Source organism: Equus quagga, chromosome 20 (assembly GCF_021613505.1).
Source record: "Equus quagga isolate Etosha38 chromosome 20, UCLA_HA_Equagga_1.0, whole genome shotgun sequence".
In the NCBI taxonomy this organism is placed as follows: Eukaryota; Metazoa; Chordata; class Mammalia; order Perissodactyla; family Equidae; genus Equus; species Equus quagga.
Window position 1 is genome coordinate 37,043,825 of NC_060286.1, and position 70,822 is coordinate 37,114,646.

At 51.1% G+C, this 70,822-nt stretch overlaps 1 protein-coding gene across 1 annotated transcript; it reads left to right on the plus strand.

The window, feature by feature from the left end:
• Window positions 1-1,867: 1,867 nt before the first annotated feature.
• On the plus strand, window positions 1,868-43,083 carry C20H14orf132 (chromosome 20 C14orf132 homolog). Its single transcript, XM_046647179.1, has 3 exons — window positions 1,868-2,055; window positions 2,800-3,208; window positions 38,251-43,083. The coding sequence occupies exons 1-3, from the start codon at window positions 1,868-1,870 to the stop codon at window positions 38,473-38,475; spliced, it is 822 nt and encodes a 273-aa protein (XP_046503135.1). The 3' UTR covers window positions 38,476-43,083.
• Window positions 43,084-70,822: the final 27,739 nt, after the last annotated feature.

Below are 70,822 nucleotides of genomic sequence, written 5' to 3' on the forward strand. Positions count from 1 at the left end.
GCAGCCAGGGGTGCAGAAGAGCCAGCCACCTTGGGCAGGTCTCTCCATCTTCACCATTGTCCTGCCTGCCTCCGGGGGTCCTCGTGAGGAGCAAATGGAAACATGGGGGTCTGCCTCACCACCCATGTTGAACCTCGTTCTAGAAGTTCTGGTCAGTGCAGTAAGGCAAGGCAAGGAAATAAAGAGAAAACAAGTCAGAAAGAAAGAAATAAAATGATCCATACTTGCAGATGACGTGATTGTCCACACAGAAAATCCCAAGGAATCTACAAAAATATTCCAAGAACTAATAAGTTCTAGGTCACAGGATTCAAGATAGACAAAACAAAACCCACGATATTTCTATATACTTGCAATGGACACCAAAATGAAAAGTTTAATACCATTTACAATCCTTAAAAAAGAAAAGAAAGAAATTCCTAGGTGTGAATTTAACAAATGTGTCCAGGACTGCATGCTGAAAACTACACAACACTGATGAAAAGAATAAAGAAAATCTAAATAAATGGAAAGATTTATTATGCTGTCTTCATGGATTGAAAGACTCACACAGCAAAGATGCAATTTCTCCCCATTTGATACATAAATTTAACATAATCCCAACCTAGTAGAATTGTTTTGTAGATACAGACAAGATTATTATAAAATTTATATAGGAAGGCAAAACACAACTAGAATGGCTAAAATACTTTTGAAAAAGAAGAATAAAAGTGGAGGAATCAGTTTAGCCAGAGTTGTCACATAGCTGGAGCAATCAGCAAAGAGAAGACACATAGATGGATGGGACAGAACAAAGCACCCGGAAATAGACCCACACGACTACGCCCAACTGAGCTTGACAAAGGTGTAAAAGCAATTCAGCGGAGGAAAGACAGTCTTTCCGGCAAATTCATATTTAAGCAAAATATGAATCTCTACCAAAGTCTCACATCTGATATAAAAATTAACTCAAAATGGATCATGGATTTAAGTGTAAAACTGAAAACTATAAATATTCCAGAAGAAAACATACGAGAAAGTCTCCAGGATCTAGGGCTGGGCAAAGAGTTCTTAAACTTGACAGCAGACGACAATCCATTAAGGTAAACTGACTTCATCAAAATTTAAAACAGCTCAGGGGGTCAGGCAGGGGGCGAACTCAACCTTCCTCCTCCTTTTTGTTCTCAGTGGGCTGGGTGATGTGCACCCACATTGGGTTCGGCCAACGGCTTTGCTCAGTCCACCGATTCAAATTCTCATCTCTTCCAGAAACACTCTCATAGACAAATTCAGAAAGAATGTTTAACCAGCTATCTGGGCGTCCCATGACCCAGTCAAGTTGACGCCTAAAATTAACCATCTCGGTGACGAAGTCAGAACAGCATCAATACCGGGCCAGATGAACAGCCAATGGAACAGACTAGACCTCCCAGAAACGGACCCACACCCGGATGCACACCTGGCAAATTTGGTGATGCTAATCAACACCAAACAGAAAGGGCGAGACTGGTCAAGAAAGGGCTGGGATAATTGCTTATTCACATGGGAAAAATGAAATTGCTTCCGTAACCCAGACCAAAAAATAATCATTTACAAAAGGGCTGAAATATGAAAAAACTGAAATAAAAAACTACAGGAGATTATCTTTATGGTCTCAAGTTGGGAAAGGATTTCATAAACGAGGGCTAACTGGAAAGGAAAATATTCATAAACTTTGACTAAATTAAAATTAAGAACTCCGGTTCTTGTCTCTTCTTATAAAGACACTAATCCCCTGGAGAGCTCCACCCTCATGACCTCACGACCTCATTACTTCTCAAAGGCCCCACCTCCAAATCCCACTGCAGGATTAGGGTTAGAATACATGAATTTTAAGGGGGACACAAACATGCAGTTCATACCAGTCCGTAAGGCTCTGGTCCCATTCCCACAGCCCCTGCTGGGCTCCCAGCTGCTGGGTGACCTTGAACAGACTCCTCCATCTCTCTGTGCCATAGCTTTCTTGTTCCTGACAAAGTCTGAGAGTCTGGGGGCTGCCTCCTTCACAGGCTGTTTAGAGGCTCATGATGAGCTTGGGTGAGAAGGCGCTGAGAGGGACACCGCCAGGAGGGACCAAGCAATGCTCACCAGACACCCGTCAGAGCACAACCCACACCCTACCAGTAAGACCTCAGAGAAGGGCAAAGCTCCCACCTGCTCTTCCGTGGGCCAGCCACCAAATCTGGGGTGTCTACACACCCATACACACACATAGGACCCTTTCGGCATCTCTGCTGTTCTCATTTTAGCTATGGCATCCGAAAAAATGTGAGATACTTGTCTGAGGTAAGGGAAGATTGGAACAAAGCCATAGGGTACCAGTTGTGCAGGTTGCACACTGTGCAATTCTAGAAGGCATCATTCACCGTTCAGTCTCTACGTTATTAGCCATGTTCGAGCTCATATTTATTGAAGACACCCATGCCAGACACATGATCTCATTTCATTCTCAGGTTCTGTTATCTTCATTTCACAGGTGAGGAAGCCCAGGTTCAGAGAGGCACTACCTTGCCCAAGTCGCACAACAGAGCAGAGCTAGGATTTAAACTTCTTGCCCAGCTCCAGAGCCCCCAGCGCAGCGGACTCTGGGCGCACAGCTGGCAAGGAAACGTGGTCACTCTGACCCTGATCCTCAGGCCCCTGAGCAAGGCGTGCCAGCCCCACGAAAGCACGGCTCCCCGCGCCCGGCGGACTCGGCCTAAGGGCACGGGGCAGGCCGCCGACAGCGCTGGACCTGAGTTCCGGGCTGGTTCCTGCACCGCTCGCCACCTCGGGCCTCAGTTTCTCCATCCGGACGGCACAGGGACAAGGGAGCTCGCGCTCCGAGGTTCAGCCCACCCTCGGGGGTGGGGCTGGGAGTGATCACGTGCAGGGGCTCCGGGTCCCTGAGCCGCCCTGCCCCGCCCCGCCCCGCCTCGCCCCGCCTACGGGCCCCACCGCGGTCCGGAGCCGCGAGCGCAGAGGCAGCCGGGGGCGCCGCGCGGGTTCGGAACGCGCCGTCTCGCAGGGGCTGGTGAGGTTGGCGCCGCCGCCGCCGCGGGCGTCCGGGGGTGCGTGTTCGCCGCTCGGCCCGCTCCCAGCCAGCTGTGCAAGCGGCTGGACCGGCAGCAGCAGCAGCGGAGACTCGAGCGCGGGCGGCAGCAGCCGCGGGAGCAGCGACACCATGGATCTGTCCTTTATGGCCGCGCAGGTAACTGGGCACCTTCCCCCAGCCAAGTTTGGGGAGGTTCGGGGCCACGATCTCGCCCTGCCCCGGGGCTGGGCGCGCCAGAAGGGTTCTGGCCGGGCGGTGGCGCCCGCCGGGGATCCACGTCCCGGTCCTTTGTCTGCAGCCGGCATCCCCACCTGGTGCGTGCGTTGGAGGAGGGGAGCGCGGTTCTCCGGGGGTGGGGCAGGCCGTGAGCCTTGAACGCCCCAGGTCGACCTGGTCTCAAGCTGCGAGGGGCCGTGCGAGCCGCCCCTCCCTGGCCATCCCCCACCTGCCGGTGCCCCGGAGCCCTCCAAGGCCGGGCAGCCCAGATCCGTGCAAACCCGGGTGGGCGGGCAACCTCGCTCTTCCCCATTCTTTATCTTCCGGATGCGCCGGGTAATCTGCGACTTTCTGGTGGCCTCGAGTACTCCCCACCTCACTTTTCTCGCTTTTGTGCGGAGACCACCGCTCCTGCAGCCCGAGGAGGGCGGTGAGACCTGCTTTGTGACCAGCCACGCGTCGGAGCGCGGCGATCGTTTTCCCCTTTTTTGCTTTGTGCTGAGTCTGTAGCCTTCCAGTGCCCGCGCGACCATCGCTTTTCCCTCCACACAAAACATGCTCCCGATGGCAGGGGAAACATGACCTTTCAAAGCGTCATCTTTGCTCCGGGAGCATCCCCTTGAGTTTTGAGGTTGGGTGATCTTTACGTTTCCGACCCTCAACTCTCTTGAGCCAGAACAAAGGCAAACACACACCCGCTTTCTCGAGCTGTCTGTGGGCTCTGGAGGACCCAGTGCTGGCCCACAGGCTGGCTCCAGGGAAGCGCCCCATTTAGTGTGGCAGAGTAAGTCCCAGTGTACCAGATTCAGACCTTGCACCTTCTATGAGTTGGTTATGTTGGGAACCTAGAGGTAGGAAGGCCACCGAGGTTCCCTCTGTCCCCTGGGTGTGTGGCAGGGGTCCCACTAGCTGCTGTTTAATTTTCCAGGGACTGGAGTTTGAGGGGACGTTTTCCTCTTCCCCCGACTTCATGGTGGTGGTGGCTTGTTTAAAAAGCAGCAGCAAAATCCAGTCTGTATGGACAGCGAGTCTGAGAACAAACGCAGGCATGAAAGGATGCAGAATCCCCAAGCTAGCTCCAAGGGGCCCAGGTCCCAGCTCTTGGCAGCCTCATAGCGAGTTTTCTGTAATGTTAATTGCTCCCATGAGCAACGCTGGCCCTTTTTTTTTGCCTAGCTTTTCTGTCTCCTATTCCTAAATCCGTGTTTATACATATTGTCATGTGGACATCATTTTAGATAGTGGTGAGTTTAGCTACATGAAAACTGAGGAGGATTCGCCAGATTTATTTCTAGAGGAGAGAGGCGCTCACACAACCTCTGTCTCTGCTTTCCCTGCTGGATCCCACGGAACAGCTGGCATTTCCTTGGTTACAAAATAAATTGATCACAGTTAAGCCTGGGGCTGGTCGCTGCATCACGAGTTGCTATGGTGACTTGACAAAATAAACACAGAGCTTTTCAGCACCTATAGGCAGAGCCTGCACGGAGATTGGGTTCTTTATTTTTTTGTTTGTTTACAATTCAAGTTTCATGGGGTCAGTTTGTTCCTGTTGGCAGATGTTTGTGCGTTGATTAGAGGCTCAGTCCTGAGCTAACCGCAAGGAGCGGAGACGTGAAGTGCCGTCAGATGGGGAGAGAGGCTAAGGTTTGCTAAACGCCTGCCACATGCCGGACGCCAGGCACTCGCACACGTGATTACAGCCGATCCTTACAAATCTGTGACGTGGGCACCGTCGTGCGCATTTTACAGATCAGGATATCACACTTCAACGAGATTAAATAATTTGTCCAGGACATGCCAATAGTAGGGAGGAGAACTGAGTTTCAAATGTGGGTCTGAGTATTTGCAAAGATGCTGGATTTTCCATCTTATTCTTCACCCTGGAGACACAATATAAAGGACAGAGCGGACATATTTGAAGATGACTCATCTCTTCTTCTCTGCCCAGAAGTGGTCTTACCATGGTCTGTTGTACTGTAATGGATTGCTTTCTGGTGTTGCTCTGTTCCTCTTATCCCCAAAAGGGTGGGAACTTTTACTCCTTTATCTGCAGCATTAGCCGTGCTTGCCTGAAGTGAGTGCTCAGCACGTGCTCTGGGTGTGCAGGGACGGCCAGGTGTGTGTGACCGAGTGCCCGTCCCCACACGTCAGCAGCAGGCAGGTTGGTAGCGAAATGTTAGTGCCTCCACCCGCTTGTTGAGCGAATGTTGAGTACTGCCCTTGTGCCAAGCTCCACGTCAGGCACTGGGACGGGGACACTGCGGGACAGAGTTGAATGGGATATAGATTTTCTTTCTGGGTGCTTACAGAGTATTGGAGAAATGATGAGCCAGGCCATTCCCAGCGAGGGCGACCAAGATGCCTGGCACATGGTAGGTTCTCCACAAGTGTCTGTTGAATGATTGGATGAGGGCGAGACAAGATGGATGTGCGTGAAAAGACGTTAGCAGGAAAAGACAGTGAATTCGAGGTGTCAAGGGCCCTCCCCCCTGAATACTTGTCACCGTCAGGACTTTGAGGATTGGGGTCTGATGGATGAAATGTCACTTCCATTACACTTTCCCAGGAGCTTTTAAGAGTCCTGCTGCCCAGGTCGGACCCCAGACAATCCCCTCAGAGTCCGGGGCTGGGAGCAGCCATCAGGATTTTCTTCTCATCCCCCGCTTTGTTCCAGCATACGGTGAAGGTCGAGACCCAGAGCTTAAACCCACACTGCAGGGCTGTCTCCCTCCCCCGTCTCTGGATGAAACAGATCCTTGTCTTCCTGGTCCCTTTTAGGTCATCAAAAGTCATGTGGTCACTGAAAGTCACCCGAGTATTGATTTAGCAACTTAAAATAGTGAGGCCCAGAATAACGTAACCTGGAAACTTGCTCCAGAATTGAGGTTCTCCCTCCAGACCACACCTGCCACAGGTGGGAAGCCTGTCATTGGGGTGGGTGCCTTTGTTATTCCCATCCAATAGACGGGGAGGAAATGGGGAGAGAGCCAGAGTGGCTTGGCCAAGACGCAGAGGAGCGGGAGTGGAGCCCCATCTGCTGACCTCAGGGTTCTCCTTCCAGGTCGTCGTACCACCTCGCAGAGCAGTCCACGTGAGGGGGGATGGTGGGGACGACCAGGGACCCTCCATGGATCCGCTTCAGGGAATCATTGATCCTTTGAGGTACACAAAATGTTGTGTTTATGTACATTTTAAACAAGTTCTTAAAGAGGTGTATTCATTTCCTAGGACCACCATAACAAATTACCGCAAATTGAGGGGCTTAAACAGCAGACATTTCTTCTCTCCCAGTTCTGGAGGCAGGAAGTCCAAGATCAGGGGGTCAGCAAGGTCCTGGTCTCCTGCAGGCTCTAGGGGAGAAGCCATTCCACGCCTCTCTCTTAGTTTCACGGCGCTGTCTGCAATACTTGGTGTTCCTTGGCTTGGAGACACACTCCAGTTTCTGCCTCTGTTGTCACTGGTGCTCTCCCTCTGTGTCTCTTGTGTCTCTGCCCTTCTTATAAGGACACCAGTCACATTGGTTAGGGCCCACCCAGATGACCTCGTCTTGACCTGATTGCCTCTGCAGAGATCCTGTTTTCAAACAAGGTCACATTCACAGGCACCAGGAGTTAGGACTTCAATGTATCTTTTCAAGAGACGCAATTTAACCCATTCCAGGGTCTGAAGACCCATAAAGAGTGAGGATCTTGGTTCTTGTGTTAGTGGCCACTAGTCTTAGAGAAGCAGTGGACAGATCAGTTCTCTAAACCTCAGTTTCATCACCTGTGAAATGGGCACAAAATTGCCTTCCTCATGGAACTGTTCATCTAGTCATTCAGCAAACATGCCCAGTGTGCAGACCCTTCTTACACGGAGCCCTGGGGAGGAGGGGGTCACAGCCCCTGCCATGTGATATGTGACAGGGTGGAGGTAAACGGAGGTGCCCTGGGAGCCCAGAGGAGGCACCTCACCCCACTTCAGAGGTCAGGGAAGGCTTCTGGAGGTTTGAATTGAGCTGAGTTTGAAGGATGCGTGGCTGTGGTGTAGACAGAGGAGTGAGGACATTCCAGGCAGAGGGGAGGGCATGTCCAAAGGCTCAAAACAGTGTCTCCTGTTGGGGGTGGGGGTTGCAAGTTGCGGTTCGGTTGGGCTGAGGGGACAGGTGGCAAGGGAGTGGGAGATGAGGCCAGGGAGACTGGGGCCAGGCAGGTGACCTTGTGGAGCAGAACAGGTGGGGTGCGAGGCTGTGGTGACCCAGAGAGCGGGGCCTGGCCTGGGCCCAGCGAGCAGCGGCCTTGAGTCCCAGCACCTCTCTGTGCCATGTAGACACACAGGCCCTGGGCTGCGGGAGCTTCCGGGTCCTCAAGAAAACTGAGCATCCTGATTCTTACGGGCAGTCTGGATTTTCAAATGTTGGCAACTAATTAAAAATTTTTCACGAATGGACCAACCATGGTGTGAGCTGCTTCGATTACTTATTGCTTATTATTTCAGTTCCTTAGTGGCTTAAAGCAATAATTTATTTTGCTCATGATTTTTGGGACCAGAATTTGGGAAGGACAGAGCTGGGCAGTTTGTTTCTGCTCCAGTGGCATCAGCTGGGGCCGCTGGGGCTGGAGTCTAGACGTCCAGTGTGGTTTCTTCACATACGTGTCTGCCAACTCCATTCAGCTTGACCGTGCTCTCCACTTGGCATTTCATCCTGCAGACGTTTCTTCAGGCAGCTGGGGTATCATCCCAGGATGGTGGTCTCTTCCTGGGTGGCCCTGCTTGCCCCTCGTATAAGCATTCCCAGGTGGAAGCTGCGAAGATTCTTATGAACTAATCTTGGAAGTCCCAGAATGTCACTAACTCCTCATTCTTTTGGTCAAGAAAGTCCTCAGGCCAGCCCAGATTTTGGGGGACAGGAGTCAGGTTCCATCTCTTGATGTGGGGAGCAGCATGCTCCTCCAGGATGGAGGGAAGGAGTGGATGGCGGCCATCCTTGGAGACTAGCTATGACCTGGACCAAACTGAACAGGTGTGTGGGCTGGATTCATCCTGGGGCTGCCAGTGCAGTGTCTCTAGACTGGACAGGTGCGTGTAGACCGTGACAAAACCTTGTAAACCGCCAAGCCCAGGAGAGAAGTGAATTATTACTAAGAAGGTAGGCCGTGATGTTATTAGGTAAAACCATATGAAGTTACTGACGTTTGACCATTTTTTGACCCACAAAATGACAGTTTCATATTCGTATATAGTTCAGCCTAATATGTGTCACCTGGTAAGAGAGTAAGTTCCTTGAGTTGTGGAGGGAGGAAGAGCTGTGGGATGTGGGATGGAGGGAGGAGACGTGGGGGGATCACTACTTGCTAGGGAGACCTGAGGAGGCTCCCCCCTCCCCCCCCTACTTCTCCCTTCAGCCCAGCTCTTAGAACCTCAGCCTTGCTGGTGGGAGGACGTGGCTACATCTGGAACATTGTGTTGACACCGGCTGGGTCTTTCTGGGAGACACGTGTAGTCTAATCATACCTAAGATGTTGATGCATCCCCCACGAGGCCCCGTTCCCCCACCTCTCCCTGCACCTGGCCGTTGGGAGGCTCACAGTTAATTTGCATTTTAATCATTTTTCATGGAGCCAGGGAAGAAAACACAAAAGACATCTGGTAGTGTTGATGAGGCGGTTTTGTTATCTCTTGAAATGGTGGTAGCTACACTCAAGGCCCCGTGGGGTCATTCTGAAAGAACTGCAAGAAACCAGCAGAAGTTTTCCCTCCCCAGAGGAACACAGTACTGCCCAGAAAAACAGAATTCTAGGGAGTCTGGTGATGTGCTACTTAGAGGATGTTTTCCCCAGCCAGCCACTACTCCTTTTTCGGTAAGGCAAGAATTATCATTAAAATACAAACTGTCTGTTATCTCAAATGTTTTTGACCGAAGGGCCTGTCTTGTTGTACTTCAGATTCCCATTTAAAAGATTTAAATATTTTGTTGTTCTCATTAGACTTGCCTCAGGAGAGAATATAGTGTTAGATTTTTGCAGGGGTGTAATGAGCAGTTAAGGAAGAAGTAAAAATCTGTAGTGTTTTCTGTAGACCAAATTTCTAGATAGTGTTTTAGGAGTGAAGACATTCCATTTAACTTAAAACAGTTGTGTATCACAGAACTGAGAGGGCATCTGGAGGTGGATCGCAAGTCTCCAATTAAATACTTGAGCGTTTGCAGAGCATGTGCTATATGCTCAGTCCTGCTTCGGGGGTCCTTCTACTCTGAGATGATGGAAACCCATCTCTTCACTCCCTCTCTGTTCTGTTCCCTCAAGATGTCCCTGTAGCTTCCCATCACAGCTGCCGTTCATCAGATGCTTAGGAGGTGCCAGGCAGGCGCTGTGTTGAGCAATACGCAGAATCTCACTAAATCCTCGTGACAGCCCCGTGGGACAGGCAGTTTTAAGATCCATTTCACAGATGAGGAAACTGAGGCTTGGAAAGGCAAAGTCGTTTGCCTGGAGCCCCCAGCTGGGATTCAAACTCAGATCTCCATGCCACCTCAGCTTACGTTTTACATCCAGTCTGACAATCTCTGCCTTCTGATTGGAGTGTGTAAGCCGTTTATGTTTAATGTGATTTTTCCTATAGTTGGGTTTAAATCTACTGTCTTGATGTTTGTTTCCTATTGGCCCCACTGTCCTTTGTTCCACTTTTCCTCTTTTTCTGCCTTCTTTTGGATCAATTGAGAATTTCTTATTATTCCATGTTATCTCCTCTGTTGGCTTATTAGCTATAACTATTTTGTTATTTTAGTGGTTGTTTTAGTATTTTTAGTATGTATCTTTATCTTATTACCACCTATCTAGAAATATTATGCCACTTCACATATAGTGTCTGTTTCTCCCCTCTTAGCTTTTGTGCTATTATTGTTACGCATTTCACTTCTACATATGTTATAAACCTCACACTACATTAATATTATTTTTGTTGAAAGTCAATTATCTTTTTTTTTTTTTTGAGGAAGAGTAGCCCTAAGCTAACATCTGCTGCCAGTCCTCCTCTTTTTGCTGAGGAAGACTGGCCCTGAGCCAACATCCATGCCCATCTTCCTCCACTTTATATGTGGGACGCCTACCACAGCATGGCTTGCCAAGCGGTGCCATGTCTGCACCCGGGATCTGAACCAGTGAAGCCTGGGCCACCGAAGTGGACCATGTGAACTTAACCACTGCATCACTGGGCCAGCCCCAAAAAGTCAATTATCTTTTTTTTTTTTTTTTAAGGATTTTATTTTTTCCTTTTTCTCCCCAAAGCCCCCCGGTACATAGTTATGTATTCTTCGTTGTGGGTTCCTCTAGTTGTGGCATGTGGGACGCTGCCTCAGCGTGGTCTGACAAGCAGTGCCATGTCTGCGCCCAGGATTTGAACCGACGAAACACTGGGCTGCCTGCAGCGGAGCACGCGAACTTAACCACTCGGCCACAGGGCCAGCCCCGTCAATTATCTTTTAAAGAGATCTAAATAATAATAATAAATCTTTTATGTTTTCCCATATGGTTATTATTTCCAGTGTTCTTTATTCCTTTGTGTAGATCCATATTTCTTTGTGGTGTCATTATCTTTCTGCCTACAGAACCTTAACATTTCTGGTAGTACAGCAGTGCTGGTGATGAATTCTTTCAGCTTTTGTTTGTCTGGAGAAAAAAAGTCTTTTTTTGGCTTTCAGTTTTGAAAGTTATTTTTTACTGGGCTTAGAATTCTATGTTAACAGTTTTTTTTTCAGTATTTTAAAGATGTTGCTCCCCCATCTTCCTGCTTGCCTTGTTTCCAGGGAGAAATCTAACACCATCCTTATTTTGTTCCTCTGAACACAATGTGTCTTTTTTTTCCTTCAGCTGCTTTTACAGTTTTCTCTTCACTGATTTTGAGCACTTTGATAATAATGTGCCTTAATGTAGTTTTCTTCATGTTTCTTGTTGTGAGAGTTTGGGAGCTTCTTGCATCTGTGAGTTTATACTTTTCATCCCATTTGGAAAATTTTCGGCCATTCTCTTTCTCCCCCCCCGCCCCAGTTTTATTGAGATATAGTTGACATATAACATTGTATAAGTTTAAGATGTACAACATAATGATTTCATATATGTGCATATTGCAAAATGATTACCACAATAAGTTTAGTTAACATCTGTCACTTCACATAGTTACAATTCTTTTTTTCTTGTGGTGAGAACTTTTAAGATCTATTCTCTTAGCAACCTTCAAATATCCGGTACAGTATTGTTAACTACAGTCACCATTACATCCTTAGAACGTATTTATCTTATAACTAGAAGTTTATACCTTTTGACCTCCTTTACCTAATTGCCCCACCCTCTGCCTCTGGCAACCACTAATTTGGTCAGTTCTATGAATCTGTTTTGTTTTTGTTTGTTTGCTTGTTTGAGGAAGATCAGCCCTGAGCTAACATCTGCTGCCCAGTCCTCCTCTTTTTGCTGAGGAAAACTGGCCCTGAGCTAACATCTGTGCCCATCTTCCTCCACTTTATATGTGGGACGCTTGCCACAGCATGGCTTTTGCCAAGTGATGCCATGTCCGCACCCGGGATCCAAACCAGGGAACCCCAGGCCGCCGAAGCGGAACGTGCGCACTTAACCGCTGTGCCACCGGGCCGGCCCCTGAATCTGATTTTTTTTAGATTCCACATATAAGTGAGATCATACAGTATTTGTCTTTCTCTGTCTGACTTATTTTATGTAGCATAATGCCCCCAAGGTCCATCCACGGTGTTGCAAATAGCAAGATTCCTTCTTTTTTATGGCTGAATGGTATATGTACACCACATTTTCTTTCTCCTTCCATCCATCAGTGGACGCTCAGGCTGTTTCAGTGTTCTGGCTCTTAGAAATAACACTGCAGTGAACATGGGGGTGCATATATCTCCTCAGGATAGTGATTTTGTTTCCTTTGGAAATATACCAGAAGTGGAATTGCTGGATCATAGGATAGTTCTATTTTTAATTTTTTAATTTAATTTTTTGAACCTCCATATTATTTTCCATAGTGACGGCACCATTTACGCTCTCACCAAGGGTGCACAAGGCTTCCCTTTTCTCCGCATCCTTATCCACACTTGTCTTTTCGATAGTAACCATTCTCACAGGTATGAAGTGACATCCCGTTGTGGTTTGATTTGCATTTCCCTGATGACTAGGGATGTTGAGCACCTTTTCATGTTCCCACTGGCCATTTAAATATCTTCTTTGGAAAAATGCCTCTTCAGGTCCTTTGCCCATTTTTTAGTTGGGTTGTTTGGTTTTTGCCATTGAGTTGTATGAGTTTACCATAATTTCTTTTCATGTTTTTTCTGTCCCCCTTCTCTCTCCTCTCCCTTGGATACTCATGTTTGGCTGCCTGAAGTTATCTTGACTTCCTGGTGCTTGTTTACTGTTTTGTGTCTTTTTTTTCTGTTTCTCTTTCATTTTGGATAATTATTATTGATACGTCTTCAAGTTCATCAATATTTTCTTATCAATAATCCTTCCTTGTGTATTTTTGTTCTCAGATGTTGTAGTTTTCACATCTAGAAGCTTAATTTGGGTGTTTTTTGTATCTTCGTTCTCTTCTCACCGTGTTCGATATTTCATCTGGCTGTTGGGACATGTGGAATACAGCTCTAACCTCTGTTTTAATGTGCTTGTCTGTTAATTCCAACTCTGCATCAGTCCTGGGCTGGTTTTGGTTGATCGCCTTTTCTCCTCGTTACAGGTTGTATTTTCCTGCTGCGGTGGATTCCTGATAATTTTTGATTGGATGTCAAACCTTGAGAATTTTACGTCGTCAGATGTTAGATATTCTTGTATTCCTATAAATGTTCTCAAGCTTGGTTCTGGGATGTGCTTACATTACTTGCAAACAGTTTGATCAGTTGGGGTCTTGCTCTTAAGATTTGTTAGGCACAGGGCCAGCTCCATGGCCGAGTGGTTAAGTTCGTGCGCTCCGCTGCGGAGGCCCAGGGTTCAGATCCTGGGCGCAGACATGGCACCGCTCGTCAGGCCACGTTGAGGTGGCGTCCCACATCCCACAACTAGAAGGACCTGCAACTAAGATATACAACTGTGTACAGGGGGGTTTGGGGAGATAAAGCAGAAAAAAAAAAAAAAGATTTGTTAGGCGGGAGAAGAGCCATCTTTAGTCTGAGAGTCATTACTTCCCATTATGGAGACAAGGCTGGTCTGAGTATTCTACCCAACACCCTGTGAATTAGGAGATTTTCAAAAGGCCTGGTGGAAACAGTCACTATTTCTGGCCCTGTAGGGGCGCCAGGCACTGGTCCCTGTCGTCCTTCAGGGTGGTTCTCTCCTGCCTCGGCCGGCTTCCTCACACGTGTGCTCGCTGGCCCTCTGCTGAGGATTTGAGCAGTCCTCTGCAGAATCTCCAGGGTTCCCTCTCTGTCCACCCTCTCCTCTGCATACTCTGCCTCATGGTCTCCAGCTACCTCGGTCTCCCTGACTCTCAGACCCATCTCTTCAGTCAAGAAGTCCACCCACCTCCGCCTGGGTTCCCCTTTCCTGCTCCACAGCCTGGAAACTCTCCCCAGGCACAACACCGAGTCAGCCAGCCGTAGGGCTCTCCTTGTTTGTCCCCTATCTCTCAAGAGTCACTGTTTTCATTGCCGTCTTCCTATGTTTTATCCATTTTTGTTGTTGTCTCAGTTGGGAGGGCAAATCCAGTCCCCGTTACTCTATCTTGGCTGGAAGTAGGATGTTCTCAAGCCTGTGTGTTTAACAACTGTATTTCCACCCTGCCTCCTTTCCTCCCGTTGTGGGAAAAGGACGGTGACATTTGAGTCTGGATCTGGCCCACGGCCTCCCCTTCCTGGCTGTGGAAGCCTGCTCCAGCCCTTCTCTCTCTTCGTAATACCGGTCAACATGGCTGATGCACGTACTTAACCTCGCAGGTGAGTCTCTCCTACCAGTGTCAGAAAGCCAGACCGTGCATGGACAGACCAAACTTCTTTCCCTGTTGCCTTTGCCACTTGAGGTTCCTCAGGGTGTCCTGTGACAAGATGGCCCAAGACCCCGGAGAGCCAGTTGATGATCCAGGTGTCAGGTCTGCATACCGGCAGCCAGAAGTTGGGTAGCTTAGTGAGCAGGGCTGGCCTCTCTGAGGCTTCCTGGACTCTGAGGAGCCTCATTACCCGGGAAGATGAAAGTGAGGTGGTGGGAGCACGTTGCTCCAGCCTCAGGCCCACCCAGGGTGGCAGCCGACAGCTGGGACCCTGTTTGTCCTCTCCAGACCCTCTGACAGCCTCTCACCCATCTCTTCAGCCCGGAGCTCCGGGTGCTAATTAGAAATGCGTTAAGGCTTGACTTCCAGCAGCTTTGCAGGGGATCTGAGAGAGGTGACTAGTGAGCTCTCCGGGTCCCTGCGCCCCGCCTCTCTTGGCTGAGCTGTGACAGTGCCTCCCGCGTCTCCTGCCTCCTCTCTGACATCCTGCCAGTGCTGCTTCTCTCCCCCTGGAGATGCCACCTGGGCCTGCTGCATGTCCCAGTAACCAGATCAGTCAGGCAGGGTCAGCCGTGGAGACACCCCTCGGGCTGTGTTGGGGGGTGTTGAGGAACCAAAAAGAAGCTACTGCCAGCCTTTGTCATTTTTGTCACCCTCATCACGCATTATGTACAGGGTATCGCTCCCAGCCACGCAGACGGGTGACGCAGGAGCCTGCCCTCGGGTGGAGGAAGAAGAGATGGACGTGGGGACAAATCTTGGGCGCCTGCTAAGGGCCGGGCTCTGTGCTGCCCGCCGCCCTGTGAGGGCAGGACTAGCACACACTCGTTTCAGAGAGGAAGATACCGAGGTTCAGAGAGCCTGAGGGTCTGGCCCAAAGTCACCCAGGAAGAAGTGGATAAGACAGGCTGGGTCTGAGCCCAGGGCCCAGGTACCAATGCTGAGTACCGCTGAGGGTTTGCAGAGTGTTGAAGTGGGAGAGAAGGGAGATCTGAGCGCCAAGCAAGGGTGGTTCTGTGTCACCCGCCTCTGCAGCCCAGCCCTCGGTTAGCCTGCGTCTTCCTCCCCGGGGCCTGTGTGGGCTGAGTGGATTGTGGCTGAAACGAGTTGTTCCAAGGCGCAGACAGGCTGGCGCCAGAGGTGGAGCAGAGCCCACAGCAGGCTGAAGGAACTGGGGAGGGAGCCTCGAGAGGGGAAGCTCGCTCCCTCTGGAAATGGCCGTCCCTCGTCCTGTCCATCAGAGCATCCTGGGTCCGAGCCTCCTTGAGGGCAAAGGTTCACATCTGGTTTACGTCAGGAGCGCTGCTGCCCTGCCCGGGACCAGACCTGGTAAATATTTAATAAGTGAATCGAGAGAGAGCCAGGAATCAATAGAAGCAGAGAAAAGCTGGGTGGAAAACCGCATCCTGCGTCAGCTCTTCGGCACTTCCCGCTGGGTCTGGATCTCGGCTTTCCCCAAGGCCACCGGTTACTGACAACATGCAGTCCTGCCCCCACACCCCACACCCTGTCCCTCAGACTCCCCGTCCCTGGCACCCTCCGCATCCCCCGCAGGGTGTCTGCCATGTGCCCGCCCAGGACTGCGAGCTTTCATGCAGCCTCTTGTTCCATCCTCCGAGCAGTCCCGTGATGTGAACCTGCTGTCGTCCCCAGTTTACTGATGAGGACTGGAGCCCAGAGAGGGTCAGACTCTGCAGCAGGTAGCTGATGGGGCTTGGGTTTGAGCAGAGGGCTGACCCCTACTAACCTCCGGGCTTCACCATCAAAACCATGACTCAGAGATAAGGCGACCAAACCTCCAGGTCTGCCCAGGACTGAGGGGTTCCCAAGGATGTGGGACATTCAGTGCTGAAACCCAGACAGTCCTGGGAAAACCAGGACAGTGGGTCACCGCCCTCAGAGGTCATCTGGGCTTCAGAGGGCTTGTTGGATCTCCCGGGGATGACCGAAATGCTGTTCCACACTTAGTGCACCTCCCTGTATATTTCACTCATATTCTTGCTCTTTGGAAATGAATGGGGATGGTTCGAACTTCTCCAGAGTCAGCACCTTCCCTCTGGCCCGTTCATTTCTCAACTGTTTCCTAAGCACCGAGTGTGGGTCAGACTCCGTTCTAGGCGCTGGGGACGCTGGGGAACAGGCACTCACATCCGTGCTCTCCAGTGGGGACAGACACTGAAGGTGCAGAGCCGGTTATAGTCAGTGATGGCATCGTGTCCTGACACCTCGTCGCCTCCCGTGAAAGGTGACCGAAGATGGGGAACATACAGCCCCTGCTGTCCGCTCCCCTCTCTGTCCCACTGCCACCCAGAGCGTGCCCAGGAAGTGCTGGCTCTGGTTGGATTCATCGGGAAGGTGGCAGAGGGTGAGCGGGACCCATCACACTCCTGGCCCTGCCACGTGCCATCACAGAGCCCCTGAAATCCCAGACTGAGCCCCAACAGCAGGGGGTGGTCTTGTAAGGACAGACCCTACCTCCAGGAAATTAATCCTAAGGCTCAGAAAAGTTGGTTTGCCTGACCGCCCTTGGCTCATCCAATCTCCCACTAGCCACCCATCACCCTGAAGCCTCCCACGGGTGTGGAGCACTGTTCTGGGAGCCCAGCTAGAATGCATGGCTCACCCTGGCGATCCCCAGCAGTCCATCTAGGGAGAAAGTGCCAAAAAAAAAAAACTGATGACAGCGCTGCTGTGGTCCCGAGGCCATGGGAGGGAGCTCTCCAGGTGAGGTGAACTCAGCCCTCCCCACGGCATTGAAGCCTCAGAGCGCGTCCCTCTCTGTCTAGGAGACCTCAGAGGCTGACGTAACAAGCTGTGCCTTATTCTTCTTTGGAGCCCCAGGGCCTGGCCCCTGGTAGGTGCTTAATAAATGCTGTAGAGTGGGCATAATGAGCCCCTGAGTCGGGGACCCTGAGTGTGAGTTCTGACTCGGATGTTTGCATTGCTCTAGGACTCTGGCCCAATCACCTAGGCAGACCTACCGTAAAATGCCGGAATCCCTCCCCAGCACTCTTTAGGAAGGGTGAGTCACCTTCTGTGTATCTTTAGCGACAGGGAGCTCACCACCTCACAAGGCAGTGACTTCCAGTCCCTGGAGTCCGGCAGAGCCATGTGTGAGCTACTGCATAGCCGGGGAAATCGTGTCATCCCTCCCAGCCTCCACATTCTCAGCTGAGCAATGGGATGGTGGTGATAAGTTACGATAAACCTCAGGATTTTGAGGCTTAGCTATGGAAATGTGGTACCCAGTAAGTGGCCGGTATACAGGAATTATTCACTGTGAGCTTCCTTGAGTCAAAAATCATCTTCCCTTTAACTCTGCCTGGTGGTCCTAGGAAGCGAGTCTAATCCTGCTTGCCCGTGGTAGCCTCTCCTGTGGTTGGCCGGGTCCACAGAGAGCACCTGAGATGGGCAAGCAGGAGGCTCGAGTTCCAGGCCTGGCTCTGCCACTCATGACTTGGAGCAAGATGCTTAACTTCTTGGAGCCTCAGTTTCTCTGTCTGTCAAATGGGAATAGTAGCACCTAGTCCATAGCGTGGCAGGAGAATGAACTGAGGTGATGGATGTCAAGTGCACACTGTACAGGCCTGCACAAATGTCAGTAATTATGATTATGTTGGACCGTCATCCTATATCCTCCCTTTGCATCATCTCTTTTCTTGGACCAAATGTGGCCACATCCTTCAATTATTTTCCTAAATGAATATTCCTTCTGGAATCTTCACCAGGTCAGGCTCTGGTCCGTCAGTGCTCTTATAAATCAGTTTTCTCAGAGCGAGATATGATGCAAGAAGAATCTGTCAGCTCCTCAGATCTAGCCCTGCTATACCCACTGATGTGGCCGCTGAGAGCGGAGTCTTGCCTTCTGTCAGGCTGTACCTTTGGCTCATGCTGGTAAGAGGTCTCTCTTTCCCACTTGCTGCTGTTCAGCCAATCCTCCCTTCCAGAATTTTTGCCGCTGATGTTTTTGAACCTTGGCACAGAAATATCAAGAACAGTGAAAGGTCTGAAATTTTACCCTGCTTGCAAGTGAGTGTGCCACAACTTAAAAGATGCTGATGGGAGACACAAGGCTCCTGGATAAAGGACTTTATTGCTCACAGCACAGCCGGCAGCAAGGCCTTCATGGTCACATCCGTGAGCCCTATCCCACGAGTCCCGTGGGGGCCAGGCGGAGCAGCCCGGGGGAGTCTCTGCATGCAGTGGGTTTGCGTAACAGGGAAACCCTGCTCTTTTAAAGGGACCTGCTAGCAAACCTACCCAGCCTTTGTCCCAGAGGGAGACATTATTATCTCAGAGGGAGACATCATCCTGGTCAAGAAGCAGATGTGCCCTTTGCCCCAGAGGGGACACTCTCTGTTTCTTCAGGGCTGTTTACTCTACACACGTCTTTGAGAAGATAGTTGGGAATGAGAGCTGTCAATGCCTTTACTCAGAACACAAGAGACCCAGAGAGAATTACCTCCCAGCAACGTAGTCATACATATCCCTCAGAACCGCAGTGCGCACATCTGACCTTGCATCTCCCTTGGCCACTCCTGAGCTGTGTCACCTTGAGGAAACTACTTAGCCTCTCTGATCCTCAGTTTCTACAGCCTGTAAAAGGTATAATTCCTACTTTCCAGAAGTGCTGTAAGGGCTTCCTTGAAATAGCGTTCCTGAAGCATCCTCGCTGTCTGGTGTTGAGAAGGCAGCAGAAGCCGTCGTCCCCAGGATTTGGAGCCCATCCTTCTGATCACTTGAGTCTCTCTCCTCTCTGTTCGCCATCTTTCCCTGACCTAGTCCTCAGGACTCCTGTCCCTTCTCTCCCGTCAAATGGGGCAGAATCACCGTCCTGGCCCCCAGCCCACCAGCCCGTGGCGAGGACCTGGTGTCGGGAAGCCTGGAGCAGAGATCGCAGAGACTGCCCACATCTGGGACTGGGGCCCCGGGGGATGAATACTTTCTGAGCCTCAGTGTCCTCATCCCTAGCATAGAGCTCACCTCCTGGGGTTTAAGGAAGAATCAAAGGAGATGATAGGTGCGGAGCGTTTCTACACGTGCAGAGCCACTGGGGAGCTGTTTCCGTAATCTCAGCTCCTGGAACACAGTGTGGGGCTGAGGACCTGAGTCTGCTGCCGGGTGAGGGAAGCAGCCGTTCTAGCTGCTGCCTGGAGGGGACTGATGAAGAGCAAACAAAGGGGCCGTGGGGCAGTGAGCTGCTCTCGCAAGCCTGTCCAGATCTCTCAGTGCGCAGGCACCATTCAGTAGCAGTTCACTGGGCATTCCCGTGGCGCACCCTCTGGGCGCCTCCTGCGTGGGGAGGACGGGCTGGGGCGTCCCTCGGTGGGGCCGAGAGGTCGGGGGAACTTGAAACTGGGCCTCTGGAGACCTGCTCTCTGGTCTTGGCAATGCTGCTCGCACATTGTATGGCTTTTGGGGGTGGGGTGACAAACCTTTCTGGGCTCCACGTAGGGACTCCAGGTAGCCTGGTGGGTCAGAGTCTGAGTTGTTGAGTCAGGCAGACCTGAGTTGGAAACCAGCTGGGAGACTCGATCAGGTCGTCTGTCTTCCCAAGCCCCGGTTTCCTCATCTGTCCAGTGGGGTGTTGACCCTTCCTGCCGCGTGGAGTTGTTATGAGGATCAGACATAGCCATGCGTGTGCAGAGCCGGACCAGTAAACGGTGCCTGTGTGATGTTGCGTTATTTTCTATTTCTTACTCTACAAAATAGGGTTGGGGGTGAGGGGTAGGGGGGAAACAGGGTCTCTTACTGCATGGAGGGTGGAAAGACTCCTGGAATGGAGGTCAGAAAATCCTGGTCCAAATTCTCCTTAGCCTCTTCCTGGTTGTATGTGACCAGGACTAACCACAGGACTTCTCTGCACATCATCAATGGCACCAGCTAATCACATCTCCTTCTGCCATGTATGGCAAAAACGCTGGTCACCGTGCCCGGCCCGGGACCGCGGTTGGTACTCAGGGCCCCTCTCAGCTCCAGGTTTGTCAGTCAGCAGAGCTCCTGGCCTCAGAGGGCAACTGTCTAATCAGGATCATAGCCATTAGCAAAGTGACGCAGACACAGGACGCTGGATGAGGCCAGAGGAACACACAGACAGCGTTCTCAAACTGGCTGCAGACAGGTCCTGATGGCTGGAGCTGCCCGTCGCTCTGTCCCAACACAAGGATTAGTCCTGGGGACGTCCACTGGAGGGGCTTGGGCTGGTGGACCCGCAGTTCATTACACCCTAGTGGCAAGCAGGGCGGACCGGCACACAGGCAGATCAGCACACCGGCAGACGGGAGGAGCAGCATCTTCCGCAAAGGGAGAATCTGCTCACCTTCCTCCTGATGAATGAAGTCTAATGAGCCCTCGGAGGTGGAGCTCATTTTTCATCCTTTTGGTCAGGAGAATTAAGTGATGCTAGTGGATGTTCTGGGGGAGGAGCATGCGGGCCTCCACTGCTTGGATCCATTGCAGAGAGGAAGGTGAAGACACTGGGACCCCTTCTGTCTCTCAGTTCATGTCGCGGGGGTGGAGGAATTGACCTTCCAGGAGCCATAAGTCCCTGGGGTCACTATGACAGTGCCGACCGTGATGTCATCTGCCGTTTGCTGGGTGCCAGGCTCTCTGCTGAGACCTTTCCCGGGTTCTGCACATCAAGCCTCACCGCCGCGCTCTGAAGGATAATTACAATGATGCTTCTCTTGCACTTGAGGCCGTGAGGCTCGGAGAGGTGAGGGAAGAAGCAGAGCTGGGATCTGAGCCGGCCCTGGGCTCCCCCGTGCTCTTCCTCACGGCATGCTTCCCGGCTCAGCGGCTCTGCAGTTTGGCCTGGTGCGTGTTTAGACCTGAGCTCAGCTGGGGCGGAGAATCAGAAGAGTGACAGTCATTGGCATCCCTCACGTTTCCACTGAGCTTTGCGGTTGGCAGCGCAGAGCGGGAGCCGGAGGAGCTCTCACACGGGAGTGGGGTTACCATCTTTGTTTTCAAAAGCAGAAACCAAGGTGTAGAGGGGAGAATTGGGCATCCCAGAGCCACATGGGAGGCCCACCTCCTGCCAGGGTGGATCCCGGCCCTTCCAAAGGGTACGACTAGGGGTGGGACCCAGGGGAGCTGCTCCACGGAGGCTGAGGAAATGGCCGGTGAGTGGCCTGGGAAGGTTCCAGAGCTGGAACTGGTGCTACATCTGAAGGGTGGTCTCTGCGTGCAGGAGGAGCCCTGTGGGGGGTGTGGGGGGAGGGCTGGCGGAGGGAAACTGCCCTGTTGGACGGAACAGTGGGACAGATGCCAGATCCTCTGACTTCCGTGCCCACTGGGGACAAACCCCTTGGGCCTAGAAAGCAAAGGTGCCCACACCACAGAATGAGCAGACTGATGCCACTCAGACCTTTGTGCCAAGCCCAGTCTTCATCCCTTAATCCACTTTATTCATTCAGTAGTGGTCCCCTGGGCCCCTTCCCTGGGCCTAGCTCCATGCTAGGGAGAAGAGGTGACCATGACAGTCCTTTCTATCAAGGAGCCAGCTGTCTGGTGGGAGAGTGGAGGAGCCAAGAGAACTGACAATCCTCAGAGAGAAGGGTGGGCTGGGCCTCAGAGGAGAGCACCTCAAGCAGCTTGCAGGGGCAAGCGCTCTGGGAAGGCTTCCTGGAGGAGGTGGCGCCTCAAGCCCTGCTGCTATAGGGCTTCCTGTCCTGCTGCTCTGCTTCTGTGCACTTAAGCCCTCCTTGTGGGTCGCAGCAGCTCTGGTGTGGCCACGGGCTCTGCAGGGAACAGTCTGGAAGGTCCCCCGAGTTCTGCATTTCTGGGCTCCAGCCAGTGCCAGGTTCTGTCTGGTTTGAACATTGCATCAGTGAGGCCCCCTCAGGAAGGAAGGAGGGCCATGGCAGGGGTGAAGTCCAGGTTGTCCCCACACCCAGTGAGGATCAGAACCCCTTTGTGGATTCCCTCTCCTCATCACACCTGTAGCGCACAAGGCCAGCTGTCAGCTGCCAGCTCCCAGCCCAGGGCCCTCACGCCTGCCAGGTTCATCTGGACGTGGCTCCTCCCTGAGACCCTCCTGGGTGGGGTTCAGGTCTCCGGGTGTCTGCCCTGGGACAGTTGCCCACCTGGGAGTTTTGGTCCCCTGTTTGGGCAGGAGTCGCTAAAAGGGAGAACACGGGAGGCTCAGACAGCCAATCATAGACTTGCATCCTGCAGCCAGAAGGGGCTTGGCATCAGAGCTCCCTCCGTCCGCACCGAGCGGTGCAAGTCCTGTGTGGGATGGTGCTGAGGCTACAGGCCTGAGCCTGGGGCGGGGCCTGCCTCCTTGGGTGGAGCCGGCCTGTAGAAGAGGGGCCCTCTTAGACCACCTGCTCTTCCTCTGCCTCTTCATCAGTCGTAGCAACTGTGCCGTCCTCGTAATACCCTGAAAAGCCTCCACTTGCGGGGAACATGCTGCTCCCCTGGGCCCCCGACCCCAGCTGCGCATCTGCCTTTGGAAGAAGACACCCCTGCCCACCAATTCTGGTTCTGCCGTCTAAGCTGCTGCGTGACTTGAGTCAGCCGCTTAACGGCTCCGGACCTGTTTCCTCAAGTGTAAAATCGAGGGAACGATGTTTGTCTGGAAGGGTTGCATGGGGATTAGGAAGAGCAAGAGTACAGCGCCTGGTACAGGCCTGGCTCTGAGCATTATCCAGATCCAAGGAAGGGAGGCCCAGGGAGGGGAAGAGCGCTGTGTGCTGTCACTGGTTCAAGGTCACAAACCCATGGCATCGGGGTCGCCTGTTGCCCATGCTTGGGTCTCTTGACTACCGGGTGCTCCCTCTGACCAGCCTGGCTCCAGCTGCCTAGGGCTCCCGACTCAGGCCAGCTCCTTCCCCCAGAACCTTGTCGCAAGTGTGGAGATTCAGTCCCCAGTTTTTGAGCTCCCTCCACAGGTCAGGGGTGGTGCCGGGTGGCGGGGTTAGGTTCAGCATTGCATCTGGAGCTCATCTGTCGGCCAGATTGTTTTACTTGCAAAATCATCGTGCACAGGGAAGCAGAGGCTTTGAGCTGGGAAGCAGAAGCCTTGAGCTGGGTTCCGGATTTTAAGACAGCACCGTTGAGCTGATTCACGCTAGTTTAGGGAACTGGCTGTCAATGGGCTGCTTACGGCCCGGCTGGTGGAGAAAATCCTCCTGAAGCAAAGACCGTTCATAAGCTTGGGTGACCGAATAGTTTTCTACAGCTAATATTCTAACCCATGATAATGGATATTCGTAGACTCGAAGTTGTAAGTCAATAGCCCTTAGAACTGTTAAAACAAAATACTCGTAACAGCAAAGCTGATGGCTCTTCTTGACGAATAGAATGAAGCGCTTGACCTTTTGAGGACAAGATGCAGCATCTGTCCAGCTTTCACTTAAACCTTATGGTATCGTCATGTAAATATTTAACAATCTTTCCTCTTATCTGTCTAAAGGAAGATAAACAAAAAGCCCAGTGTCAGTAGTTCCCTAGTCTCTCAGATTTCGCACAAATGTATCTGTGGATTCTGTTTTATTGTTTGTTTCTGGTTTTATTTTTTAAGTGAGGAATAACTTACGAAGCAAAGAGCACCACTCCTCAGTGTGCAGCCCGATGACCCTACATATTGTGCAGATTTCTTAACAGAACGAGCTGGACCGCTGTCCTGTGAGAGCCTGGCTTACAGAGTTGGCCCTTGGCCGGCATCTGTTAATTTAGAGCCTGGAGGGTCCCCACCGTTGTAACTGATAAGGACGGCTCTCGGTGCCTGAACTCTGTGCAAACAATACGGTTTATGCAGAGCACCTGCCTTCCTCCTGGGAGTCTGGAATCAGGGTACGCACTGGGCAGAGGGTGCCTACTGACCAGCCCCAGTAAAAACCCCGGTGCTGAGCGTCCTTAGTTGGCTACATCTTAGATGTTTTGTTGCAACCTCTTGCTGGGGACTTGGGTGTGTCCTGTGTGACTCCGTGGGGTAGGGGATGCTTGGAAGCCTGTGCCTGTGGCCTTCTCCTTTTCCCTTTGCTGATTTTGCTTTGTGTCCTGTGCTGTGATAAATGTATCCACGAGTCGTCCTAGAGAGTTCTCAAACCTGTAAGGAGGGTGGCTTGGGGACTCTGACATACATATATAGGGATCCCCATAACTGCCACCCAGATCAAGATGTAGGGCCACTAAAGACGCCCTCTCCAGCCAGTGCCCCCCAAGGACTTGGTCCTTGTCACCCGTTGCTGTCACTGTCCCCATCCCTGCCAGTAGTTCTTGGAGCACGTCCTTCCCACTCCATCACCCCCTGCATCTCTGCACACAGAATTGCTTGCTTTATTTGCACAGCTTGCTTACAGACACATCCTGTCTGGGAAATAGCATTCCCCCCACCCAGTGATGTTTTATCCACCAGAACATTCCTTGATGACACCATTTCTACCTTCCCTCTTCCCTGACCCCCAGCACTTAACTGCCCCTTCTTACTTTTAAAAGCCTTGTGAATATTGGCTTATTTTAAATTATGCACCTTATTAAAACGCTCCCAGGGGTTTTAATAGTCTGCCTGCATGCTGGAGACTTCTTAAAAAGCTCGGATCCTGCGCCCACTCGGAGAACATTTTAAGGCAGAACAGGATTCATAGTAGTTTTTAATCGAAGTTAACATCGTGGTTTTCTCCCCACACAGCGTGTTGTAGAGATTTATATGTGATGTTGGAAATGCTTCTATGAGTCTGTCCTCTCAAGCAGGGAGCTTGGGGATGAGGTCCAGCAACCACGGCTCCATCTCCAGAGGGATCAGCGTCCTCTCACAGAGTGACAGGCTTCTCCTACTTAGAGCTGAAGGAGATGCAGAAAGGGTGGCATTTGCACCGTGTTGACCAGGGACAATAACAACGAAAAGTCAGCACCAGCAGATGGAGGCTCAGAAACGACTCAGTGCCTTAAAACAACAATATTCTGAAATACCGATGAATCTTGCATCAGTATAATTATTTTTAATTTTTTCTGCCATATAATTCACTTTCATGCAAACTCTGAAGAGACCAGTATATTTCTAGCTGTGTTTGAATGAGACTCTTAAAATAAACGTGGAGCCATGCAAATACCAGCAGCTTTAGTAGCTTTTATGGAAAGAAACATCCTAATTAATTCGTATTTACATTTCTTCATGTATAAATAGCATTTATCTTTCTTACCACTTATTTTTGGTGTGAAAGTTGAGATCACTCCACAGTTCCTCTTCTAGAACCAGAAGGAGAATGAAGAGACGAATGCTTTCCTCTTCCATTCCTTGGCCGTCGCACCCAGGACCTCAAGGACTCTAGATTAAATGTTTCTTACAAAGTGGAACCTGATCGTCACATTAGGTTAAAGTCTATGTGTATATATCTTTTATCTATAAATGAAATTTGAAAACAAGGAAAATAATCTGGACACACGATCGAGCAGACAGGATGGAAGGAAGACTGGCCTTCACAGAATTCCGGGTTCCGGTCCAGCCTCCCGGGCGCCGCTGGGATGCAGCCGAAGGGCTGCTGGCGTCAGGGCCGAGAGCAGCTGCCGGGTTCTTCATCTTCCACGCGGGGTGGCTACGGGTTGCCCAAGGGGCTCCAACTCCACATCCAGCCTCTGCCACGTCCCACTGGGTCCCCGAGCATCACGTCTCTTGAGTCCATTTGCACATGTGAAAACGGGCTCAATAATGCCGGCCGCCCAGGTTCGTCTTGAACACTGGATGTGCTGATGTGTGCAGACAGCTTTGCAAATACAGCAGTAGTCGTAATGATGCAGCCTGGCATTTATGGTGCCCTTCCTAAGTGCCCAGTGCTGTAAGCACTTTATATGTGTTGATCTTCATGGCAGCCTGGTGCGGGAAGAGCTCCGAGCATCCTTCCCATTCTCCAGATTAGGAAACTGAGGCCCAAAGGTTCTCTCACTTACCCAGGTCATACAAGGAATGAGTGGCAGGGGGGACTGAAGGTCGCGTTTGGGCATCCTCGTCGTCAGCCAGCTATGAATAAATTCCCTGTCAGACTGCAGCGTAACTCGTAGTATATTCTCTACCTGGGGGCAGTCTCTGCTGAGGGGACCCTGGCAGGGTGGGGTGTTTCTTGACATGGAAACATCAGTCCCCAAATCCCTGTGGCACTGTTGCAGCCCCTGGCCAGGCCTCCTCTCCTGCCTGGACCGTCACAGGTGCCTCTCACCCAGTGGGTGGTCTCCGGTTCCTTCCTGGCCCGTTTTCCTTTCCTACCCCTGCTGGAGAAGCTTTCTCCAGCTGAGGCTCTTCAGTGCCTCCCCTGCCCGTGGGATAAAGCCCCCGTCCTTGGGCTGATCCTCCATCCCCATGAGCAGACCCAGGTGTTGTCTCTGAGTCTGGGACCCACACACACCTTCCTGGTCCCCGCTTCAGCCAGGCTGAGTCATGCGCAGCTCCTGACGGTGCCACCCAAACTCTCCGTGCTTTGTCCCCGAATGCCCCCTCCCCTCCTTCAAGGCCAGGTTCAGGAGCCCCTCCCAGGAAGCCCAGGGCCCTGGTCCCGCCCTCTAAGGCACTGCTCTCTTTCTGTGGCATCCTCGCAGCCCTTCCCACTTCTGTCCACTGGGCTGTCGTTGGTGCAGACATCAGGCGCGCCGCTGTAGCCCAGCTGTGCCGTTTTTCTGAGTCTCCCCCTGCAGGGAACATGGGGTGCCTGAAGTCGATTCTGCACAGAAGGTGAAGGCAGGTGGGGCTGGGGCGGCAGGCCCAGGTCTGAGCTGGCCCTCCACTCCCCGCGGGATCTTTGGCAAGTCCTCGCCCCGGAGCCACCGTCTCCTTGACGGAACAGTTGGAGTGCAAGTGGCCCGTTTCTACCGTGAGCCCGGAACGAGCTGAGCCATCGGAGGCGGATGTGCTGTGTGGGGTGTAGAGAATTTCTGGGCCTGGGCACCTTTGTTGCTTCCGTGGAGAAACAGGTTGTTGAGTTTATTTGAGAAGATGGTTTGCATGCCCCACACTGTCTTCCTCTGGGCTGGGAATCCAGGGCTCGGCTTATCCACAGGGCAGTGTCCTCTTGTCCTCTGTCTTTCTCACTCTTCTCCCGCCTCACCCTCTCACTTGCTTTCCTCCTCGGCCATAAGCCTCTCCCCTCCCACCCACTCCCAACCCCGGCAAATCTGCCCTCCACCAGTCGATCAACAAACACATCTCCGTCCAAAGAGGAATAAGCCCTCTGTCCATCACAGCAAACATGAGAGATCCAAGATGCTGTGTGGGTAGGGCGTGAGCAGAGGGTTCCCTGATCGCCCCAAGCACACCCCCAGCCCATCACCCTAGCTCATTGCTTATTTGCTGCGGGCTCTTGAGCTGGAAGGAAAGTATTGAACTCACAATTCCAGAGTTTGAGAAAGTTCTTTCCAGAGCATGTACCATCTTAAAGTAGTAAAAATGAGACATTGCCACCACCAACTGCTACTGCTAACAGTAGTACTAGTAACACTCAGAAATCTGGTAGCTCATTCAGTTATTATCCCCCCGGTGTCATGCCCTGTGTTTTACACTGTGTGCCAAGCATTGACCTGAGGTCTTTATATCTGTCGGCTTGTGAGGTCCTCACCCCAGTGAGGGAGGTGTTTCCATTAGTCCCATTTTACAGATGAGAAAAGTAAGGCTCAGAGAGGGTGAGGGGTTGGTCCACTGTCACACAGCTCCTTGGTAGCCAAATCAGACGTGGCATACAGGTGTCCTTGTCCCTGCGCCTTCTCTCTGTTGGAGTAGCTGGGGTTTGGTGTCACTTCTTTCCATTAGCCATGTGTATTGTTGCCCCTTTTATTTTAGTCTGTAAAATAAACAGACTAAAGGAGCTGCTTGCTCTTGTTTAAGTGTTTGACAAATAGCAAACACGGCCACCAGGAGGGCCCCGTGCAGTCCTGGGGCTGGGTGTAATGAACACCTGGGCTGCAGTAGTAAATATGGGCAGGGGTCCGGGGGAGGCTGTGTGGTTAATTTACTGCCTGTTCTTTAAGTAGGACTAGTTAGCCAGCGAATTACCAGGATGTAACAGATGATGCCTTTTGGTGAGCAAGGTTTAAAGAAATAAACGCCTCAGCTTAATTCCGCAGCCTTCTCACCCGTCCTCAGTGGGACAGTCATTCTGACACTTAGTGTTCTATCTCGGTACCCACATTCCTCCTCAGTGAGGAGTTCGTCACACTTCCTGAAGATAAATCCTCTATCCAACTGGCCTGGGCTTTCAGCAGCTTTGAAGTCAAAAGCCCTGGCAGGTGGCTGTCTTATCTGCTCACTGTTTTTTCTCCAGCAGTCGTCCCATTTATCCAGTGCCTGCTGTGTGCACACAACCTTCCCCACTGCCTGGCGGTGGGGGGCGTTGTCCCACAGGTCAGGTGAAGAAAACGGGCTTGGAGGGAGATGGCGCGTCCCTGGCTGCACCATCAGGGGGGTACAGAGCCTGCATTTGCCCCCGGCCTGAACCCCTAGCCCTCCTTCATGCCACGTCAACGATGTGACGAGCATCGTGATCTGATTGCTCCCAATTAATCAAGAAGAAAGCAAGCCAGAAGGACCTGAGCATCTTTGTATCACCGTTTCATCTATCTGCTCGTCTTTCTTCCCTGCCGGTTCAAAAGCTGACGTGGAGATGACTGCCACCCACGTACATCTGTACCTGAATTGTTTGAAACACCAGGGTTGTCTTGTCTGATTGGAAACGGGGCATTTTCTACATCTTCTTAGAGAACTTCCCGCCTCCCAGCTCCCTCCACCTGCTGCAAACGGTCAGGTTCCCTTAGTACCACCCTGAGCGGCATCCTTGGCAGACCCAGAGAGAGCAGGCCCAGGTCCCTTTTCCGTACTTTTCAGCTGAAACTGGACCAGGGCTTTTCAACAGAGGATTGACGTGCTTTCTCTGCTCCTGGGCTGTCAAGCACATCCTTCCTGGGGGTGTCCAGGGCCTCGTAAGCCGTCAGAGGGCCTTTAAATACTCTTGGGAAAAATACAGCCTTGTTTCTGAGACGATTTCTCTGCAACAGGCAGGTTTCCTATGGAACATAATATGGGCTTGATTTCAAACAAACCAGTGAGCATTTATTGAGTACCTACTGTGTGCAAAACACTCAGGGCCAAAGGGAACAACACAGGTCCTCCCTGCCCTGATGAACGAAGTGGAAGGGTGTAAGCACATGGTAAAACTATGACCTCTCTCACATAAAAAGAAAAAGCTTTTCACGTGATGCTCGCAGAATCTCTGGGAGGTGGATGAGGCCGGGACCGTCATGTCTTTTGGAGAGTTTGGTAAACTGAGGCCAGAGGGATTTCAAGCAGCTGTTGATGTGCGGCTGCGGACAAGGTCTCGGCTGTGTGAGCACCCCCCACCCCGTGGCGGAGGGCTGTCCTCAGGGTCAGAGGTCAAGAAGAGGTACCCCTCTTGCTGCACAGGCCAGCTGAAAAGGAATTAAGGTTCCGTGTAAGCAGTTATTTATTAAAAACTCCTCTTGACTCGGAGAGCAGGACTGAGGGGTAGTCTTGAGAAACAACGAATGTCGCATCTCCATCTTTATCTGCTTTCCTGGATCTTAGCTTTTTCCCACTGGGACTCCATCCAGGCCGCTCTGTGGAACAGCCTTGCTCTCCCTGGCAGGGACTGCGCACGTGGCACCGGCTCCCTTTATCTTCTCCGTCCCCGTTTTCTTCAAACACACTGGGCTCTTTCCCTCTTGTGCACAGGCAGGGATTTGACATGGCTTCGACATGGCTTCCCCGACATGGACCTGGCTTCTGAGCCGTTGGACTTGCAGGAATGCCTGCGAGTGCGGCTGCACGGGTCCCGAACCAGCCACAGCCAGAGCGTCCCAGACGGTAGCCAGCAGAGCCAGCGAAGGATGGGAGAGATCGCTGTGAACCAGGTCCGCACTCATGATATCAGCAAGTTGTGGACCCGACAGCCCCCTTTCTCAGCCTGATGGGCTCCCTCCTGTCCATCTATCAGGACCCATCTCAAGGCCCACCTCCTCACAGAAGCCTTCCAGAAGCCTCCTAGGACATTAGTCATGCCCTGCCTTGTGCCACATCTGTCCCTTCTTCTGCTCACACAGGTGTCCCCGTGGAGGAGGGCGCAGTGATTCACCGGGAGCTTCCTTGGTGGGAGGAGAAGAGTGGCGTTTTAAAATGCTCCCCTGGCGATCCAGATCTGTGCCCCCAGTGGAGAGTCTGGCCTCTCGTTGTTGTTTGTTTCATGTCATGATTACTACTGAAAATGACTTTGTCATATAGAGGAGGGGGGAGGTTAACGAAGGATCTGAAAAAAGGATCCGCTTGGGGAGCTAGAGACGCTGAGTGTGCCCTTGCTCCACCCTGCCTGCCTTCCAGCTTGTGCCCACCTGTTGACACCTACGTAGACGATGCTCTATTCTAATTTTCTCTCTTGTGTTAGTTCCGTCCCCCACCACTCCCCCTCTCCTCCTTCTCTCTTTCCCTTTCTCTCCCTCTTCTCCAAAAGAGGACGGGTCACGTGGTTTTTCTCTGCACCTCTGGCTTCCAGCCAGCACCCCCCCTCAACCCGGGAGGTAGTGGATGCTTGTTCAGCTGACGAATGAACGAACGATTGAATGAACGAATTTTCCACTCGTCGCCTCAAGGCCTTGAGACTTTATTCTAGTCCATGAAAGGGAATTTAATATGGTCAGGAGGGTGCTCAACTGCTAACACCCAGTGAAGGTGGCTCTACCTTCTCACAGCTGAACCAACAGAGGGCAGCCACCCCTCCACCCGCAGGGAGCCCCGGCCTTGTGGACGATGGCGTCAGGCTCAGCCAGGGAGGGCAGCCGCGTCCCCAGCTGGTCTTGGCTGTTTCTGCTCAAGGTTCTCAGTGGGTCTCCTCTAAAAACAAGTGATGTCCCCCTGAGTTCTCACCGTGGACATGGACACACTGTGGAGGACAGGGCCCTGGGGCCCTGGACCCCCACTGTCTGGGCTCTCTGTCCCCAGGGCAAGTGCTCCCTTCGTTACTGGTAATCAAAGGTAATGTGCTCTGAGGAGACCGCCTTTTCTCCTGCTGCGTTGTGCCGAGTTTCTATGGCGACGCTTTTGAAAGTGGTGAATTTGCTGCTTCCTCTTAATTCTGGTGGTGCTTTCAGGCTTTCCAAAAATATTCTTATTTTCCTGGGTCCTAGGTGGGTCTCGACATATTCGGCCGCTCTCTCTTGACGGACACCAGCAGGCTTTTCATTGTGTTTAACAAATCGCAAGGGTCCCCTGGGCCCAAGGCTAGAATCCTTATTGTTGAGACAGGAAACAGACCCAGCAGCAGAAGTGGCCCAGGCCAGAGATCCGTTCCCTGGTTTTTATGTCTGTTAAAGTGCGTTAATGCCATTTTAGGGCTGTGTGTTTAAGTCTGTATTCCTTTTAAATGTTAAGGTCTTCAAGGTCAGAGGTCAAGGGTTACCCCTTGGCATCTCTAGTGCCTGTTCAACACGTCCTGGTGCAGAGTGGGGCCTTCAGTGTTTGTTGAATGAATAACAGATAGATGGATGGCACTCTGAATCTATCCAGCCTTTATATTTGCACCATAGAGACCCTGCAAGAATTTAGAGACAAGAGAAATTATCTTTATAACATTTATAGGCCGCCTGGAAGCATCCTCGGAATTTTCCAATGAACTAGGTCACCTGGGGAGCCTGGGCCACAGATGGCGTGCTCTGATGAGACAAAACTGAGGGCATGGTCCTTGTACATATTCTGAAATTGCAGCTACTTCTCCGATGGGCCACACAGAGTTCAGATTTAGCCAATAAAAATACAGGGCGCCCAGTTAAATTTGAATGTCAGATAATTTTTTAGTATAATTTTTTACTATAAGTATGTCCAATGCAATATTGGGGATTTATACTAAAAATTTATTTTGTTGTTTATCTGAAATTCGGATTGAGCTCAGTGGCCTGTGTTTTTGTGTCCTGCATTCAGAGAAGGGTTATCCGAATCCTCACCACACTGGCTCTCCTTTTAGTTCCATCTATAACTGACACAATTTCTGGCAAGGACTTCTGAGCATGGGTCTTGACCTTAGAGATCGGCGGTAAGCTCAGAGAGGGAGACACAGCGAGAGCAGGGCCAGAGCCCGGTCTTCTGGCCCTCAGCGGCCCCGGGGCGTCACAGCCCACTGGGGACAAGGGACATTATGAATGCATCAAATTCTCGCTGTGGCTGGGCCAGGATGCTGCAGTGCCAGGGTCCCAAGGATGGCCTTCTGAGGGAGGGGGGTCTGGTGGAGACCAGGGGGTGCAAGCAAGCCCCACCTCCCAGAGCCACCGACAACAAACGCCCGTTGTCTGTCATTCCCTGTCCTCTCAAAGGTGGCTATTCTTCAGGAATGTGTCTGCCTGAGCCACCGCGGGTTAGGGCGCTTTGAAGATTTCCTTTTGAAAGCATTTTCTATTCCTTTCTCCAAGAGGCCCGGCTTAGGGGAGACGTGTGTTACCCCCATCTCCTCAGCAGGAACAGATGGGGACCTGGATGCCGCCCCCCTCCTCGGGGCAGCTCTGCTGTCGGGGGGCAGGTGGGCACTGCGTACACCCTGGGGGATGGCACCCCAGTGTCCACGACAACCGTGCCCTCCTGGAACCCTCCACACCACGCTCACCCACTGCATGTCACTTGGTGACCCCAACCCTGAGGGACGGGGACCCCGAGGCCTGGGGCACCATCCTGGCCTCAGAGAGTGGCATCATAACCATTGTGTGGGTGACTCATTCCAGTGTTCAAAGCATTGCACTTAACGTGAAGTTTAAAATTACCAAAAGTAACAGACACCTGTATGTGCCCACTGACCACAATAGACTTTTTTTCATATTTCACCATGTTTGCTCATCTTTTCTTACAATAAAATATTATAGAAAAAATGAGTCCCCTTTTGTTCCACATGTCTCCCTTTCTCAGAAGCAGTCACTCGGTGAATCTGGCTGATAGATTCACGATCTGTCATTAACTCAGGTATATGTGGATCCATGTATAACACATGGCGGTGTTTTGTAGGCATTTTTAATTTCAGGAATGGTATCTGAGTTTATTTTGTGACCTACCATCCCCCCATCCCCACCCCTGAAAGCAATTTTCACCCAGGATGAGCGCCTCCTGGCAGCTCCCTGATCTCAGGCAGGTTTTATTATTTTCCTTGTTTTTAAATGAGAAACCTGAGCCTCAGAGAGTAACCTAGAAATGGCCCTGGATCACACAGCGAGGAGACGTTGGCTCCTGGGCCAAATCGCAGCACGCCCTCAGGCTTCTTGGCTGATGGTCCTAGAATTGGTTGTTTTGTCGCCAGGTCTCCTGTGAGTGTCTGCCGTGTTCTAGGCACTGGACGCCGCGGGCAACAGGGAAGGTCTCCGCCTTCCTGGAGGTGTGGGCGGGAGGCACAGCCTTCACAGGTAACACCGTGCACATCGACAGTTGGTCCACTCTGTCCCACTGTCCCCTCTTCAACAAGCCAACAAGTGTTGTTCTGATCTTGACATGACATCTCCTCTGATGGGGAAACGAGCCCCCCACCCTCCACCCCCTGCCAATCCCGTGTCTTTCTGATTGTTAGTGTCTTAACTCAGCAAGAGGAAACTGGGTTTCTTGTTCGCCTCCTTGGGCCACACTCTCTTCTGCACGTTAGCCCTTCCGGCATTTGAGGTTAGGACTCTCACCCCCACAGCTGCTCTGAGCCAAAGCCGCAGCCAAGGATTCCATCCTCAGGAATCCACTCCCAGTGATCGCACCTGCCCACTGGTGTGACAAGACCCAGTTGCCACCTGGAGGGCATCTTCCAAAGTGGCTTAAGATTAGACAGGGCTGGCTGGAGGGCCTTTCAGAAAGACTTTCCAGATGCTTCTCTCACTACCTGCTTCTGAGGTGACTTCAGCTGATGCTCCTTCATTCTGATCCTGGGTCAGTTCCTAATCAGATCTTCCCAACTCACGAATGATGGAATGGAGGCTGGCCTTTTTTGGCTTTCCGTTCATGAGATTTTGCCATTGAAAGTTATTTTCATGTCTAAGCTGTCATTCCGAATATATGATCTGTTTTACGAAGGAAAAAACCCATCAAAACCGACAAACCTGAGACAGACGGATTGAGCACAGTGCTGGCCGGTCTCGGGGCATCTCTTGGCCTCAACATAATTCGGGGGGGGGGGGGGGGGGGGGTTGTCTGTTACAACTGCAAATGGGTGTCTGACGTGGATGGAACAAAAGCCCATGACCGGAAATGCTGGGTTCCTGATTCGCTCATTTGAGCTTAAGCAGTTGGATAAAATACTCATCAAACCCACACGTGCCTGCAGGAAGGAGAGAGAGGAACAGGGCGCCCCAGGTCTCAGCAGGATGGAGGAGTGGATCAGCTCGTGCACTCGGAGTCGGGAGGGCCTCCGTCTGAAAGCCCGGGCCAGGGAGGAGGACTGAGAGGCAGCCACGGGCACAGGACAGGATTAGGGGCTCATTCTGGGGAGTCCAGAAGGGGGCGCCGGGGAGGCGGCTGTGGAACGACCCTCGGCCTCCAGGCGCGGTGAACTCCAGGCGCGTTCAGGAGCAGGAAAGCGCAGCTTCCTCCCCTGGCCTCAGCCCCGCTTTCTAAGAGGCCACAGACTAATAGTGTCGGTGGCCCCACCTGAGTCATGCTTCCATCGCGGGCGCGTCAGGGGAAGATACTGCTGAGTTAGCCTGGAGAAGGGCAGCACCCCCATGGGGCGAGGCCGGCGGGATGGGGCTGGAGCGCCAAGGGACTGAGCGGGGAGATACTGGGGAGGCCGAATCAGCCAACGTAGGAGTGACCGTTGTTTGTCCGAGGAGAGAGTGGCTGTCATTCTTCCGTCACTCAATAGGTAGTAGGCACCGCTGTGTGGCAGACCTGTGCAAGGCTCCAGCAATTCAGTGATGAGAATAAACAGATCTGCTCCCCTATCACAGAGCTTCTAGGCCACTGGGGGAAGCAGACGGACCTGTGGCTTGTGTTGGGTGCCCCCAAGGAGAGGACTTGGTCTTGGGGGCATGCAGGAGAGATGGCTATAGTGGACAAGCCCATTGGCTGAGATCTGAAGGACGAGTAGGTTTAATGGGAATGCCCAGGCCCCTCCCTGCAGACCAGAGGCTCACTGCCTAGCCCCGTGGCCCTCAGCCCCCTTAGGCCAAAATGGCCTGATCCATCTGTAACCCACCTCATCTGCGTCACCAGCTTGGGGACAAAATGAGGTCACGGTCCTTTTATTTGAACTTTGAATTGTATTTTAATAGAATATATATTGTTATTCTCATTTGGGTTTGTCATTGTATTTATTAATAGATACTAGACATGTTTATTTAATTCAACATATTGATTTATTATACTATTATACCAGAACAGACATGTAAGAAAAACACATGTAAATGTGGCCCTTCATGAATTCTCACAACGTGAACACATCCCCTGTACCCAGCAGCTGCCATCAGGCTTCGGCACGTGGCCTGTCCTGCGCTCCCAATAGTGGCTTTTCCACTACACCCCCAGGTTGGCAACAGCCAGGTCCCCACCTAAAGGACAGAGCTGTGTTATGGATGAAACGCTGAGCTTGACCCATCAATGGCTGTCCTTCTCAACCCAAGCAGGTGCTCCAAAGCCACCTGTTGACCCAGTCATGGGCATCCTTTAAAAAGAGGCCCCAAAGATTCCGGGGGGCCGGCCAACCATAGAGCTGCCTGAAACTCGCCCCTCAGCCATGGTGGCGCCTCCCTGGGTTAATTTTCTGATGGTTCATATTCCCATCAGATGTTCTTCCTTTTTTTCCTTCCCTCTCTCCCTCCCTCCCTGTCTTTCTCACTCCTTTCCTTCCTCCTTCCTTGCCCTCACCCCCAACTAGATAGAGGGCAGGCCCCCTGAAAGGACAAGCCTTGTCTGTCTTGCTCACCACTGTATCCAGAGTCTAGAACCGTGACACCCAGTCGATATGTCCCTGTATGTATTTGTCAGACAAGTGGCTGAGTGATGTGGCCCTCATTCCTGTAATCCACCGTGCAGTCCGCATCTTCCAGCTGGCGCATGGCTCCTGGGGGCAGTGACCATTACATCTCCAGGGCCCAGTTCAAGTCTGACCCCAGAGTCGGGGTGGCTGTGGGCAGAGCTCCACAGGCGAGACACCCCTGGTTCTCAGCCCTGACTCCACCACGCACTGGGGCTGTGGCCTTGACCTCTGGTTACCCATCTGTAAAGTGGAGATATAGTGGCCCCCTCCAGCAGGATAGTTGAGTGATTAAATGAGAGTATTTTAAAATCTGTAGCACATTCGCTGCCCGTAGCAGGGCCTCGGTGCTGGCAGAAGCAGTAGCGCTCAATAATGCGTATTGAAGGAAGGCTTAACTCTTCCGTCTTCGTTCTTTCAGGCGCCATTCAAAGCAAACATGACTATGGGCCTCCTAGATGCCAGAGGCAACGCTGCGCCTTCAGGCACATCAGCCCCTGGAGGGGTCTGGAAGGGCCTGGATGGCCTGGACATTGGTCTCCTGAGCTGGAGCAGACCCTTCAGGGCTGTATCCAGGGTCACGGCCTCCCTATGGGCAGCCCACCCGGAGTCTCCCACCCGGAGTCTCAGCAGGAAAGAGCCTTTGCCGTGGGAAGAGGGATGCCAGCATCCTTCTGTGCAGCTGTCAAGGCCTCGGGGACTAGAATCACTCTTCTGGGAGGGTGTCCCCGGGCACCAGAGGCTCCGAAATGTTCATACCGTTCACTCGGAAGTTCTGTGCCTGGGAGTCTGCCCCAATAACTGCAAATGCACGTGCAAGCGTGTGTGTACACCCAGATGTATGTTCAAGGATGCTTCTCAGTGCATTCTTCATAATAGGAAAACATCGAAATTCCTAAATCTCAGTTCTAGGAGGATGGTTAAATTGTGGCTTGTACTTATGATAGAATATTATACAACTATCAAAATGGTACTTCGATGGGCTTCTTATACAGGAGTATAAAACCACATTTTTGTCTTTTTTTTAAAAAGATTGGCACCTGAGGGGCTGGTCCCATGGCCGAGTGGTTAAGTTCGCTCACTCTGCTTCAGTGGCCCAGGGTTTCACTGGTTCGGATCCTGGACGCGGACATGGCATTGCTCATCAGGCCATGCTGAGGCAGCGTCTCATGTGCCACAACCAGAGGCAATCACAACTAGCATATAAAACTATGTGCTGGGGGGATTTGGGGAGAAGAAGCAGGAAAAAAGAAAAAGAGGAACTTTTTGGCAACAGTTGTTATCTTTAAAAAAATAAAAGGATTGGCACTTGAGCTAACATCTGTTGCCAATCTTCTCTTTTTTAAAATTTTCTTCTTTTTCTCCCCAAAGCCCCCCGGTACATAGTTGTATATTCTAGTTATAGGTCCTTCTAGTTGTGCCATGTGGGACACCACCTCACCATGGCCTGATGAGCAAGCGGTGCCATGTCCGTGCCCAGGATCCGAACCGGCAAAACCCTGAGCTGCCAAAGTGGGACACGAGAACTTAACCACTTGGCCGCAGGGCTGGCTCCAGACCACGTGTTTAAACATATTCTCTCTTTCTCTGTCACACACACACGCACAGAAAAAAAGACCGTAAAGAAAAGTGTCAAAATGTTAACTGATTGTCCCGAAGCGGTAAGGTTATGATTCTCTCTTTTTTTGGTCCTCTTTTATATTTTCTTAATGTTCGATGCTGAGCATATATTACTTTTAAAATTAGAAGAGGAATAGAGACATTTTACACCCCGTGCTGTCCGGGAGGGGCCTGGCCTTTAGAAAGGGAAGGTCTGTACCTCCCAACGAGTTGCAAGTAGCCATCGGTGAGATGCTGAGCTGCTCTGTGTGATGTTTGCGTCCGCAAAGTGGGCGTGAGAGTGTGTGCCTCAACAGGTTGCTGTGAGCACCAATTTTTATAGATTAAAATACACACTGTCAATTATTTCAAAAGCAAAAGGGGAGTCCTGCGAGATGCTGTGTATCTTCGCATGGAGGTGCATGACCAGGCAGATGTCCCTCTGGAGGGCAGCTCTTTCCAAGCCCCTGTGGGCCCTGGTTAATTCTCTCTCCTTCTTCACAGCTGCCCATGATGGGAGGAGCCTTCATGGACTCGCCCAATGAGGACTTCAGCACCGAGTACTCCCTCTTTAACTCCTCCACCAACGTCCATGCAGCCTCCAACGGCCCAGGCCAGCCGGAGGAGCCTCCGCGGTCCTCCAACGACGCCGTCTTGCTCTGGATTGCCATCATAGCGACGCTGGGGAACATTGTGGTGGTGGGGGTGGTGTACGCCTTCACCTTCTGAGGGACAGAGTGCCCTGGAGCTCCAGGACGGCTCACCCTATGCTGGGCTCACAGCGGGGCGAGGCGTCCCACGGGCACCATCGCTCTTGGCCTTTGGCTGTGCCCACGTTCTAGAACCAGGCGCAGCGACTATGCGTCCGGAATTTCCCCAGGGAGCCCTGGTTTCAAATATTCCATGCTGTGGTCAAGCTGATCCAGAAAACATGGGAGCATGGGCTTCCAGCCCCCGGAGGCGTGACGGGGCAAAGTCTTCAAGGAACAGACTGGAGGATTCTTGAAACTCCATTCCGAGAACTTGAGACCAGAGGGCGCAGCCAGTTAGGTTTAAAATACAGACATGGTTGGACGATGCATTGCTGGCAGTAAATAATCACTTATGTGTCTTGTTTTTATGCAGACTTATCACACCTGGCGTGTGGGGTGCCGGGGCAGGAGCAGCCCTCCAAACTTCAGTGTTCCCACCCCAATCTTGCTTTCCCACGCAGCCCCTTGAAATATTGATGGCCGTCACTTGAATGGCCATTGATGGTTCCTAGTTTGACTTGGAAAGGGCACCTTGTCACCAGAACCTGACTCCTTATGAGACCCCAAATGATCAGGAAACCCAAAGATGGCGTGATGGCTGGTGCTGCAGAGGGACTTCCGGCTGCTGGCGGTGGTGGTTTTTATCTGCTGGATGGACTTTCTCTTTTTAAAAAGAGAAGACGCATTTAAGAATCAGATCTGCCAGGCAGTTTGCTCTCCAGACCACCCATGGGAAGGTGGTCTTCTCTGAGAGAACACGGCCTTCTACAGTGGAAGAAGGCTCCCGTCCGCCTAATCGTTTGAGGGATGGGAGTGGAAGGGGCGTGGTTTGCCTGTGGTCACACAGCAAGTTGATGGAGGGGTCGATTGGGAGGGACGTGTCCTGACTCTCAGCTCGGAGTGAAGGGCTCTCTCCATCCAGCTAAGTGCTCCTCTGAGCCGATTCTTGTCTACCCGGCTGCCTCAGGGAGAATATCCAGAGGGTCTTGAAGCTGTGTGCAAGGTGGGTGGGGCGTCCAGACAGCTACATTTTAAACTGGGTTTGGCTTCCGTGCTCTCTTGCAGTTGAGAACGTGCTCTGCCCAAGTCAGTTTCAATATAAAGTCAGTGTCTGGGGGCCTGGCAAACAGGGGCCCCCAGATGAAGACCAGAGTGGGAAGGGGTGTGCCCGGGGAGCCGTATGGGAAGGGCTCACTCTTCTTCCGTCCTTAGGAAAGCTCATTGCACAGTACCCCCTTCCCAAGCAGCCCCCTGCGCCCAGACGAGTGGGTGGAGCTCAGCCACGGGCTCGCTCTCCTGCAGGCCAGGTGTGGCTCTCTCCCTGCGTTCTCTCTGAATTGTAGGAAAGAAAAGTAAATGGCATAGACCTCCCCTCTCTGGTTGAGAAACTTAAAAGACAGATTCAGAAGCCCTGGTGCATGTTTGGAGACAATTGCAAAAAGGCTGCATTTGTCCCTGTGGCCTCAGGAGAAATGAGTGTTCTTGATGACATGCGAAGGGACATCTCAATTGTCCAGAGGCAGCCACTCATCTCTGGGAGGTGGCGCTGAGCTGCCATAATAACAGGATTACCAGCCAACCTCCAGACAGCGCCGGCTGACTGCCGCCAGCTCTTAATGGCCACATCTGTCACTGAAGCCAGGCATCCACCCACCAATGCTTCAGCTCAAGTGGAGGTCATGAGCGCAGAGATGGAGAAGGAATGAGGGATCTTCTGCCTGGACTCCTTCTGGAATCACTGACGGGGCCCTGCTCTCTGCAGGACCAGCCCGGAGGCTGGGCTGGGTAGTCAGCCATTGCGTGCACATCTTCCCAGCCGCTTCTCCAGCAAACTGCTCTCCATCGAGCCCTGGTGTCTGCCCCGTGAGCAAGGTCTTTCGTAGACAGCTGTCTTCATGAGAAAACCCAAGGAGGGAGGTCCAGAGCCAGGGTAAGGAGACAAGGCCATGCTTGGTGTCTTCATGGGCGTCACCCCAGCCCACATACGCTCTGATTCTTCACCTTCTGACCCCACCTCCCCCGGGGAGCCTGCAGCCTTGTAGAGGCAGGTGGCAGCTGCCTGTTCCCAAATGGCCTGTCGAGATGCGGTGGGAGGGAGGGTTCTGTTTGCTGTGATGAGGGGAGGAGAGAAAAGGATGGCTCTAGCTCTCAGGAGGCCCCTGCCTCCCAGGGCAACCCTGGTGGGCCCCTAGTTGGCTGGGTACCTCTGAACACAGGGGTGTCCCCCATGAAGTTTTCTTTTTTTTACCTCTGAGGTAAATGTCAGTTGAATTCAACTTTTAAGCCTTTCCTCTTTTCGGTGTCTGGGCCATAGATGGTCAGAAGCTTTAGGGACCGTCTTGTCCAAACTCTTCACCATACATAGCACAGTGACTTGCTCAGGGTCACTCCACCTCAATCACCTATTGTGTTTTTACCTATTTTTTTTCCACCGTCGCTCGGATAACAATGAGGATAGATGTGCACGCTAGATTTCCAGCCAAAGAGTGTGCTGCACCCTCCCTCCTGCCTCAGTTGGGGTTCTGTCTTGGATGTCAGGTAAAGGACAAGAGATCTGACATGATTGCCTGAGTATTGTGTTCAAGCCCTGTGCTAGATTCACACGCATATGTTTAATCCTTATGTTACATTACAGCATCATTGCTCCAATACGCAGATAAAGAACCAGAAGCGCAGAGGAATGAAGTAACCTGCCCAAGGCCACACAGCATGAAAGTGACAAGCTGGGATTTGAACCCAAATCTTCCAGCTCTAAAGTTAGGCCTTCAGTGGCTGGATAGCACCTCTGGGCACATTTAAACCAGGCCCTGGGTCTACAGAAGCCATTTCCCAAGGTCCCACGTCATGGTGTAGCCTGGGCCGGCTCTGGCTTCCACAGATGGAAATCTGACCATCCTCAAATGAGACACAGCCATCCCCCTGCCCAGGGCCCTCTCTCTGCCCAGGCTTCAGGGGTAGTGGTTCCTGTCCCCTGCCCACCTCTTTAAAGTTAAGCACAAGTCTCTTTGTATGGCCAGAGAAGTTCCCAGAGACCAGCTGTCTCGGGACCCATGCAGAAGGGCCCCGGCTTAGACCTGGAGCCCCAGAGGGACCCACACGAGGAATGAGGCTCCTGCAGCAGGAATTGCTGACGAGTGTCGTGGGACGGTCCGTGTTGCTGGTTGGGCCCCAGCCTGAGCCTCTAGGCTCTCCCGAGCTGGGGTTGGGGGGCGGGGGATGGATCCTCCTCTCTTGGACCAAGGCTGGGGCTCCCGTTCTGGCTTCTCCTGGGTGAGGCCGGCCCCAGAGCCCACCTTGACTTGTCGAGTCAGTGCTGAGGATGGAGGGCTGCCTCTTTCAGTAGCCACTCCTCAGAGAAAGAGTCCTGCATTTGCTGGAATGTTCTCTGTGCTTGCCCTTCCTCGTGCCCCACCCCCCCATTTCCCCTCTGCGAGCCGTCAGTGTCCCACACCTCTGTGTGTTTGCGTGTGGGACACTTCCCTAAGCAGAGCACCACCTGCTTTATGAGGCTGGAGTCACCGTCACTGGAGCCTTGAAGGAGAGGACACTTTAGTAGGCATGTCCTAAGGGGTTCTGCCCCCGTAGGGTTCTGGGCAAGGTGATGGCTCTGTCAGTCCCTGCCATGTCACTGCTGTCCCTCTGCTTTTCAAGGAGGTCAAGGTCATGAGATCAAGGTCAAGAGGCAAATGAGACTCCTCTGCCCGTCTCTACCCCCTAGAGAGACGATTCCATCTCTTTTCAGGAATCCCCCAGGATCCCAGGGAGGGCAGACGAGTACCACTCGGCTGGAGCAGCAACAGGCCATTTTCCAGCCGGTTCTAAATGGACGGGTTGGATGTGTTGGAACCCCTGCCTGGAGACGAGAGACTTGGCCGGCGTCTGCTCTGCTCCTCAATTCCTTGCAGACAAATGGCACTTTCCTTCTTCAGGAGCGTGACCTCCCTTCATTATTAGTGGTGATATTATTAATAATTATTATTCTTACTGCTGCTGTTTGTTGCGCATCTTCCTTGTGCTGTGCACTCTGTTCGTATCTCATTTGCTTCTCAAATCACCTCTTGGCGGCAGGAGTGAGGGTGTAGAAAAGTGCACATTAATTATCGTCCCATTTTTCTGTTGAGAAAACTGAGGCTGGGCCATGCGCCCGAGAACCCACAGCTGAGGAGCTGTGATTCGGGTCCAGCTCTGTTGGCTCTACGGGCTGGAGAGTTACCCTACATCGCCCAGCACCATGCCCTCTGTGATGAGCCTTCTGGAATGGTCCATCCCGGGCCAGGGCTCTGAGGCTGAAGCTGTTTGGGTCCTGGAGAGCGAATTTCAAGTGTGTGTCCTGGGGAGGGATGGGCAGCCGTGCACATGTATTGAGCAGTCTCGGAACCCCAGCAGTGAGAGGCTTCAGAGAGCATCCAGTCGGGACTAATTTGGGAGAGGGCAGCCGAGGCCACAGGGTAAATAGTGGAGAGCTAACGTTCAGGAGGTGGGAGGTAGCAGGGGACAAAATAATGCCAGCCGTAGTGATAGAAGAAGAGGGAAGATTCCCCCAGAGCAAGAACTGGTAAGTAGCAGGAGCATAATTAAATGGTCAAAAGTGACTGCGTAAATTTTGGAATATGTCTGCATTGTTTGTTCTGAGTCACTGTAAAAGTCAAGTTTTTATCAAGATAGAAAATGAAAGCAGAGAAAGCCCTGAAGAGGTTGGACAACCTGCACAGTTGCTGGGACGTCCCCTGCACCTACCTTTTGACCACGGTGGCGACTGGCACCCACCCGCCCAGACCGCTCCATCCAAATGGTTGGTGAGGCCCATCGCCTTCTTCTGGGGCCTTTGTGCTGACTTCTTGCCTCCCGGGAGGAGGTTTGAGACCCTTCAGCCTTGGGGATGACTCTGGACAGATATACAAGGCACGTTGCAGGGAATTCGTTTGCGGCGGCTACTGGGGGCGTCCAGAGCCCTCATCCCTCACCAAGCCCCCATCCACGTGGCTGAGCAGCCACCAGCAGCCCCAGTGTCTGACTCACCAGCCGTCTTTCTCCCAACATCTTAACATTCCCGGAGAGTCACCGCGTTTGCACTTCGAAGCATTATCCCGACAATCCAGTTAGTTCTGATCAGAGCTCAGTAAATTGGCAGGATGGGGCTTCCAAGCAAGCACTTGAGGAAACTGAGTCTCAGGAGTGTGGGAGAGTTGCCAGGTCAGGCTGGTCAGCAGGAGAGCGGGGTCTGAAGCCCAGGGCATCTATCTACAATGTCTCTGAACCACTAGGCCTGTGGTTCTCAACTGGGGGCAGCTTTGCCCCCCAGGGGGCCTTTGGCAACGTCTGGAGACAGTTTTGGTTGTCAGAACTTGCGGAGGTGTTCCACTGGCATCTAGTGGATAGAGGCCAGCGACGCTGCTCAACAGCCCCTCTCAACCAAGAATTAGCCACCCGAAGTGCCACGGTGCCAAGGTTGGGAAACGTGGCACTGGGCCGTACTATCTCTGATTCCGTAACTATGGGTCCCTTCCAAAGCCCCGCTTTTCCCCATTTGTGAGTGATTGAATGAATCCAAGCTCTTCTGAGCTACAGCAGTGATCGTGGGTGCCGCCTCAAGTTCGCATCATCCTGGCCGTGATGTGGGAATCTGGGCCGTGACCTGGAATCCAGCAAGTCTTGGAAAGCCACGTGACTCTCCGTTCCCTCCGTCTGGGGCTTTCATGGGGAATCTCAGTCCCGATGGAGAGAACCCTACAAAGTGGATGGGAGGGTGGGGCGGAGCTTGTCCCATGCTCCTCCTCCCAGGAACTGTGCGTCTCTGGGACCTTCAGGGGCCTGGCCTCTCGCCACTGCCCCGGAGGTGGACCATTTGGGGAAAAGCTTAGAAGGGAAGGAGGCTGCTTAACAGCCTTGGGGAAACCTCCATCTCCTATTTCTGACCTTCCCGCGGCCGCACCCTGTCTCCCCGGTTGAAGGCGCACCAACGCTCTTTCTACTATTTGTTTTACAGAAACCTTATTCTCGTAACTAGCCGCCCTCCAGATACCAGTTCACGCCGCCGAGAGAATCGGAAGCGTTTCTGTCTTATGATGTTTTCATAATCAACTTGTAAATGTAGGTAGTTTACTTAATAAAAAGGTATTTTAACTATTCTTGTAGTTCTTTGCTACTCAAGCCCCCTGGTTTCCTGATGGGATCGCTAACTTTTACTACAGTGAAAAGGCTATTTCTTAACAGTAGGGTTCCAGTGTGCTCTTTTGATTAAAAATATCTAACCTTAATGGATGTGAAAATGTGGCTGTGGAATTGTGCCCCTCTGACTCTTCGCACTGTTGTTGTTTTTGTCATTTTCTATTATGATAATTAAAAAAAAGAACAAAAACATCAACTCGTAAGTGTCTGAATCCACCCTGTGCTTTATCTAAAGGAGACTGTCTGCTCATCTTTGCCAGGCTCAGCTCCAGCATCACCTCCCTTCTCCTGCTCCTTCTGCACCACCCCAGGCAGGACGACGGGACCCCCTCCTGCCCTGGACCCCTCCCGAGCTCCCCGTCACCACACCTGTAGCAAATCACACAAGCTCCGTTCACTTACCCATCAGTTTCCCCACCCTCTCAGAGCAAAGTTTATCTTGTTCAACTTTTTATCCCGTGCCCCTAGCACCGTGCCTGGCTCACAGTAAACACCCAGCGGGCATTTGGGGAATGAGTGAATAGTATCTGAAAGACCAGCCCAGTCAAGATGACAAGGGACGGTGAGAGAGTTTATTCATTCATTATACGCAGTTATAGTTTTATTCATTTATGTAGTTATATAGTATAATTTATATAGTTATAACTTTATAGTTATAAACTATATCGTTTTATAGAATGAAACTCTCTGCAGTCGTAGTTTTATTCATTCACTAACTGATAGCAGCAGACAGCACTTACTCGGTGTTCTGTGCCATCTGAGCTCTCCGTGTGTGTTAACCCACTTGCTCTCCTCAACAGCTGTATGAAGCAGCTGCTGCTGTTACCCTGTTTTTACAAGTGAGGAAACCGGGGCTTGGAGAGGTTTCCTGCCCAAGGCCGTGTAGCTGGTGGGCAGCAGAGCCAAGACTGGCATCCAGGACTGCCTGAGTCCGTATTCCACTGGCTTCCCTCCGCAAGGTGCCCCCTCCGCAGCTGTGGGGCACCAACTATGTGGGAGGCCCTGTGCCAGGAGCAGGGACCTGGGACAAGTGAGCAGCTCGTGCCCTGGAGCACATATGTGAGGAGGAGAGAAGCGTGATGATAGGGGGCGAAGCGTCAGGTTCCACACGAGGGTCCCTTCCAAAGGGTCCAGATCGGGCTGCAAAAGAGATCCGCCCTGGTGGCTGGAACCCATGAGGCAGGAATGCTGAAAGGGATTGATTAGGTCAATGGCTTATGTGATAGTTGACAGCTAGCGTGAGCTTAAACCCAAAGCTCTGGGCCCCAGCTTCGAGCCTGGTCATCCTAAATGGCAAGAGCTCTGCCTCCGGGGCAGGAGCAGGGGCAGGGACAGGTATGCCAGTCAGAAGATTCTTGGGTCAAGCATCAAGGGTTTAAGACCAAGAAGCCTTGGGCTACAGAGGTGCCCCCTAACAACAGCCTTGGATGGTTCTCTGTCAGGCAGGAAGACCCTGGAGCCTCAGGGTCTCCAGAGCAGGGGTCATTCCGTGCTGGACAGATAATACAGCCACTATCAGGTCCAGCTACCTAATTTGTGGGACCTGATGTAAAATGAAAATGTGGGACTCATTGAGTTATGAAGAATTTCAAGATGGCGGCTGCAGGGCATTAAACCAAGTGTGGGGCCCTTCTGGGTACCAGCCCTGTGCAGCCTTGCCGGTCACATGCCCACGAAGCTGGCCCTGGCCACCGCTGCTCTGAGCTCGGCAGCCAGGGGACGACGGGCAGATTCATACAGCCCACACCACGCCATGCAGTCTTCTCTTAGGAGGCCCCTCAGGCAATTCATGCTGTTTGTGGAAGATGCAGAAAGGGCCAGAAAATGTTCCCATTCCTATGTGCAAGTTCCTGTTGCATTGTGACTCTGCAGCTCTGTCATCCCATCCAGAGGTGGAGACTGCCCCCCAACATCTGACTCTGGGCTGGCCTGCGTCCACAAGGGGGTTTGGTGGGACTGACATTGGGCCAGCCCTGGGCCTAGGCCTCAGGGAGACCTGCAGCTTTCTCTCAACGACTTTTGAACCCTGCCTTGGCTAGCCTGCTGGATGAGGAGAGCCCAGGGCCTGGCTACCGGCTGTCCCAGCCAACAGTCTGCCAACTGCCCCTGCAGGTAAGTGAGCCGAGGAATGGAGAGAGCCAAGAAAAAGAAGGTGTTCCGCAATGTTAAGGGCTGTACGAGGCTGCCTAGGCAGCAAGTAAAGCCAAATAGACCACTGAGGGCTGCCTGGAGGAAGCAAGACTCAATCGAGCATAGAATGTGGAGAAGCAGGTACACAGCCATCGGGTGCATGAGGGCTGGGGGGCGTGGGAGGACAGGCTGGAACCTGGAGGTGACGGCAGTAATGGGGATAAGGCTGATAATGGTATAAAACCAGCTTGAAGGGGCCTTGAATCTCAGGGTGGGGAGCCATGGTGGGCAATGTACCCAAGCAGGGCTGGTCCTCAGAGGGGGAGGAGGCACAGTGTCTGGAACAGGGAGGCAGCAAGGAAGCTGGGAAGTTACTCTCAGTTTTGCCTGTCAAACCTGCCCCTCTGGCTCTCTTTCCCAGCGCCTCCACCCTCCCCGCAGCTTGGGCCAATAACCCTGGGTCTTCCTCCCCATCGTGCAGCATGCAAAGATGGCAGATGTATTCACACAGCCCACCCCGATGTTCTCCAGACTGAAGAGCATCATTTTGAAATAACAAAACTAGCAGCCAGATTTTTCAAGAAAAGATGATAACAGCCACAATCCAATGCTGCTGTATTTACATTTTAAGATGCTACAGCCAGGCCAGCCCACACCAAAAATGCCCCCCGCTCCCCACCAGCACCCTCCCTGCTAGCATTCTCATGAAATTTTTGGTTTTACAAACTTGGCTTGTAAATACCTATGTTTGCATTCTATTTGCTGCCATTCAGCCTTGATATTTTAATGGTCTGAAATGAGTTTCCTGGAGCAGAATGTCAATGTGCAGTATTGGGCCTGTAAAGAGAGAATCATTGAGGGCCAGCTCCAGTGGCCTGGTAGTTAAGTTCAGCATGCTCCACTTCAGGGATCCTGGTCTAGTTCCTGGGTGTGGACCTACCCACCACTTGTCGGTGGCCATGCTGTGGCGGCATCCCACATATAAAATAGAGGAAGATTGGCACAGATGTTAGCTCAGGACGAATCTTCCTCAGCAAAAAAAGAAAAGAAATAATCGTTCAAACAACCACAGCTCTTCACTTTTGTCCAGGAGCTGGTTGCATTGTGAGTTGGTGGGGTGGGCAGGCTCCCCTCTCCTGGACAAGCCTGCCTGGCCCACTAGTGCACTCCCTGAGGGCAAGGCCCCTTTTGGCTCACCCTTGTGTCCCCCACAATGCCCAGGCCAGATGTGGCATAGCATCATACTTCCACACAAAGGGGTGAGTAAATAAACGAGAGGAGGTGGGATGCTGGCCATTCGCAGCATCACCTCCAGGAACCGTCTGAGCCCACGGGGCGGGGGGAAGAGGGGAGGGAGGGGAGGGACAGGTCCCCAGGACGGTCGTGGTCTCCCAGGGATTCAGGGAGCCGACCTGTCCACAGAGCTCCAAAGGCCACCATCGCTGGTGATTTTCTGTTTGGCCGGGCAGACCGCTAATTGCTCAGGTTCCTGCAGAGCGCTGGCCTAAGCAGGGCAGCAGAAATGGCGCCGTGATTAATATTTATACAAGCCAGGCTGCTGGCGCCTTTTCTGCAAACTGCTCAAATGACATTAACTGCCACAGTAACCGGCCCTTGGAGGGGCTGCCTTCAGGGTTTGCAGAGCATTTTCCAATCCAGCCTGATCCTCTGGGCAGGCGCTCAGGAGTCGGCCCCTCTCAGCCAACCTCCACCCGCCCCTCCTGCTCCCCTGCCCCATGCCACCTGTCTGGGCTGGGCTCGTAGACTCGTGGGATAAACAGGGCAGGGCCCCTATTCCCTGTCTTGGGTGGGGAGTGGGGGGGGGTGCAAATGATCCAGCTGAAGACAAAAGGGTGTAGGTGTGACAGTGGGAAGCCTGGGAGTAGGGGGTATGGAGGGAGTGCAGCCAGAGGAAGACCTCCCAACCAGGCTGGCACCCCAGGGCAGAGACGACGTCTCCATGTTTTAGAAAAGAAAACTGAAGCTCGTGTCCTCGCTCATTCAGTAATATGATCGAGCACCTGCTGTGTGCCAGGCACTGTTCTAGAGCCTGGGGGTGCAGACATGAACAAAACAAAGTGTATCTGTCACCCTCTGATGACAATGTAGACAAGAAGCCAAGAAAGAAATAGTTAAACAACGTGATATCTGCGACGTAAGAAGAAATGTATAATAGTGTCCATTGCTAACAATACCGTATCATATACTTAAAATTTGCTAACAGGGTACATCTTATGTTAAGTGTTCTTACAACAACAACAACAAGAATAGTAGTAGTAATGATAGTAAGAAAAGGATGGAGGAAACTTTGGGAGGCGTGGATTTGTCTGTGGCCCTCATGCTGGTGATGGTTTCATAGGTACATTCGTATCCCCAAACTCACTGAGTTGTATACATTACATACGTACTGCTTTTTACATGTCAATCATACCTCTATAAAGTGATTTTAAAAAAAACAAAAAGAAGTACACATTTGGTCTCTGCCCCCGGTCTCTCACGCAGGGCTCCTGAGACGCTTGGAATTTCCTGGGCGACAGGAGCATCCTTTGTTCTAATGAGGTGACTCTTCTCGGGCTCCCAGGTGGCTTCTGGATGGGAGCCCGTCACTGGAAAGACCAAGCCGTGATTAGAAGCATGGAACTTTCAGCCCCGCCCCATCCTCCAGGTGGGCGAGAGGGGCTGGAGACTGAGCAGGTGTTCAGTTAACCTACGTGACGAAGGTTCCATAAAAGTCCCTAAACCACAGGGTCCGGAGAACTTCCAGGTTAGTGAACACACACATCCACCTACCAGGAGGGCGGCGCCCCCGAAACTCAATGGGGACACAAGCTTCTGAACTCGGGACCCTGTCAGACCCCGCCCTGCTCTCCCCTTCATCTGGCTGTTCATCCGTAGCCTTCAGGATTTCCTTTATAATCAACTGGCAAACGTACATCAAGTGTTCCCCTGAGTTCTGCGAACCGTTCTAGCAAATCATGGAATCGTTGCCTTGTCCCCTGGTCTCTGAGGGCCCCAGGCATTGCCCCACAGAGTCCCACCACCTACGACCTGACCCTGGTATTGGCCTGTGTGACTGGCATCCCTTTGGGTCCTGCCCCCAAAGAATGAGAACGTACCAGATGGGCTCCCTCAGTTTTTTCTGTAGTAGTCGAGTCGGGGGGCAGCCCCTATACCGTCCCGTGTAAGTTTCGTTGCTTTGGGGAGGCAAACGTCACCAGCACACGCCCAGCACTGTGTAGTGTATGGACTTCTCTGACATACGCTTTCTAATTTGATCTGAGAATTTGGTCCCCTGCGGTGCTCTGCCCAGATCCCCTCCGAGGGCTTTCAGGTTTTCACTGGCTCCACCCCACCTACCGTATATTTTGCCTCCAACTGTGACCCCTGCAAACAGCCCGTAGGCCGCAGGAGTGGCAGCTCTGCCCATGTGGAAGGAGCAGCCAGAAACACGCGGGGTCGCTCCCCTCCCCACCCTGGGCCTTAGCCGGTGACTGGTGCTGCTTTGCCCGGTGGGCCGTGGCTCACATTCCAGAGCCCCCTGCAGCGTTCGGCTGACGCTGCCCTCTGCCAGACTTTGCCAGACACGGCCGCCCTTGCTTTGCTCCCTGCCTGTCCCTGTCCTACCCCCCTAACTTCCCCTGCTATCCCCAGAAGCACTTCCCTTATAAATCGCTCACACATGAACCTTGTCTCGGGTCTGTTTCTGGGGAGCACATCTAGAGCAGTCGCCCTCACTGTCCTGAGAACTAGGTTCTTTCATCTCCATTTTATAGATGGAGAAGCTGAAGCTCAGAGAGGTTAGGTGACTTGTCCAATGGCACACAGCCAGTGAGTGACAAGGGGGCTTCAAACTCAGTTCTTCTACACCCCACAACCTAAGCTGCCCCCTCCTCCATTCATTGATTAGATGCCCAAGGTTGCCACCAGCAATCTGTCTTCATAAGCTAGACTTCAGTATGCTCTCTCCCGTCAGTCACACCATGGTGGGTGCTGCTTTGGGTCTGCCTGGCGCTGGCTGACCCCCAGCTTCATGTTCAGGGTCGGTGCCTCAGGGAGCTGCCTGCAGCCCAGAGTCATCACGGAACACTGCCATCAGCATCCCCAGTTCGAGTTTCGTCCCCCCCCTCACTTTAACCTTGTCCGTCATTTTTCTTGCTTTGTGAGTCAATAGTGGAGATCCCAGAATGGAAGCCGTCATCTGTCCATCCCTGATAGCCCTGAGAAGGATCAAGATGGTGCGGGAATTACAGGCCCGCTTGCCATAGGGTCTGAGCACAGTTGTGACTGCTTCCCAGCCAACAGATGCTCAACACAAACGTCAGCATTGAAAGCTCGTCCGTAGCTGCGTCTTGCAGATACGAATGAATGTTCAGTGAGCATGCATTCTGTCGCACCGTTCCCTGCGATTAATTAGCCACAGACTCAACATATGTCAGGTGCATGCATTATTTCTAAAAACCACAAACCAGGAATGAGAAGTTATCACTATAGCTGTGGACTTGTTAGTTTTACTACACTCTTTTGTTATGTTCGTGTAGGGAAGTCACGAGGATTATAAATTCAATTTGAGTGAAGTTTAAAACCATATCTTTTATGACAAAAGGCCTTTAACTTAAGGTGGCCGAAGCACTTGATATGAAATATTTGCCATAAGGAGAATTATGAGTTTTCTTTTTCTCATATTAAAAGTTACTTAGTAAAGATTTCTTGCCTTTAACTTGAAAAAGAAAAGAAACTCTTTACGAAGCCACTTAGACAGATTTCCTTATGTGCATTTAAGACTTCCCGTGTGCTTAGGGTTTTTTTCTTTCAAGTGGGAGAGAGGAGAGGCGGCCAGGAGCCTATTTCGTGAATATGGAAATGAAAATGCAGCGTGATGGATCCCAGGTCAGCTGTGGGCACGTGAGTATGTGAGGACCCCGTGTTAATTCCAGCGGGGGCATCAGGCGAAGCCAGGTCAGAGGTGGAATAGCTGGTGGGCCACTTGGATGCACGGTAGTGACAGCCAGGCTCTTGAACCCCTTGGCCTGGAGGAGCGAGGGGAGGGGAGTCCTGTTGAGTTGGGGCTGCCTTCAGAGGAGCCGTTGGAAAGAGCCACGACTACCTCTGCCGCCTCCCCAACCTTCGGTCCCCTCCTACAGGAAGGAGTGTATATGTCTGTGCCTGTGCTGACCCGTGTTAACTCTCACTTTTCAAGTCTCTGGAAACCCATTCAAAATCCTGCCTTGCTCAGAAAACTGTGTTTAATTTTTTAAAGCATCTTCTGCTCATACCCAGGTGTTTTTTGTTTGTTTGTTTGTTTTTTTTTTTTGGTGAGGAAGATTGGCCCTGAGCTAACATCAGTTGCCTATCCTCCTCGTTTTGCTTGAGGAAGATTGTCACTGAGCCAACATCTGTGGTAGTCTTCCTCTATTTTATATGTGGGACGCCACCATAGCATGGCTCAATGAGTGTTGTGCAGGTACACACGCAGGATCTGAACCCGTGAACCCCAGGACGCCAGAGGGGACCAGGCGAACTTAACCACTACACACCCAGGCCCACCCCTCCTGTGTGTTTAATTTATTCCCAAAACTTGCCCCCAGAGGGCAGCACGGCTGGAGGGCCCAAAGTCAGCTGGAAAAACACAGCAAGCCAGGACCAGCAGGGGGCAGTATAATGTCAGGAATGTGAACAGGCCAAGGTGGCCCGCCAGGCACGGTGGGTTCCAGGCCCATCTCCGCCGTTTCCTGGGTAGGACCTGTGTGACCAGCACCGACTGCCGGAAGCTCTGGCAGAAGGTCTGGGACGGCATCTTTCAGTAGATGATGTTCCCACCCAGGGAGCAGCCCTAAACCATGGGGGAAATCCATCAAACGCCCTTGTGTGTGCCCAGACCCCGCCCCACGAAACAAACGTCAAGTCGACATTAAAGCTGGGTCCAAACTGGTGGGTGCTGGCCGAACCCAGCCCGCAGACCTCTTCTGACAGGCCTGGTCATGGCTCTGTTTGTCTGAATGAAGTTCTTTATTGAAGCTTGACATAGACAGGAAAACGCACGTAGCACATGCCAACAGTTCCATGAATTTTCACAAAGTCATCACCCCCATAAATCACGGACTCAGGTCGACAAACCAAACGTTTTCGCTCATCTAGTAACCTCTTCAGCCTGCACAATCTTGTAAATTTCGTTTTAATTAGTTGCCAACAACAACAGCAATAGAAAATCTGGATTTCTGACCCAAGGGGAAGGGCCACACACAGTGGCTGCCTGCCCACGGTGCTGGGGGAGCTGGGGCTGGCCGCTCTCTAAAGGAAGTGTGCCCTTATCAGTTCATGACAGGCCGGGAGAAAGGGCTCCCTGCCCTGGGCCCCACGCTTTAAAGGGTCCCTCCCTGTCCTCTTCTGCATGCCCCTTCCTGTAGGGCAAGGAGGCCAAGAGGCCAGGAGGACGTGTCCATCTGGATCCTTTGTTCCCCCTTCCAGACTGCACTTCAGTGCTCGGGACCCCAGAACTCTGTGCCTTCCTCTGAGCCTAGGCGGTTCGTACTTCTGCTTGCTGACAGCCGTGGGTGTCTGCGCCCTTAGGCCCCAGGGCAGTACCAATAACAGCTGTTTGCAAGACACGGAGAGGGGCATTTGATGGAGCTCAGACATGCGGCCTCTTCGGGGCAGAAGACAGGGGCAGGCCCCAGGCCAGAGCTTACTCTCCCTGGGGAACCCATTCCAGCCCAGAACCCCACAGAGTCTGTATTTGTCAGGGTTCTCCAGAGAAACTGAACCAAGAGGCTATAGATAGGTGGAAAAGAAAGATTTATCTTAAGGAATTGGTTCATGCTGTTGTGGGGCCTGGGTAAATCTTCAGGGCAGGCCAGCAGGCTGGAAGTTCAGGTAAGAGTTGATGTTGTGATCTTAAATTCAAAGTCCACGGGGCAGCAGGCTGGAAACTCAGGCAGGGTTTCTAGGCTCCAGTCTAGAGGATTCCTTCCTACTCTGGGAAGGGCCTACCTTAGTCTTTTTTTCTTATAGCCTTCAGCTGATTAGTTGAGGCCCACCCATGTTGTAGAGGACAATCTGCTTTACTCAAAGTCCACTGACTTGAATGTCAGTCCCATCTACAAAATACCTTCACAGCAGCATCAAGACTGGCGTTTGACTGGGCCACCATAGCCTAGCAAGTTGATGCATAAAATTAAACATGATCGAGTCCAGGAAGTTTATAGGCAAATCCAGCCTTCCAGGTTGTTGTAAAGGTGTAGTTGTCAAAACAGAAAAATAACGTATTTTTTCTCAATAATTCATTAGCTGTTACATGACTTTGACACATTCGGACACACTGTGTGTGGTCCTCTGTTGGTACAATCGCCCTGGCCCGGCACGTGTTAGGGGCCGCCCTGCTAACTCCAGACTGCCCAGATTGTCCTGCAGCAGCTGCCTTCAACCCCGCCTTGCTTGCCCGGCCCCTGTAGGTGCTGGGTTTGCAGCTCCGGATTTAAAAACACCAGTTTGGAGAGGGGTATGAACCCCGTGCCCAGATAGCCATTCACGATTATTCTTAACAGTCACGTAGATAAGCAATGTGTTATCAGACTCCCACTAGGCTTCTTACAGATAACGTCTCTGATGCTTGGGTCACCATGGTAACGGATGCTTAAGTTGTTTTCCAGGAACTGACGGTGGACCCCTCGTCCAGTCCAGACCAGTTGAGACCACCCACCTATCAACTGGGCCTGCAAGAATGATAGGTGACCTTTGACCTCGAGGTGAAAATTCTACCTTCAGGTCACACTAACGCCACCATTCTGTGAACGTGTGTCCCGTGAAGAGCCGGGAAGCTCGACTGCGTTTGCACAGAACATCGATTGCCTCCCTCTCCTCACCTCGGTCATCTGTCCTCACACTTCAAACCACCCTGCCCCCTCTCCCATAAACATCCCTCATCCTTATTTTTGAGGAGGTGGATCTGAGACTTGTTCTCTTGTCTCCTTGCTTGGCTGCCTTGTGAAGAAATCCTTTCTCTGCTGTGAAACTCAGCGTCTCGGTGATCGGCATACTGTGCGGCAGGCAGGACGAGCCTGGGTCAGCACATGAGGGGCGGGTGGACCCAGCAGCCTGCACATTGCTGTCCGACTGGCTGTAGCCCTGCAAAGATGTACCATCTTCCCTAAAAGCCCCACGCATCTCCCTCTTGTGGTGGGTGTTGGGCCAGCCAGGGGAGTGAGGTTATTTGTGACTCCATTTCCCAGGAATAGGATACAGGGATGTCCTACGGATTCAGTGAGATGATGTCGGCAGCTGGCCTTGCACTCAGCACACACTCGAAGACTGTGGCACGTGTTACTGTCCTGAGGGCTCACCGCTCACCAGATCAGCTCAGCCTCCCGTTAAAACCAGTCTCTCCTGGTTGGAAGAGTTGGGGCAAGTCCTGTTGTGCCTTGAAGTTGATCAGGGAGCACCTGTCTCTTTGGTCAGTGTCCCAGGGAAGGCCAGGGAAAGGAAAATGCCCACAGAGGCCAACGGGGGCCACCGTCTGTTTTTGTAAATAAAGTTTTGTTGGGACACAGCCCGCCCTTTCATTCACGTCTTGTCTACAGCTGCCTGAGCCCTGCAATAGCATGTGAGCGGTTGCAGCAGACACCACGTGGCTGGCAAAGTCAAAAATGTTTATTATCTGGCCCTTTGTAAAAAAAAAGTTTCCAACCCAGCCCTAGAAAATAAGACTGAGACTCAGGCCTTCCTGAAGAGCAGCGAGGCCCACCTGGCTCACCAGACAGGATGCCTCTCCTCCTGGCCCTCCTCTTAGCCCCTTGGGGGGAAGCTTAGGAGGAGGCAGCTCTGCGCACAGCTGGCACGGGAAGGTGGCCCCATATCCATTTGCTCCCATCTTCCAATTTAACCCCACAGAGCCCACCCATCAGTGCTTGGTTAAAAGGGAGCATATATGCAGGCACGTTGATGGCCACACATGGCTGCACAGGTTGTCACTACACAGGGGCATGTAGCCTAGGGGGCATCTGGGGGCTGACATCCGGCTGTGTGCCCAGCGTGGGCTACCCCTGCCCAGGGAAAAGGGTGCCTGCTGCTAATTCTCATAAAGGGAACTGTGACCCGTACGAGCCAGTGTGGTGGCCCTGGAGGCAGCCTGGGTTTCGATTCCAGTCCTGTCCCGGACCTGAGGCAAGAGACTCAAATTCCCCCAGCTTCAGTTTCCTCATCTGTAGAATGGCAACACGAGTAGCGCTGTGATAGGCTGAAAAAGACCCTCCAAAGAAGTACACGTCCTAACCCATCAGACCTGTGCATGTGCCCCCTTATGTGGCAAAAGGGACTTGGCAGCCATAATTAAGTTAAAGATCTTGAGATGGGGAGATGATCCTGGATTATCCAGATGGCTGAGTATAACCACAGGAGTCCTTGACAGAGAAACAGAGGGTCCGCGCAAGAAGTAAGAGATGTGAAGATGGCAGCAAGAGGTGGCAGTGATGTGAGGAAGGGGCCACGGGCCAAGGAATGCAGGGTGCCTCCAGGAGCTGAAAATGACAAGGAAAAAGACACTCCTCCAGAGCTTCCAGAAGGAACCAGCCCTGCAGACACCTTGACTTTAGCTCCCTAAGGCTGATTTTGGACTTCTGGTTCCAGAACTGTAAGATCATCAATTTGTGCTGTTTTCAGCCACTAAATTTGTGGTCATCTGTCATCGTAGCAATAGGAGACACACAAATCTGTCTCAGTGGTTTTACGGATGCACCGAGACAGAACTTCAAACATCCAGCCTCGAGTACCGTGTGGAGCTCAGTCACGGGAGTGGCTGCCACTAGAATGGACCATGAGGCTTCCTCCCCTCCCTGCCGCTCCTTCTGGCCCCGGGGAGGGCTGCCATTCCAGGAAGCTCCTGGGGAGACGAGGGGTGACCTCTGACCATGTGAGGAAGGGCAGGAGGCCAAAGACAGCCAGATGGCAGAGATTACAGTAATGACATCCCCAGGCCCTCTCCAGAGGCGCCAAACCGTGGGAGGCGGGCCAGGATGGCAGTGAAGTCATCATTTACCCACTGCGCCTTCCGCAATGGGTCTCAAGTGCAGCAAGCCGGCAAAAAGCAAAAGTTGTTTTCAGATTGGTCATCGGTGCCAGCAAGCTGTGTCATTCCCTACAAAAATCCCATGTAGGAACACAGTCACCCCATACACACTTTCCCTCTGCTGGTTCAGCCCCACCGCCTCCCTTCCAGGCCCAGCGTCCATCTTCTGTTCTCTGGGCAGCTTTGCCTGATTACCCCCGCCCCAGGGTGACCAACTTGTCCTGATTTGCCAGGGACTTTCCTAGTTTAAGCACTGGAAGCTTCAGGTCCAGGGAAGCTCCCAGATCCTGGGCAAATCAGGAGAGTTGGCCTCCCAACTCAGCCCTCCACACCAAGACGGCCCACCCCACTGTGGCTCCTGCAGCACGCAGGTCCCTCTCTCCCCCAGGACATCCTTGTTTTCCTTGGGTCCTGTGGATGCAGTGGGTTCTGCCCAGCCTCGGGCCCGCCCCACACTGACCCTCTGCCCAGAGTCTTCTGTCTTCTGGTTCATCACGACCAGCTCTGTTCAGGGGCCCTGACAACCTCGTCTGTGACAAAGCCAACATTGTTGGTGTCCCTGCTCCTGTGTCCCGCTGTCATAGGCCTTAACCTACCTTCTAAGTATATATATTTGTTTGTCTCCCTCACTAGATTTCTGCTTTATTCACTTGAATCCTCAGTACTCACCACAGTGGCTGACATCTAGTTGGCATTTGATAAATTTCTTTTGAAGAATGGAGGAGAGGAAAGGAGGAAGGGGAGAGGGAGGGAGAAGGAAGGGAAGGAGGGAAGACCCCCAAGGTGTCTGTGTCCTTCAGATTCACAGCCTCCAGGTGACCAATGTCACAAAAACACTCCAAGCAGAAGACAGGCTGTGTGGCGTTCAGCTGGTCTCGATGACGCTGGCCTGGTTGGGTGTGTGGGTCTCACGGCGGAAGAGCACAGCAGAAGAGGTAGTGCTCCCCGTGAGTTTGGGGGACACAGGCTGCCTGCTTTTCAGGTCGCTTAAACACAAACCTGTCCTCAAAACTGTCTATACTGGGACTTAGTGCTAGGCACCCTCTATGCATGCACCTGAGCCAGAGCTGCTGGGAAGTCTCCAGACCCGACCTGGACAAGCCTCTGGAGAGTAGTCAGAAAGGCCAGAGCCCACGAGCTTGGATCCTCTGAAGGTGAGCGCCCCACCCTCCTGGACACCCGTCACCCAAGCGCCCAAACTCATGCTTCTGCTCCCCCAATCTCTACAAGCACATTACTCTTCATGTCCATGGCGATGACGTGGGCTTCAACGTCCCGCTTCCCGTTCTCCCATGAGATGCCAGGGCCGTGTGCAGGGGAGCCTCTCAGTAGCTCTCAGCAGGGCAGGGGGGCTCGCCTTGTGGCTGGGCTGTGCACACGTGGGAGGCAGCTGTGCCTGGGCAGGGGCAGTTCAGGCCGGGATGGCGATGTCGTGTCCGCTCTTCATTCAGAGTCCCCTCCACAACGAAGCACGTGCTGTGTGCCAAGCCCTAGACGGGGAGATGGACAATAAACAAACAAACAAGCTCACATAGCCAAAGGTATGATGAAGAGAGAAGCAAGACTGTGCTTGTTCCACTCCCGTCACCAAGCACAGCAAGGAGATAGCAGGCCATCACCCCCATCACTCCCCAAGGCTCCCTCCGGTGCCTGGGAGATGAAGCCAAAAGGGTAAAATCAAAGAACAGGGATAATATATACTGGAAAGGGTACGAGGCAGGCAATGAGATGTGAGTCTAAACAGTCTCCTTTGAGGGCAGATTTGAAAGAGCTATGAAACTTGCAAATATGCACGCAGCCCATCCCCCGGAAATTACACCTCAAGGTGTCTGCTCCAGAGAAACCTCTACACTTATGCACAGAAAATACATACAGAGATTTTCATTACAGCATTGTTTGAAATATCCGTAAACTAGCAAGGATGCCTATCGATTCTTGGAATATGAAGCAGCAGTTTGGAAGGAGAAAGGAAGTTTAGCTGCACTGAAGTGACAATTCTCCAAGATGCAATCATTGGGAGGCAGAGGAAGCAGTACAAACCTAAGTGTGCTATGACATCATTAGAAGACAGAAAACCCCGCCCCCCGCTCGCCACGGGTCCACGGATGCGAACGTAAATGCACAGAGAAAGGATGTGACCACAGCTGCCTGTGGGAAGAAGACGAGGAGAAAGGACGCAGTCCAAGGCCTCAAGGATCGACTCAGATGTGCCAGTTGCTACACACAGAATTATGCATGGGTTATGTGCATAATTTTTACTGGTATAATCAAACATTTGAAGGAAAAAAGAGAAAACCAAGTCATAGGACGATTCTCAGGCTGTATACTTCAATGCCAGCTCAGATGTCATTACCTAGTTTGACGATGAAGACAAAAGCCATAAAGTCATTTTACAGAATACTCTCCCCTACATCACTAAGATGGACAGAGAGTCGCTCTATCACTTAGCCTGTTTTGCATGAAAAAAAGAAATCACCCCAAAACATAGCAGCATAAAAACCACAACCACTTTGTTTAGCTCACCAATCTGTGGGTCAGCTGGGTGATTTTTCTGGTCTGGGCCAGCCAGGCTGATGTTTGCTGGGTTCACCCACGAGTCTGTGGTCAGCTTGCAACCTGATACTCTAGAATAGTCTAATTTGCACCTGTAAGGTGACACCTTGGTCTCTCATCCTCCAACAGGCTAGCTTGGGCTTATTCACAGGAGGGTGTCAGAGTCCAACGGAATCAATAGTGAGAGTTGTAACACCTCTCGAAGCGTGGGCTCTGATGTTCACACAGCGTCCATTTTGCTGCATTCCGTTGGTCAAAGCAAGTCCTGAGACCTGCCCGGGTTCAAGTTGTGGGAAGCAGACGTCACCCTACCTAGCTAGTAATAGGAACAGCCTCTGTGTACCTGACCTGTGCTGAGCATTTTAGATCTATTGTCTCATTATCTTCTCATACGAGAAAGCTGTATAATCTCACTTTATAGAGGAAGAAGCTGAGGCACACTGGGAGGTAGGGGATCAGAGAAAAGAATCTCTCTGATGAACTCCAAGAAGCCTTTACCCAACCCACAAACTCTCCTCTACAGATGCCTAGAAAGCCACCATTCCTGATTCTCTCCTGCTATGGACTGAATGATGTTGCTCTGATATGCCTATGGTGAAGCCCTAACCCCCAGTGGGGCTGTATTTGGAGTAAGGGTGTAATTAAGGTTCAACGGGGTCCTAAAGATGGAGCCCTCATCCGATAGGATTAGTGACATTATTTGAGGAGACCCTCGAGAGGTCACTGTCTCCGCCTTATGAAGACACAGCACCCATCCAGCCCACCCCCCATTCCCATCCTCATCGTGTCCCTTCCTGGTGTTTGCCAAGAGAAAAAGCAGACAGACCTGGGTTTGAATTCAGGCCCCATCATGTATCGTTTAGGTAAGTCACTAAGCCTTTCTGAGCCTCCATTCCTCAACTCTAAAATGGGTCGATTAACCAAGCTGATACACTAACGCCCCTGCTCCTGTGTCTGTGCATATGGGGAGTCAAGGACGAATGCCAGGCCCTCCTCTGCAGGCTGGTCAACACCTGTGAGGTCAATGACTCTCCCAGTGTGCTCCACTGCACCCACCAACACTTCCCACAGGGCTTGGCACACAGTAGGTGCTTAATACATTTTTAAATAGAGATAGAGTTTTATTTACAAAGTAGATAATTGTGCAAAGTGTTTCCAAGATGAATGGCCATCTTGGTTGTGTCTGCTCTTGAGAAACAATGCGTCTCCCAGAAGGGGCTCCTGCTGGTGCTGCTGGGGGCCTGGCCTGGGCGCTGGCAGGCTCGGCTCTGGGATTCAGAAAGCAGTTCAGGCAGCAGTGGGGAAGGGGGAATGTAAATTGAAGGCAGACAAGGCCCAGGGCAGGGAGATCTGCTGGGCACCCTGTGGTGGTCTGTGCCAAGAATATGGTGGCCACAGAGAGAACAGCGTGAGAGGAAGCCAGTGGGGCTTAAGGGCTTGGACCCTGGGTTCCCATCCTGGGTCCTGAGCTCCAGCTGGGTGGCCTTGGGCCTCTTCCCTCATCTATAAAATAAGAGGACTGCCAAGCCCCACCTGGTGTCCATCAGGTACACGTGGGAGCCCTCCATGAATCCTGCATATTATGTGCTGGCATCACGCCTTGCAGGAGGGAGCATGGCGGAGAAGGGCACCGGCTTTGGGAACCTGTTCGGCTTTGATTCTGCAGCTTAGCCTCCCACACACGTGGACCGGGGCCGGTTATTTAACCCTCTGCGGGTTAGTTCCCATCTGTAAAGGGGGGGTAACACCTATGCTCTAGGATTGTCGTGTGCATTGTTTGATACCGTAGTTAATAATCTTTGTGGAGTAAATACTCAACACAGCCTGGTGTCCTTTTCCCTGGTGGGAGGCAGAAGGTCAGAGAAGAGGCCGAAAGTCACAGAGCCTCCAGCGGCCCCAGGGCCAAGCACTTCCCAGCTCCGTGCTTCTCTCCCAAGGGCCTGAGGGCCAGCTTCAGGATTCCTCCAGGGATTACCTGGGAAACTTCTTCATCTCTTCCGGGAGGCGCGAGGCAAAGAGGGGAAATTAACATTTTGGAAGCAGGTTCATCAACAGTGAGTCTGATTGGAATATATTTGCAAGCCTCTTTATCCAGCCTGAATCTGTACTTTTCCAGGTCAAAATGCTTCTCACTTTCCAGTGTTTCTGAAAAAACATTTGTTTGGCCTTCTACTGAATAAGTCTTTATTGTGAGCCAAGCCCTGCGCTGACCACTGAACCACCAAAAAGACGAATGCCCTTCTCAGTCACTTGTTCAAAAAACGTTTTTCTTGAGTGCCTACGATGTGCTGATCACAGCTCGTAGAGGAGGAAAAATAATTTTCTTTCTACACTTCTGAGCTCTTGGCTGAGATCCGCTAGAGTAAAGAGACATTAACAAGAGGAAAACAAACAGAAGTCTGTGAGCATGGATACTCCATATATACGTGGGAGATACCCAGGGGAAAACGAGTAACTCCCTAAGGTGACCTAAGCCACCAGCTTAAATACCATCTTCAGCTCAAGACAAAGAAAGGAGGGTGTGTGTTTGGGGATGGGGCAGTTATGGGAGATTTCCAGGAAAAGCATAGTAAACAAGGGTAAGGTTATTACTCAGACTCAAGTCAGTGCCTTCTCCATTGATGAGTTTCTTGTGATTTAGAGCCAACCTTCCCTTCTGGTACAGAGAGGGAAACACCCTTATGATGGAGATTTCCTTCATAAATCCAAATGTCCCTCATAAAAGGATGACTTCCACTCTGTTTTAGGGCTTCTCCTGTGTCTACTGTTTCTCAAAATAATCCGTATGCCAAAGAGGCTTGTTCTGGGGTGGCATATTCTGTGCAAGACCCGGAGGACACAGACGTGAAACCCCCGTCCCCGCCCCTGAAGGACTCCATCGTTCCAAGGGCAGACAACGAGAAACACGACGAGCATGGAAAAATTACTCCTGTCTTCCAAATCCTCCAGAAACTTCCTTCCCACTAAGTGTTAACAACATAAGAAAAGGAGCAATGTTTTAAGCTACAAGCAATCATGGAGGAATTCCAGGCTTCCCAGTAAAGGTAACGGAAAATTTGGGTAGTGGGAGGGGACCCTCCACAAAATCTCTGAAAATAGGACCACCTAGGTGATACCTAAATGCCAATTCAGCCATTCATTTGACAAGATGTATTGAGTGCCTCCCATGTGCTGGGCATGGTATCAAGAGCTTAACTAATGCACAAGTCTTACTTCTTGTTTCCTCTTCATTTCACACAGAGTAGAGACTATGGTACCAAGAACCTTCAGGCACATCCCTGCCTTTGGGGGCATTGACTCTTTACGTGGGTGCCCAAGAAGCCTGTTAGAGGTCCTTTTAAGAAAACAACTGCTTTTCTCTCAGGAGAACCATCGCCATTATTAATTCAAGAATGTCTTAGAGACGTAACTCCCTGTCAAGGATGTCAATGTAGGCATGGAAAATTTTTTCCTTCTTGTCTTCTAAGTTCTTTGGCTCATCTAATATAGTCATGCACCACACAGTGATGTTTCAGTCAACAACAGACCACATATATGACAGCAGTCCCATAAGACTAGTACCATATGCCCTAGGTGCGTAGCAGGCTATCCCATCTAGGTTTGTGTAAGTACACGCTATGATGTTCACACAATGATGAAATTGCCTAACAACGCATTTCTCTGAGCATATCCCTGTTGTTAGGCACCACATGACTGTAATTACGTTGACCTAGGACAGATTAACAGGAGAAAAACAAATTTAATTTTGTACACATGGGAGTCCCATAAAAGTAGGGGTTCAAAGAAAGGGTCAAAGGAGGAGATTTTGTATCTTTCAGACAAAATAAATAAATAAATAAATTTATGAAGAATTGACAAGACAAAGGTTTGGGCTTGGGGTAGTAAATTGGTGATGAAGTAACAGGGTTTGTTCCCACAGCCTTCTTGGCCCTAAATTCCCTGTCTCTGTCCCTGGTGATGATGATGCTTAGACCCTCCTGGGACAGGGGGATTACCTGTCACATGGAGATTTACCTCCTGTTTCAGGGAGACAAAGGAGGATTAGACTGCCCTTCTTGCACAGGCTGTTTCTCAAGTAACTTTAAGTCAAAATAAGCAATATACCAAATGACATATTTTGAGGTGGGATATTCTGCTCCTTCTTCATCAGTTTGGGGAGAAAGTCACTCTCTTTCATGTTGGAAGCCAGAGCATGCTACATAGTTATCTCCTTCTTGTCTATATAGCTTTTGGATAAATAAACCCCAAACCGACTTGGCCTTGTCAGGGAGGAAAAATTTCTCCTCTACCCTTCTAAGTTCCTCCAGCTGGTCTAGTAATCCAATTGACGTGAGACAGATTAACAGGAGAAAATCAAGCAAAAGTTTAATGACATGCATACCTCCTGTAGACATGGGAGAGACCCAGGAAAACTGAGCTACTTGCCAAAATGGCCAAAGCCACCACCTTCAATACCATCTTCAGCTAAAGACATGGGGCGAGTCAGTTATGGGAGATCACCAAGAAAAGCACAGAAAACAAGGGAAAGGCCACCATGCAGATTTAAGTCTTTGCCTTGCGAGTTGATAAGAGTTTCTGGAGATAAGGTCCTCCCCTTATCTCCTGTACCAGGAGGAAGACAACCTTAAGAATGGAGATTTCCCTTACAAATGTAAATATCTTTCACAAAGCGTGACTTCTACTTGATTTTTAGAGCTTCTCCCATTCTGCTGTTTCTTAAAAATAACTAGCCTAAAATAATCCTTATGCCGAAGAGGCATATTTTGGGATGACAAATTTTTCTCCATGACAGCCTCTGTTTTAAACTACCGAGGGGGCCAGCCCAGTGGCATAGTGGTTAAGTTCACACACTCTGCTCCAGCAGCCCGGGGTTCATAGGTTCGGATCCTGGGCATAGACCTATGCACTGTGCATCAAGCCATGCTGTGGCAGCATCCCACATAAATTAGAGGAAGATTGGCACAGATGTTATCTCAGGGCCAATCTTCTTCACACACACACAAAAAATTAAATAACTAACTAAATAAACCACTGAAGTGGTTTCTGGCTTGAATCATACAGACGTGGGTTTCCCTCTGCCACCAGTTAAATGGTAGACGCATAGCCTCAGTACATATGTGAGAAATAGGTGGTTGGCAATGACAATTGTGAAGTCCCATGAATGATTCTTTGTTCAAATTTTAAAAAAGAAAAGAAAAGAAAGGGGAGAGATGCCAGTCAATGCAGAGTTTGCAGGTGTTTCCTGGGGATGGCATGACTAGGAATCCGCCATGAAGCCCCGGGAGGGCAGGTGGCCAATACGAGCTGAAGACACAAGCTGGAGGCGACCACAGTCTGAGCGTGTGTGTGACGCCTCATGCTGCTCACAGAGAAATTGCCAGCCAAAATTTGGGGTGTCGATGTCTTGACATAGGAAGGGGAGAGGAGAGAGAGTTCCTGGAATAGAGACGAGGGGAGGAGAGCTCCAGAGAACAGGAGCCCAGAGGAATCCTGGGCCTGTGAGAACAAACAGGGGCCGACTGTTTCAGTAAGGAAGGTCAGTAATGAAGACGCCCATTCCGGGCGGTAGAAAGGCCTTGACTTTGAGAAAGCGAAACTCCTGCCCTGCTACTTCCGCATCTTCCTGGCCATTGATTTGCAATTTAAGGAAGACAATGAGAATAGGGCTTTGGTGAAAATGCAGGCCTCAAATGCCACCCAGTGTTCTTTAGCCAGAGGATGTTAATCCCCTTTGTCCTGCTTTCTGTCATGAGGTTTGCAAGGTGCTAAGGAAAGTTTCAGAACATTCACCAGTACAATAACAGATATCCACACCGTTTCGGGCATTTAGTGAGACCTACCTGTGGGCCAGCATCAGGTGAGGGGAGTAAGGCACTAACCTCAGCACAAAATTTAAGGGGTGCATAAAAAAAAAAGAAGAAAGCTAATAAATACTATTTTAATGCAGTGTTTTTAAAAATCCAAATTTATGCAAAAAAACATCCATGACAAATAAAAGATCACAATTTTAAATAACGTAGACAAGTATTTAACACCAGGCCTGGCACACAGCAAGCTCTCGGAAGTAGCGATGTTGTTATAAAACAACACAGTGTTCCCCAGAACAAGACGGGGCTCCTGCCTCCAGGAGGTTCTCTCCTAGTTGGAAGGGCCCAGCGAGGAGGCTGTGAGCCCAGGAACTATGGGAAACAGGGGAACCTTGTTTCAAGAAAATTAGGGAAGAGAACAGTTCTTTGTGAAAATATATAATATTGAGACTTATAAGAAATATATGTTTAGTCTTCTCATTTCTGCAGCAGAGCTCCTAAAACCCTTGGAATTTCCTAAGTGAGGAGAGTGATAAAAAGTGTCTTTTGTTATGTTAATAAGGTGACTTTTGGACCAGCACCTAAGGATGGGGCCTGGTTGCCAGGAGAACTAACCCTGTGATTGGAGGGCTGGAACTTTGAGTCCCAACCCCCTGACCTCTGGGGAGGGGAAAGGGGAGAGGGGCTGGAGGTGGAATCAATCCTCAGCGGCCAATAATCTCATTAATCATGACTATGTGAGGAAACCTCCATAAAAACCCAAAAGGACAGGGTTCAGAGAGCTTCTGGGGTGGTGAGCAGGTGGAGGTTCTGGGAGAGAGGCCGCTCAGAGCATGGGAGCCCCTCACCCCTCTCCCTATACTTTGCTCCATGCATCTCTTCCATCTGTGTGTTCCTGAGTTACATCCTTTTATAATAAACCAGTACTCTAGTAGGTAAAATGTCTCTCTGGGTTCTGCCAGCTGCTCTAACAGATCAATCAAACCCAAGGAGCAGTTGGAACCTCTGATCCATAGCCAGTTGCCGCAAGCACAGGTGAAAACCTGGACTTGCGACTTGTGTCTGAAGTTGGGGGAGAGGGCGCCGTTTTGTAGGACTGAGCCCTTAACCTGTGGGGTCTGATGCTGTCTCCAGGTAGGTAGTGTCAGAATTGAATCGAACTGTAGGACACCCAGCTGGTGTCAGAGAATTGCTTGGTGGTGTGGGGAAAATCTACACACATTGGAACTGGGTGCAGCATCCTAAAATGACATCTGTTTTTGACACAGCTCTTGCCCAGCCCTACCACATAATAGGTGCTTACTTAATGTTTGCCTAAAGAAAGACTGAAAAGCTAGAATAAGGCAGCTTATCATTGCGAGTCAAGGCCTAGTGTCAGAGCACAGTGTTGACCAGTTGACAGAGATGGGAGCCAGGCGGGTGGGCATGCTGCCCCTGGTCCTCCTACCTGTCTGCACGGGCTGCCCACTGACCTGGGCTTTATACTGAGATTCTATTTATCATAGATTTTAAAAATATACATAAAAGTAGAGAGAATCATATAATGACCCCCATATGTTTATCATCAGCTTCAATAATTACCAACATTTTGCTCATCCTGGTTCATCCGCCCTGCCTCTTCTCTTCTTTTCCCAGAGTGTTTTAAAGCAAATTCCACATCTGTCATTTCACCCATGAAGACTTCAGTTTGTATCTCCAACAGATAAGGCCTTAAAAATAAATAACCACAAAATCATTATCACGTGTAATCAAATTAAAAGTCCTTAATGCCCGTCAATACAAAGCCAAGGTCCAACTTTCTCCAACTGTTTCACTTTTGTTCTAATCAGGATCCAAAAGATGGTCCACGCATTGCATTTGGTTGATACGGCTCTTAAATCTCTTTTAATCTGTAACAGTCCCTCTTTCCTTTTGTCCCCCATGAAAAAATCAGGCCACTTGTCCAGTAGAATTTCCTACAACCTTGTAATGTCCTTTAACGGGTTTCTCTAACCTTTGAATTTCCTGTAAGCAGGAAATCCCATCTAGAGGCTCTATTAGATTCAGGTTGAGTAATTTTGGCAAAGAGTTCATAGGTGGGACTGGTACTTCCTTTTGCATCACACACCAGCAGACACACAATGTCCCTTGTCGCGGAGTGAGTGGGGTAAGGCTCCTCCAGGTAAAGTCCCTGATTAACCTTTCATCGGATGGTGTCGGCATCCAGTCGTGGTTCTTAGTTGTAAAATTCCTTCTGACTTTTAATAGACGTGATTCTTCTAAGCTCTGTCCTAGCGTCTGTTCTCGTCTCACTTTAAGGTTAGAAATTGGTGGCTCACCTTCCAAATAGCCTGAAGATGTGTTTTGTGTGATCTTCACAGTGTTTTTTAAGCAACTGAGCCAATATTTTAAAAAGGTGGGTATTGTACATTAAAAAATGCCTATTTTCAGCTTCCTTTGAAAAATCAGGACTACAGCAGCATTGGGTCAGCCCCACCACAGGGTGGCAGTCTATGGGATCTGACCAGCGCGCACTCCTGGTTCCCCGCGCCCCTGCCACGCCCCCCTGCACCCCCAAAGCTGAGCCTGAGCATCAGGGGCATCTACCAGGCATTTGCTTGGTTGTTTTTCTTATGATAGAGAAGTGGTTCTCTGCGCTAAGGCCTCCATCAAAAGTTGGAAACCAAAAGATATCCTGAAAGGGAAGCTGGTTTCAAGAAAATTAGCAAAGAGAACCTTTCTTTGTGAAAATCACTTTTTAAAAAAATGAGAATAATAGTCAAATAAAGTATATCTGTGTTGAAAAAATGCAACTTGAGATGCTAGTGGGTGACTACAGCCCACTCTGTTCATGGATCTCTAGGCTGCCGGGTTTGCACCCTGACTCACCCTCTCCCTCAGTGATCTCAGCTACCATATTGTCATGGACAGAATTGTGTCCCCCCAAAATTCGTGTGGAAGCCCTAACCTCCAGGACCTCAGAGTGAGACTGTATTTGGAGATAAGGCCCTTAAAGAGGTGATTAGGCTAAAATGACGTCATTAGGGTGGGCTCCAATCCAATCTGACTGATGTCCTTATAAGAGGAGAAGATTAGGACCTGGAGAGATATCAGGGATTTGAGGACAGAGACAGGACCGTGTGAAGAAGCAACAAGGGAGAGGCCATCTGCAAGTCAAGGGGAGAGGCCTCAGAGGAAACCAACCCTGGCAACGTCCTGACCTTAGACTTCCAGGCTCCAGACCTGTGAGAAAATACATTTCTGTTGTCTAACCCAGCCAGTCCATGGTACTTTGTTATGGCAGACTTCGCAAACTAATACACATCTCTATGCTTTGGATCCCAAATCCACATCCCCAGCCTGCACTGCTGCCCTAAGCCACAGACCAGAATATCCACCAGCCTGCATTACAGCTACAAGCAGAAATCTCGCAGGTTTGAGCAAAGGTGCAGAGGCAGGAATTGAGTATGGTGGGAGGATATAGGCGTAGCTGGATTCGAGAGCAAAGAGAAAGAAGTCCTGCACGTGTAAATGCCAGTGGAATTGTGAAGTGCTAAGAAGCAATTTTCTGGAAGCCACCAAAGATTTTCAAACAAAGTGCCATTTGGGGGAGATTAACTATGTAACTGTTGCCTTTCCTTATTAGGAGTTGTTCACAGGCTTTAAGAATCTTTTGTTGTATTTTAATCCTCAATCCCGCCAACCAAACATAGCTGACCACAGTAAACATGTGTTGATTTCAACTGACTCACATTATTCCACATCAGAACAAAATGGCAGCAGCGCTTCCTTTAGCCTTTTGCCAGGTTGTGGAAACAAACACTGTTTTGTGTGCTAACTGACCCGGGGGACAAAGGTCTGAATTTGGGCCCAAGTTAGGGTGGAGATGTAGCATACAAAGCCAGGGAAAAAGGGAGGTTCTGTCTGTGTCTGGTCAGGTATCAGGGCCCTGGGAGAGAAAGGGTTGTTCATGCTTGAACACCACTCCCAAATGGGTAGCGATGAGAGAAGACAGTATAAGAAAGAGATACCCAGAGGAGACGTAACGTGACTCAAAAGCAAGGCGTGCATCCTTGTGAACTGCGAAGAGAACAGGAATGCAAAGCTTTGAGTGGAATTCAATGTAATGGGGAGGAGGGTTGGGGCTAGACCCATAGTTAAAGCCAGGGCACGGGGCCAGGGGTTGGGGGATGAGAGAGGTTCATGGAGAGGGCTCAATTCACAGAATGGGCCGGGAAAAAATGGCCCATTGCCTGTGACTGTAGCTTTGTCAGAACCTTTGGGGTAAGGAGTTGGGTGGTAGGGAGGAAAAAGGCTCAGTGGCTGGCCCAAGACCCTCCCACTCCACCATCTCTGTAACAGGATTGTGTTGTCCTTGATGTTAACGAGAAGCCAGAGCTCCAAAACCCAGTTACAGGCCAAGACTCTATACTGACAGTCCATAGAGCCAGATAGAAGCCACAGAAAAAATGCACATAGACAGGAAGAGTGAGGAACAAAAATAGATGCAAACCAAAAAACCCCAAATGTACTCTGTTTGTGAACCAAATATCAGGAATACATGAAAAAAAATTGATGCTATGCAAGAGTGTCAACACATTGAACAAAGAACTTTCATTCTAGATGGAAAAAGCGTTATGAAACACTACATGTGAGACAACTATAAAATAAATATGTTTAGGATGCTCAAAGAGTTAAAGGAAAGCATTGCATTTGCGAAGAGAGGATATAACAAAACCAGGCAGAAATTAAACAAGTTGCATGTGAAAAGGAAAAAAATGAAATCTTAGTGTCTGCTGCACCCAGCCAAGCATATTTTCAAGAAACATAGGAAAGTTAGGGGAAAAAATGTTTATTTTATTTAGAAATCAGTATAAAATGGACCAAACTTGAAAAAATTAAAACAACTCGATGTTGATTAATTGGTGATGTTGATAAAAGTGTACCCCAAAGCAATGTGCTAATACACACAGAAAGCCACGAAGCTGTTTGTAACTCTTGACTCAATAATTTCATACTGAGAAATTTATTCCATAAACATAACCAAACAAAAGCAAGGGGCCACAAGGCACAAACACGCTCTTTGTCATCTATGATGGCTAATTCCTGAAAATAGTCCGAATGGGCGTTACGGGAAGAACAGTTTAATAAAACACAGCACCTCAAATGGGCGGAAGACTATAGATTCATTAAAACAATTATGATAACTGCATGAAAACATTTTTAAATATTTATGATAAAAAGATGGAAGTTTAAAAATGGATTTTTCTTTCTGGTCACAATGGAGTAACTTTACCCGACTAATCTTCCCGCCATAAACAACCACAAAACTGAACAAAATGCACAAAGCGACTGTTTCTCAGCACTGGACGTCCAGCAGGACGAGCGTGCCAGCCTGAAAGAAGAGGAACTTAGAGGATGAGCCCCTTAGAACACCAGCCCTTCCGTGAGGACGATTTCCCAACTGTGACGCAGCAAGCTGGAGTCTAAGCAGGCCACGTAGTCCCTCTGCTCTGGGGAGGCAAAAGCCAGCCTTCAGAGAAGCTGAAGTAGCTGGAGTCTGTGAGGCAGAGCGTCATGCAGGAGGCGTGCGCCTAAGTCTCTGTTTGGGGTCCTCAAAAGGCCTTTGA

What these genes read in the sequence shown, in the direction of transcription:
- C20H14orf132 (XM_046647179.1), top strand. Translation starts at nt 1,868, where the DNA reads ATGCAGTTCATACCAGTCCGTAAGGCTCTGGTCCCATTCCCACAGCCC. An exon ending in GAGGCTCATGATGAGCTTGG is followed by an intron (nt 2,056 to 2,799) that starts GTGAGAAGGCGC and finishes CTCGGGCCTCAG; the next exon opens with TTTCTCCATCCGGACGGCAC. An exon ending in TGTCCTTTATGGCCGCGCAG is followed by an intron (nt 3,209 to 38,250) that starts GTAACTGGGCAC and finishes CCTTCTTCACAG; the next exon opens with CTGCCCATGATGGGAGGAGC.